Consider the following 72,089-nt stretch of genomic DNA (forward strand, 5'->3'; position numbering starts at 1 on the left):
TGACCATATTCAGTCCACCGTCATTGATAACAATAAACATAAACGAAAATTTCGAATTCCGAACTCAAAGTGTTAATTTCGTCAAAGTGAACCGGTCTGCTGTAGCGTTTTACACTCGTCACATCTCATCTCTTGTTGTTTGTTTGTTTGTTATGCCCCCACACCCTCCATTGACAAACAAACAAACAGAAAAACTAGAATTAATCTCTCCGCTCATTAACAACGGCGATCAACAACAATGATCGGACATTTTACAACGCCATAGAAAACAGAAGAAGAAACAAGTTTAATAAAAAAAACTCTGATAATCGTAAACTCGTTTCAAAATATTTTTTGGAAATTCCGAGCTTTTAAAATGCACTTGTCTCAGTCGCCTTTTCTCTCTATGCATTTTGATTGCTGTTGAACATGTGTTCGCCCATATATGTGAAATTACTCACACCAATGCAAACGTTAAACACTATAAATGTATACATACATTAATAATACAAATAATACAAATGTTAAAGAGTCCAGATATTAGGCGCGAAGAGCATTCAATGCTAGTTAAAAGCGAAGAGAAGTGATCTTGCGTCTCTAATTGAAAACCGAGTAAGGAAAGAGCCAAAGTTGGACGGGACCGACTATATGATACCCTACCCATATTTGGGTCATATAATATGTAACTGAAATTGACTATGTGAAAATGTGTTGTAATCTTTTTTATTTAAAGGTTAAAAATAGTCCAACTTGTTTTGTTTCCATGTTTTGTATACCGAATTTCATGTTTTTCAATGTGATTTGACACATTGAAATTCGGTACAATAATCGCGAAAAACAAATAAAAGCTTCAAAATATCTGGAAATAAAATAAATTAATTTTTGAATTGCCACAAAATATTTTTTTCAATTTTAGATTTTATAGTATGGTTAAGGAAATGCGGTTTTGTCTAGATCTTCTACAACATGTGACGATTTCTTCTACAAATTGTTTTAGATGATTCTTAAATATCGATAAATTCTTCTGTTAAGAGTTTGACTTTAAAAATGTCCAAATATATTGCAGTTACAAGACATACAAATGATCAACATTAAAAAGCATACAGTTCGCGTATTCGTTGAAACAGTTGATGCGCATGCGGTTTTCGTATAAACCGAATCAATCTCTTCCAATAATTATGCATTTTTCGAGGTTTCATTAAGGGGTCAAAGTGTGCCGCTCGATGCACTTTACTATGCAAAACCCCTAAAAATGACTAAAAATGGCGCGACATGCATACGATTTTTATGCGCATCCGATTTCAGTAATCTCCTATGAAAATACACAAAAGGACACCTATTTTGGCTGGGCTCATTAAATTCGGCACGTAAAAGAACTAAAATCACTCGGGGTTCAACGGCATTTTAGTGGACCTTCTTAACTTTAGACTCCAAAAATAGGTATTTTATAAAAATTTACGCACCAAACTTTCATCTTTGGAATCCAATTGCAAAGAAGCTACGGTAAGTACATACATGATATATACACTAAACGAAGCAAAATCACGAGTTCTATAATCCCAAAATTAGTTTAGCACATTATCTTGTTGCGCGTCCTGATTATAAGAAAAATTCAAAAAACACCGAAAATCCGGCTTCAAAATGTCAGCATCCCTTTTGGGTGGATGCAGTGATTATATCGAAAAATCATACATTAGAACCATTTTGTCCATGGGGTATTCTGCAACTTAGTCACTAATCACATGTGTGTGCGTTTTGTAGTTTAGCCAGAAATCAGGAAGGAACACAAAAAAACTCGTTGGCTTCAAAACATTTTCAGCCATTTTTTACATTACCACCATCACAGCTTCCACCCAACTTATTATTTATTACCAATATTTATGATTTTGACAAGAACACTTCATTTTACAGAAATGAATTTAAATTATATGCAATATGTTCACGTTTCGCGAGTTATAGACTTGCAAACCTCAATTTCAAGGAATTTAAAAGATTTTTGTAATTTCCCATATATATAACAGGTATCATAGTTTACATTTTTCGCAAAGTTTAAGTATTCTTCTTAAGAGGCAGCTTTAATTTAAAAAAATATATACGGTTACAAACAACCATACTGACTTCTCGTTGGATTTAATAAAAAGCATTGTTGGCAATTAAAAAACAGCCTTGTTGGCGATTATACGATTGTAATATCACTAAGAGATATGTCTGAAGAATATAATGTTTCCACTTATAGTGAATAAGTATAAACCCACAATACCAGTTTCGTTGACCCGTCGAGGAGGAAGTCTACGAAACAAAAGCCAATGTACTGATAATTTGTCCATCCAGAACAATAATTTGTCACATGTTCACAACTAGCCAACGTCTTTCAAAAACCAATAGTTGTTACAAGTATGCGTACACGCCATATATAGACCTGATTACGAGCCGATGTAAAGAAAACTATTTAAAGATCACTCTAGATATTTTACCCAAATTGTATGTACAATTTTAAAGAAATTGTATGTACAAGCTATATGCGGCGTGAGGAGTGTTTCTGTGTTTTTTGAAGTTCAGTCGACAGATGACGCAAGAATTAATCTTTTTGTGTTTTTGCACTACTGCATCGATATTGACCAAACTCTATGTATATGGTCTATGGCGCGTGAGGAGTGTTTCTGTTTAATTTAAAGTTTTTAAGTTCGTCCGACAGATGGCGCGCTATATAATTTCTTTGCGTTTTGTCCGATTAGAGATTGGGTGCTTAATACACGTTAAGTGTTCCGACACTAATTCATACATAACATGTTTTCGTTAAAAACGCGTGGGAGTCAAACGAAAAAAGATTATAAGAATGATGTAAAAAATGTATAGCAACACATCAATTGAGAACAGCGGGACCAATTTGACTTAAAATTTCTTTCTGTTATCTGTAATTGAAGTGGGAAGGTTTTTATGAAAGAAAATTTTGAGAAAAATAGGCGAAGATCTTGAAAAACATATTTTGAAGAAGGGCTGGATCGATTTGCCTACCTTTATGTGAGACATATACCATAAATTACTATACCAACAATTTACAGAGAAGTTCCTTAAGCTACATGAAATACCGAATTAAAGGCAATTGGTTACTACTTTCAAAGTACCTAAAATCAGACTATGCCAAATATGGACCAAAAATAAAGAGGCTTTAAAACGCACAATAATTGCGAGCCAATTTTTCTATGTTATACAACCAAAATATGGCATATACCCCACACGATATCTGAATCATGAGCTGAAACTTGAACGTATTCTAATTTGTGAAAAAAATCACTACATATACATACGTTGTTATGTTTAGGATATACCAAAATGTCCATTTAAAATATTCAATAATCGCTACAAATTATTACAAATACCTCAACAATTTAGCTAGCTATGGAAGGTATTATTGAAAATGTTCTTATATTCGGGAAGTATGTATATAAATTTGAACCCTACATGGAGAAAATTGCGCATTAGATGTTCTAGGTGTCTAACTTATGTGTGCCTTTATTGTTCCTCAAATATATTTTTCATGATGTGAAAAATGTTTCCATTGCACCAATGCACCAATTTGACTCACATTTTCCTACGGTTGTTTTTAATTGCAGTGAAAATAGTTTTACCAAAGAACATTTTGAGAAAGGCATAAACAAGACGGAGATTGGAGTAAACGAATGTTGTGTTTACACCTTTTGTAACACAAGGACGTCTGAATTGTATGTGATCCAAATAGGAATAGTAATTACGCCATCCATACTAAATTATCTCTTGAGGTAAGAGTAGTTAGATCAAAACTTGACTTTCTCCTGAAAAATGTTTGGTGGAATAAGTTCGACAAATTGATAAACTGAAATACCACACATACTGACATAATTTAATATTTTACAACAATAATATTTCTTAAAATATTGGGGTATAAGTAAATGAAGGTTTACCGTCGTGAGGAAAATATTATGCGTATTTTTTATATCGGAATTTTATTAAATTAAATGGTAAATAGTTTCTGAAATATATTTTTCATGAATTCGTTAATTTTTACCAAGCCTAAATCGATGCAATTCTGATACGGGTCTGCTAGTATATATATATATATATATATTTAAGGTACCCATTATAAATAATCGACCAACGTATAAAGATATCACCAGAGATGATATGTCGGTGGTAAATGAATTCTCTGAAAATGAGATTCCATTTAAAATGAAATCCACGTAATAAGTATTCTTCACAAAGCTTTAATGCCAGCTAGTATGTTTCGCCATAAAATAGAAAATAAGTATATAAATATAAAATTACAGTGCGATGTCCGATTGGTTGCGTTCTTAAATAAATTTGATTTATCTTTAGTGGATGGTACTATACATGTGGCGTTAATGGAAATCAAATATTATAGCGGAAATGCTTACAAATGCAAGCTGGAAATATTATAGAATTTGGACCAAACCATTGTTGTATGTTTACAAAGGTGACTTCCTTTGTCATACCAACCAGAACAGGATGAAAACACAAACTATATTTCTCAATTATTATATTATGAACTTATATTTTAGTTAGAACAGAAATATATATTTTAAGTCGTATGTCTTTTTAAGGCGGAAGATCATTCACGCAAAGTTTTTATTTATTTCTCTTTCGAGATATAGAAAGCCAGAATGACACAACATCCCCACCAGTATGCGACGCGTTTCACCGTTGGTTAAGGGCTCCCCAAACATATAAGGCAATGTGGCTTACAAAGGTCCTTAATTGATATTTTGTATTTATACCGAATTTATTGCGAAATTGCATCTACAAAGTAAATTCAACCGAATCAAAGTTCGACATAGTGAACACCAAGACTTGTCTTTTCAGATCAGATTTTTCTTGTAGTCAAGAAAATGTTTCCGTACAACCTACAATATTTTTCTTCCATGGAATACAACTGTATATTTTTAAACCTTCGTATGATAAAGAGGTGCCTAGGTGCCCGACAACATTTGAGAGATGTTATAGGAACTAGGGCTCAAATCCCAGCCGGACATAACTTCTGAAGGTTGGACAATATAAAGTTGTATTAAACTGTTGACCAAGATTTACAATACAATTTATTATATGTGATTAGCAATATATGTAGCTTTCGAACTGGTTTAATAAAATTGAAAATTCGGTAAAAAAAATTGCTTTAGGGATATGTCTTCCGCGAATAAATGGCATTAACATGTCTAGCATATTGAGATAAATTAATCGTAAATATTTTAGACGAATTCGACACTTTTTCATAATCGACAAATTATTAAAAATGTATTAAGTTTTACAATTATTTCTGAGCAAGAATCGGTTAAATTGAAAAAACGAATAGCGATTTCTTGTCATGTAGACCATATCTAAAATTTTATGGGTGACGTTTTTTAAGGACGAAGGATATGATATAGAAGGATGATATTATTCCTAATTATTCCTCATTCGATTTGACTGCAGATGTTTCCCATCTACTGGGATCTAAACGTGCCATTCTGACGTAAGGGACTATGTAGTTTTCTATTCAGTGGAAGTGGAAGCTGTATTTTTCGACCACTTTTTGCCACTAAGTGGGCTGTATATTAGCTATAACTTGACGAATGTTGATTTTTTTTAGAGCTCACGAGATGAAGGTTTATTTGCATAAACACGATCTTTCGCGACCCATAAAAAGCATAATATTGACACCATTAGACTGTTTATCGTATGATCTTGGGGGCCCGTTGATATCGCCAGGACGAGAAATTACTCGACAAGAAAATGTCTCTTGCAATAAAGCCATATTTGCTCGAGTTGTGTGGCATGTGAAACTTGTTAAAACCACATACTCTCCAAGTTTCATTCTTCAACAACAGCCAAAAAAAAAAAAAAAAATAGTCGGCATCATATGACCATAACACTCCGAATTGAAAGTCGTTCCATCGTCGTTTTCGAAAAATAAGGCCAAAGAGCACATCAAACAGTGGCTATTTTTGGTTGTAATCGAATTTCTTCAAAAAAAAAAAAACTTAAGATTTTTTTAATTTTTCATACAATTTGTTTGACCTCATAAAAATCATCCTGGAGAATACTTAAAAAACAATAAAATCGCATTTAATGATAAGTATTCGCATTTTCATTATACTGTGACACAAAATCCTTATACCCTTGGCGGGTATATTAAGAACTTAGGAGGACAAATTTGCTATAGTCAACATTTTTTAGTTATGGCGAGATGAAGTTTTTGCTCTTTACCCTAACGTCCATGAAGAAATGCCTTTATATCATTCTTTGCGTTTATATAGGTTAGTTTTTAGATCCAATGTATTGAATCAATCAAATAGGAAATATTTTTGTAAATTCCTATCGAGTCCTTGTTCCTCTATTTGATCCTTATTTTCTTGGGCCGCAATCTGTATACCACAAGACGTGATTTTTTATTTTAAAGCCCCCAAAGACATGAAATCGATATTCGCACGTTTTCATCGTTCATGAGCACACAATTTAATACCCAAATTTTGTTGCACAGTGTTATTAAACTAGAAAGATATGTGCTAGACAAATAAATACCACAAATATTTTTTGAGTCCGTTTTTTTTTTCATTTTAATATTGGAGTTAACATCGATTCTTCAAAACACCCGCTCCAGTAAATTTGTTGACCTACTTAGACTCACATTTAGAGTTCACTTATTTTCTTGTCCCTGTAATATATCTGTGTGCAAGTGTTATTTCTATACTTACATGCTCATTTCATTTGTATTACTAATACTACCATATGCAGATCTCACACAGCAATTGAATACTTCTCCGTTTCGTCCAAAAATAATTAAACATATTTATTCTTATATTCACAACGCTTAAAACTACAACAATATTTTGTGTTTGTGTGTGAGAGGGAGATGTATCGAATGTTAGAGATGAAGAGTAAAAAAAGAGAGCTGGAAAAATAAATGAATTCACATTTGAGCGTCCCATGGATAAGGTAATCCCAGTTCACTGCCACATTTTGGATTATCGTCCATGCCGCAGGGATAGAAATGCGGCCACTTCTTAATGATGCGGTATGCATTGGCTCCGGGGCTCTTCGTTTGTTTTGTCTACAACAAAGCAAGTCATTTGAAAGAAAACCCATGTTAATTATTTCTTGCTGTCTTACCTGATTTTGAGCCACTAATTTATAATTCAAGTCAATGAATTTATTGGTCAGGCCGTATGCCAACAAGTACTGTGTAGCCTCCACCTGTTTCTCGTTCGGTTCGTAGCGTCCATAGTCGCCCATGAAAGTGATCGCCAATGAACTGTTGGCATATGTGTTTGCCCAGTTCCAGCCACGACCGACGTAGACATAACCATCGGAGCCAACCTGAAAAGACACAACCGACCGTCGTTAATAGTCAATACGCACGTGACTAGATAAGTCGCCAAATTCCGATACATGTAGATTTAAAAGTGCTGTGCACTTTATTGTTTGAAGATTTGGTTTGTGCAAATTCGGTTGTCAATCAATACGACAGCACTCAACACAGCTATTATACTTACATAAAAATTAGATTGTATATCCGGGAGGCCTTTTTCGGCAATGGCCGAGTCTTGAATGGTGCGCATTTTTATGGAACATTTATATATGGTGTAGCAAGATGTCGACTGAACTCCGATGTGGGTGATTAACACGTACGGTATGGGATGTTTCAAGGGCACTTTCAGCTTATTGGCCAATTCCGAGGCGCCCCACTGCAATCGGTCGACCACAATATGACCGTTTCCTAAATTCGGAACTAAATCACTCTAAATAAATTTAATAATAAAAGATTTCAGATCAGCGGTCGTTCTCTTACATGTGTCGTGCTCATAGTTGTTGCTAAAAAATATTGGGCCCCGCAGCGGTTCGGGGGGTTTGCGTGTCAGTTCAACGTAAATAATAATTGCAGCCACAATTAATACCAGTGAAATGAGAGCCACTAATAGTTTCGATGTGGTTGTAATTTTTTGTGACACGGATGTACTCGAGGTATTTCTTGTTTGATTTATTCCTGGAAAAGAAGAGAAACTAAAATGTTAATAATTTGAGTGGCATCACTTTTTTTTATTAAATTTGGAAAACCACAAGTTCATCTATGATTCGTTATTTAGTAATTTCATATCAGCGGACAGGTGTCGAAATAATCGATTAATAATCAAGAAAACCAAAAATCAAGGTATACAATTCCTATTTTTTATACCCTTCACCATACTATGGTACAGGGTATTATGTCTTTGCGCATATGTTTGTAACAGGCTAAAGGAAACGAGATAGACACATGGTTCCTTTTGAGAATATGCATAGAATAACTTTTTAAGTCGATTTATGCATGTCCGTCCGTCCGTCTGTCTGTCCATGTTAAATTGTAAACAAAATACAGGCTGCCTTTTTTATCCGAATTGGATGAAATTTATATTAATTATAATTTATGTTATATTTTCGTCCGATTTATTATAAATGGTGCACCAGAGTCTTTCGATTTACACGAAATTTGGCACAGCGTAATGAATTAGGTCTACAATGATGTGTGTTAAGTTTCGTGAAAATCGGTTCAGATTTAGATATAGCTCCCATATAAATTTCCGTCTGATTTATTGTAAATGGGGCACCAAAGTTCCTATATATCTTTCGATTTGTGCGAAATTGGGCACAGCGTACTAAATTATTCTTAAGAAACCAAAAAGCCATATTTTGGCTGATAAGCGCCTTTAAAAGTTTCCAAAATCGTCAATATATCGAAATTTGTGGGGTACCGTTATTGATTATTTTTAGCAGGAAGATTTGGTACCTAATTAGAACCCACCGTACACAATTACAGCTAATTCGATAAGAAAACGTGTTCAAAATCAATGTATCAATGTATCAACATTTGGGGGTCTATTAAATGGGGACTACCATTAAAACCTGACGATTATTAATCATTTTTGACAGGCAGATTTGATAGCTAATGGTTATCCAAAATATCAAACTAAAGCCAATTACGTTGAAAATCGTGTCAAGAATGCTAAAAATATCGAAAATCGGAGGTACCGTTATATGGGAGCATTAGCAAAAAATAATCCAAGCTAGTGCATATTCGGACTAGAAACTCGCAACTCAATTTTCCCATTTTTAGGGATAATCTTCACAGAGGCTATTAAAATAACTTTTTCAGAAAAAAAACACACATTTAATGCAGCGTTTCAAAATTAATTAAATAGTCACCCAAAAGTTAAGCACGTGTATTTATATGAATGTTATATGAATGTTATGAATGTTCATAGTTGAAGAGATTTAACTATGACATAACGTATTTTTGGTTTGTTGAGAACCCAAATTTCGAATTTGCTGTAGTAACGTCCGTTTGCATTTTAAATGACAATATGAAATATTTAAGAACATTTTTTTTTAGTTACGTGTTCAGATCGCTTGGAGATATGGATTTGACGTATTTGTATAATATTTTGTAAAAAATACAAATTTAAAGTTTAATGACAATTTTTGAAGATTCTTGAAATCTTGTATACAAATGTTCATGTACACATTACACCAAATACGACTTCATATTGAGCTCAGCCAGATCTGAGTACATATGGCGGGTTAGATAAATTTTGTTGTCCATATCTATCCCTTATTTACGTTCTATGAAAAATTTGAGATTTATAATTTTTTAAAAATATGACCAGTAAGGAAATAAGTAAAGTCGGACGGAGTCAACTATATGATACCCTTTACCATTTTGGCTATATTCAAGTGATGCATCCTAACAGACCTCGCATTTTTGAAGGACCATCAACATGAATGTGGACGACATTAAAAATATAATATTTATCTATATGTGAACCGACGATCGAAATAATCATTTCCAACCCTATAACGTATTTATTTTTGATCAGCGTAAAATTCTATGACGATTTAAGCATGTCGGTATTTCTGTTGTAATTACTATAGCCCCCAAACGAATTGGGATAGATCGCCAAAGTTTTGCATAGAGTTGTCTTTTGTCTTGTCAATTTCGAAGATGAGCTATATCGGCCCAAACATTGGCATATAAGGGTACTCCCAAGTAAATTCGCTAAAGTAGATTGGGTTATTATTGCGTATCAAATGTCTCCACTGGTAGCCACAAATAACGGTACATCCCAATTTTCGGTATTTTGGGGTTTTTGAGCGTGATTTTCTTTGGTGCATCAACCTACACACATGTTCGGTAACATATTGCCAAATTACATGTCATTGGGGGCAGATTTAGATTCGTTTTTGTACAATGGGACGAAAATATTATATATGGAACCTAGATATAAATCTGAACCGATTTCAATAAAACTTGACACGCGTTAGGCTATCCTAACTTCAGTACGTCGTGCAAAATTTTGTGACAATCGGCTTAAAATTCACTCTTTGGTGCACCATTTACATTAAATCGAACGAAAATATATATGAGAGCTATATGTAAATCTGAACCGATTTCTTTCAATTAGGAAAAAAATTTGTTTTGTCTTTAAGGCCAAAATAATGAGCTGTGCCAAAATTCCATCTAAATCGGATCATAAATGCGACCTGTACTTTGTTTACCATATAACATTTACAGACGGACGGACGGACATGCATAAATCGACTCAGAAAGTGATTCTATGCATATTCCCAAAAGGAACCATGTGTACATCTCGTTTCCTTTTGTCTGTTACAAACATATGCACAAAGACATACTACCCTGTACCACAGTGTGGTGAATGGTATGATGAAGAAGATCTTCACCGAGTCGATTCGTCCTAGTTCATACGATAGTAGAAACGTGTCAAATTTTCGAAGCGATTGTAAAAACACTATTTCCAGAAAAACGGGCTTAAAATCTGAGAATCGCCCTTGCCTTCACTTGATGCTAACACAAAAATCGGCTGTATCTTAAAGAGTTGCTAAGAAATTGTATAGGGACATTATTGAATTGGTGTAGGCTCGAATAAAATAAAAAAAATCAATTTTTTGAAACAGATAATGGGATGTCCCTAAAAACATATTGGCCACAGTTTATTGATGAATTAGATACAAAACGTAAATTTTAATCATTATTATCGCTATAAGTAAAACAGAATAATTTGTCCGTTAGATCCATTGTATTCTTAATTTAAAATTGTTGAATTCAAACCCCCAATAGTTAGTAAATATGAAAACGTTAGGTTTTCAAAATCCAACATGAGGACTTTACCGTCAATTGTTTCTCTTTTTAACGTCAAATCTATATCAACTTGAGAATCTTTTGTTGTTTGTTTTTGAATTTGTTTTCTGGATATAGTTGGTGTGTTTTGTCCTCCTACTTACTTTTGCCAGGTTTCGAGGGTGAATCTGCTGTTGAACTATAGGAACCATACTGATTGAGACGCTGACGAGTTCGCTGTGAATTGACCTTCAATAACAATTTCATGTTTATATTTCGAAACACTTGTCTGAGGTAGTTGACTACAAGAAAGGGAGGATTCTTTATGGCGCTCTCAAATAATCGCCTTTCTTCAAATTCAATTTTTTGTTTTCGTTGCACAAACTGCGGAAAAGTAAACAAACACACGGTCTTTTTATTTTCTACAGTATTTAGTAAGACAAATATTTCAACGATTTACAATTCACAATCCGGCATACAGATAAGTTTGTTTGCACCGAGAATGATATTTTTTTCGGATATAAACACGTATTGCACTAAACAAAGAGGGTGTTTTTTTCTCGGTTTCTTTCAGCAGTTTCTGAATTGTGGGTAATGACGAATCAACCAGTTGATGTTTTAATTTATTATTAGCTTTTATTTTGCGCTTATCTTCATTTATGGCGACCACATATCTATGGCAGTGTCCGCGGGTGTGTCTCGTCTTTGGTGTAATTCAAGAGCTGTGCCGAATGACATGGATTGGATGACACATTCACTTTTACGCGATATTTGCTAATTGAAATGAGAATAATTTTAAATCTTCACTTGTATCAGAGATTAGTATTATTGTTACATTTTTCTTTTTTGTTTTTCACTTAATGCTCGCCGCTCGAATGCCATACTCTGTGCTGAACAATTTTGTAAAAGTTTTGATAATTCGACGACGACATCGACAATGGTTTAGAATTGTGGGACATATTACCGGTTATTTAAGCGTGGCGTATGGTGTCATAGCGTCGACTGTTGTACGTATTCCGCTGTAGCGGAGCAAAGCCCACGAAATACAATAATATACGAAGAAATACAGCCATCGTTTATGTGATGGTTGTTGGATGTTTGAGGTCTCTCAGAGTGATATTGCTGGTTTGACTGGTCTTCCGACCAAGCGACAATATGAGTAAACCATTCGTAGCTGCCAGAGATGACAGATATTGGCTAATGAGTACAATTTAAAGTACCGGCTATTGTGATTTTGTACAACCATACAAATCTGAGAAATTGAATTGGAATCTAGAGAAACGATAAACGTGCTTTACAGGAGCACATAGAATTTTGAAGTTAATTGTTTAGTCAGAAAGCATGATTGTAGTTCGAGAAGTGTGATAAGAAAGTGTTGTATTAATGTCCAATATTATAGCATCTTTAAATTAAATATTTTAATGTCATAAAACAATGCTCACGATTTTTATCGGAAAGCCCATAAGAGATTATTAATCGGTCTAAAATGTGGAAATCCAATGATTCATTGTTATGTACTTTGAAGATTTCAGTCCTATCTTCGTTTGAAAGTTTTAAAGTTTATGCCATGATTATTGAAGCTATTGAAAATCACATACACTTTGCTATGTCAAAAATGTGCATCATCGTAATATTGGTATATGGAGTCAATTTACAAATGCCCGTCCGTCTGTCTAGCTAGTGGGCACGATAACTCTCGAAGGGAGTAACTTAAATCAAGTTCAAAGATGGCGTATATTGGTCCATTCTAAAATTTGTCTGAAAATCAAAATCAATATTTTTACATATCTCTGAATATTTCTTACTCATCCTTATACAAATATTAAAACTTTTTTGAGAAGAAAATTTTGAATAACGTTTTTTTGGCAAAAGAGTAATGATTTTGCGTGGGTTTCCGACGTTTCTGACGAATTATTTGAAATGTATGTCATTTGTGTACTGTCTATGGCGGTCCATATCTGAAGCAAACGGTCTATGCAAACTTCATCCAAACGTTGCACATCATCATATTTTTAACAAGTCTAGATCAAGTCCGAAAATTGGATTCATAGGTCCACTCCTTTTGGTACTTCCACCAAAATTTTGGGTTCTAAAGGGTAACTTCTTCTGGTATCGCCCCACAGACTGTCAACTCTTTGCTAAAATAACATATAACTTATATTAAGCTAATAGTTTATCCTGTAAGGTCAAACATGGCAGACTATCGTATTTATACCAAATATAGATTTAGTGCAATTATCGGTGCCATCATCTCTTGCACCTCCGCAAGAAACTGTCACAATTTAAAAAATCATATACTACAGATCTAGGAACATTTTTTATATTTAAATATTCAAACTTTCTGGGTTCTCAATATACTCAAAATTTGTACATATATCACAACTTTTTGCGGATATATTGACAAGCAATTATTTTCATATTCAGTTAAAAATTTACAATAACTAGTATTGTACCCACTTCCATATAGATTTCATATCTTCCCTAACACCAACAATTTGTACATTTTATTTGTTGTTTTTGGCATTGTTATATCGCCAGCGTTGCCGGTTATGGATGACTGATAAAAAGTCACGAATTGCAAATGCCTCCGAATCATTTGCGAAAAAAACACTAATTCGTTGACGTATTGATGTGTTTTGGTTGTGCGGGTGCTGGTGCGGGCTAATGTTACAGGTGCATTCATACATACACACGTACCTACTGCCTATGCAAAATGTAATGAATGGACGTGAATTCCCAAACATAACTTGGTCATTGTACGATAAATGTTTTTCTTTTTTTAATAAATACTAAGTAAAATAATAACAGTAATTAAAAAAAACACACTATATAGTAGTATATGTATGTGAACAAAATATTATTTTTATAACTTTTATTGAAAAATGAAATAATTTAATTGTTAATTAGTAATTTGTTTTAACATGTGGGGCATTAAAATCATATGTGTCTTTCCCCACAAAATATTGCAACAAAAACACACACATGTATCAAATTGTTAATATATTATAGTTTTTACAACCTTCTTCGATATCATAAGTAGTAAGGGATTAGTTCATATTTTTTTAAAAATGTTTGTAAATTTCACTATACAGGGCTTCATAAACATAAAATTAGGTGTACATATCAATTTATAGAAAGGTTCTTTGAAATAATAAACGGAAAGCCCTGTATCTATTCGATTCATAATAGCTTACGAATAATTTGAATACAATCGCTTCAAGTGGAAAAAAACTGGCCTTTACGACATTGCAATTGAAATTAGACTACAAAAGAAATCCCCTTGAATTGCTAACACGTTTGTTACATAATCTAGACGATAATATGGCCGTAAAGTTCCCGTATTTCTAAAATACAAGTCCGAGTAGATTAACAATATCAGAATAATGTACATGTAATTTAATTAAATGTTATAATTCTTTTGCCCCCTTCCATTTCTTGTTTCTCTAACGACATTCTTTTCTACGGCGGTTCCAGTGAGAAAAAAGCTAAACAATCGACTTTACATCACGGCAAAATATACTGGCCCTTAAGAGTCGCACCGTTCCCTTGAGTGAATTTAGATTTTTCAACCCTGTTAGAGAAGCAGGAATTGAAGTACCTCAATATACCTTCAAATTGATGTGCTAATTACAAAAAAAAATCAATTTTAATTCCGACAAAAATGAGTTCTATGTACCATGTTAAGTTTGATTCTATAATTTTTGCGCCACTCTCTCAACCTTGGTTAAAGTGCATATTTTAGGTATTTACAATTTTGTTGAAGTCCTCAAGTCGATCAAAATATTAAAATATGATGAGGCGCTTAACCAACGTCGAAACGCGTTTTATTATATAAATTTATTTCTATAAAAAACTTAATTTTTGTCATTCAGTTAAAAAAAAATAATCAATTTTATTAATGTTTATAATTTTAATTTTTTGTTTGTGGGTTTACCAAAAATTTATTTATTAAATTTATTAGTATTATGAAGTATATAATAATATAAAGTATTTTAATATACTTCATGAAAAATAATAGTTCTAACATTCATAGATATGTTGTCAACTGCGGCGGCAAATATTTGGAGATTGTAAAAATGTGTGTAACGTAATTAAAGATAAATTTATTTCAAGGTATCTACAAGATCATACAGAATCGAAGCAAACTAAAACCATGATTTTTGTGTTCGAAATAATTTTTAAACTTATTTTTTGTCCAATATTGTCCAATCATGGTACAATTATAAATGTTAAAGTAATACTCGTGTCAATATGAATATGACAAATAATGTTTTTTTAGAAAATGACCCAACATGCCAATATGATACGCATACAATTGGAAATTGTTCTTTGTTAAATGTCCTCACGTATTCTATTTACTCAGCCTGCCTTCTGGGAAAGTTTGAGACAGAAATCGTATTCCACAGAATAAGTCGCAACTTTCCCGTACTTTCACTATGTGGTTGAACATTTCCCAAAAAGTTCAATCACATAGGTGAAAAATCAATTCGTTAAGAGAGTTCTGAAATTATATAGAAAATATTCTTTGCAATCCGGACAATATATTTTAGTGGAATTTTGAAAAATAACGGTAGCTTTTCTTTTTGTTGTCCCATTTTCGCGTGGAGAGTAACTTGGGCATATATTTATTAGTTTTATAGTGTCATTTGTCGTAAGTGTGAACGCTGTTAGCTAAAACAATATCAATAATAAATATTAAATTCAAATAAAGTAATATCTTACTAAGAATTACATATATGGGCACTTCCGCAGTCACTTACACGACTTTCAGAGGCAAAATCAAATTTTAAATCTTAAAAAATCGGAAACAATTACATTTTTTACATTTCTCCCATAATATTTTTTTATAGAACTTTAGGAGTACTATCAGTGGTAAAAAAAATTAAGAGCCTCCAGTTTTTAACTTTTGAGATAAAAGCCACAAAAGAGCGGTCACTCACGCGACTTCAAATATACATGACTTTAGAAATCACTGCTAATAATGGGAAAACTCTGCGAATTGTGTGAATATTTTGAACTTTTTATATTCTTTACATGAATAAGAGATATCAAGCATTATAATTGCATTTTCAAAATTTGGCATATCCTTTATTTGCGAAGGCTTTTTCTTGGTCACTTACTCGACGTAACTCACGCGACATTGTTAATTTTGCAGTTTTTATTTCTGTAGTCTCTGCATTTATAGTCTTTAAATTAGTATTTATGCTAAGAACAAGAAGAAAAAATGATAAATGTGGTTTTTCTTTGTATTTGTTGCCTTTACTTTACGAATTTAAGCACAATTAAAGAAACAAATTGTTCGACTTAGGTCTACCTTTTTGCGGAAGTGCAAAAACTATATACGGCCGAATTCGGTTAAGCGAAAACACCTAATTTCACAAAAAAATTTTCTCTTAAGCCGGATTTTTAATTAAAAGAACTTTTGATAAGCGAAACTCGTTGTGATTAAACGAAGTTTTCAATTAATATCTGAAAAATCGTGAAATTTATAATCATATTACAAAATGAATTGAGTAGGAACTTTTTGTTTTCGAAGACATTTGCTTGGATGGCTGAAAAAATGTGCAACATAATTTAAGGTTGCACATAAAAATGTTAATGAATTTCGTCGCCCTTACAAAAATAATATTTTTTGTTTTAAGCGCTGCTCGTTTCATATATATTTGTGTTTTTGCAACAAAAGAGTCTTTCTCTTATACAGATTTTCAATTAACCGGGTTTTCTTTTAAGCGAAGTAAATTCATCCGAAATATTAGTTTAATTGTTTTTTGTTTCAATTAACCAATTTTTCCGACAAACCGGCGTTCGCTTATCCGAATTCAACTGTATATAACAACAGAATCCCGTGGTAAGTGCATCTAAATAGTGTAAGAAAATATGAAACGCGTGCGTGACAAAATTAACATATATTTCTATACCGACTCTAATATGAGAATTTTTTTTGATAATGCTGTTATGTGTGGATCTTGAGATGACAAACTGAAATGTCTTCTATCTCCATCGAAAAATTTTGTATCTGTCAAGCACATGTTACATTCTTCGTCAATAAGTTGATTTAGAACCGGCAAAATCAAATTTTAAATCTTAAAAAATCGGAAACAATTACATTTTTTACATTTCTCCCATAATATTTTTTTATAGAACTTTAGGAGTACTATCAGTGGTAAAAAAAATTAAGAGCCTCCAGTTTTTAACTTTTGAGATAAAAGCCACAAAAGAGCGGTCACTCACGCGACTTCAAATATACATGACTTTAGACATAACTGCTAATAATGGGAAAACTCTGCGAATTGTGTGAATATTTTGAACTTTTTATATTCTTTACATGAATAAGAGATATCAAGCATTATAATTGCATTTTCAAAATTTGGCATATCCTTTATTTGCGAAGGCTTTTTCTTGGTCACTTACTCGACGTAACTCACGCGACATTGTTAATTTTGCAGTTTTTATTTCTGTAGTCTCTGCATTTATAGTCTTTAAATTAGTATTTATGCTAAGAACAAGAAGAAAAAATGATAAATGTGGTTTTTCTTTGTATTTGTTGCCTTTACTTTACGAATTTAAGCACAATTAAAGAAACAAATTGTTCGACTTAGGTCTACCTTTTTGCGGAAGTGCAAAAACTATATACGGCCGAATTCGGTTAAGCGAAAACACCTAATTTCACAAAAAAATTTTCTCTTAAGCCGGATTTTTAATTAAAAGAACTTTTGATAAGCGAAACTCGTTGTGATTAAACGAAGTTTTCAATTAATATCTGAAAAATCGTGAAATTTATAATCATATTACAAAATGAATTGAGTAGGAACTTTTTGTTTTCGAAGACATTTGCTTGGATGGCTGAAAAAATGTGCAACATAATTTAAGGTTGCACATAAAAATGTTAATGAATTTCGTCGCCCTTACAAAAATAATATTTTTTGTTTTAAGCGCTGCTCGTTTCATATATATTTGTGTTTTTGCAACAAAAGAGTCTTTCTCTTATACAGATTTTCAATTAACCGGGTTTTCTTTTAAGCGAAGTAAATTCATCCGAAATATTAGTTTAATTGTTTTTTGTTTCAATTAACCAATTTTTCCGACAAACCGGCGTTCGCTTATCCGAATTCAACTGTATATAACAACAGAATCCCGTGGTAAGTGCATCTAAATAGTGTAAGAAAATATGAAACGCGTGCGTGACAAAATTAACATATATTTCTATACCGACTCTAATATGAGAATTTTTTTTGATAATGCTGTTATGTGTGGATCTTGAGATGACAAACTGAAATGTCTTCTATCTCCATCGAAAAATTTTGTATCTGTCAAGCACATGTTACATTCTTCGTCAATAAGTTGATTTAGAACCGGATTTACAGGCAAAAAATTCGTCCATAACTCCATAATGATTTACTAAAGGTCTTGGGGCCACACAAAGCTATAATACCCTGACAACATAGCATTTTTAAAACATTCTGTTTTGAATTTAATTTTTTAGTACACGGTGCGTTACGAGTGTAACATGTGCGTGACGGTGTTCAAAGTTAAAAACGTATATGTTAGAAATTTGTTTCTCAAAAAAATTAAATGTCAATATAATCTTGAATAACCCCTTATAGCTGTAAAAATTCGCAGAAATTTCATATCGAAACTGATATCAAATTTTTAAAGGGAACATTTTGTAGCGAGTGCGTATGTAGTGGCGCTTGCCTTCATTGATTATTTTTATGTTTTAACTCTTGAAAACAAATTCAAAAGAAGAACATATTTAACGTATTTGAAAGCTCTCTGTATATGAAGTTGTGGTAAGCAGGATTATCTTACCTATCGGTGCTTCTTGTTGGCTAATTGTATTTCGCTTTATGATTTTAACTAAAAGTCTGGAATGAATACGTTATTAGTTAACACCACCAAGTCTTCATGAAGGAAAAATATAATTTATCTCGTTCATTTTGTCATCTAATCCATTGAAGGAAGAACCTATTTTTCCAGAGTGTTGTATTTTGGTCAACATAAGACTTGTTATATTTTTATGACTATATAGATTATTTCAATTGTAAGAACGTCCGTATTTCGAAATTTGTTAAAATTCCATAACAAAATGTTTAATCAGTTTGATTAGAAGTCCTCTGATTTTGGATTGTTAAAGTTTTTTATCTAATTGTTAACCAGCAGAATATAATCCACACTCAGAACAGAAGGTAGATGGAACGTGATTTATTTAAAGTGATAAAAAAATTGTATTTAGTTCTCTCCTCGATCACAATGCGACGTTAGTTCAACCCATACTTTGCACTCGCAAAATCAAGTGAAATAAAACTCCAAAAAAAAAATAGTGTTTCAGATCGCAGAATAATCGAAATGGAAAGTGGTGCATATATTCTTTATACCAAAACCAAAATTGGCCCGAAATGAAACTAAAATATGCCGAAATATCCAAGGCAGAAATCCACTGGAGTTTTTTTTAAATCATGGTATGATCAAATCTGTATGGAAGTCGTATCACCGTTTATAAGTGTAGAAAAATTTAATTTTTTTTTAATATTCTAAATCAATTGGCAATATTTGCATCTCACAAGTGATTATTTATAACTTAAATCTTAAATTATATTTGTCCATCTCAAATGATTATTAAAAAGGAATAGAGTTCCATTAATTTATACATTAAGTGATACCGTTGCGTTTCATCAATGATCATCATTTACATTGCCTGCTACACATGTTTTTTTGTGCATTGATGATCATTACCAAGACTTTGGCTATTCTTCTTCATTACATGGTGTATGTAATGTAAGAGATAGTCTTTGATGAAACAGAAAAAACGCTAGGAATGGATATGTGAGAACAATCCAGAGGCCGCTCTCAATAACAGAATCAACGCTAAGCAGCCGATCTCAATTTTGTCGTGATTGTATATTTTACATTGCTTGCTGTTAAGATAACATACCTCTCTCGCTAGCATAACTTCATGGTGTAACATTACAATATTGTGGTCAACCAGCATACTCTGAAAGTACTTTCTGCGTGGGAGCCGCTAAATGATCAGTGTAAGTTTTTATTATCTTATTTTGTTTTGATCTAATGTTATGATGAAATTTTGGTACCGTGGAGGTATGTTCGAATGAACGATAAACAACGGAACAATACGATATGATTAGTTATTTGGATTGAAACCATATCGTATTATTATTTATTTGTTTACTATTTTTTTGATCTGAAATTGAGAATGGTATCATACATGTAAATTTTGTTCATGAAAGAAGATTCGCATTTTAAGACATTAATGCAAATATAATAATAGCTTATGAATATCTTAAATACAATTGCGGTTATAATGTTATTTATATAACTGCTACCTATTTTTACCTTTAGTAATATTATCGCTAATTTTCTTTTAAATGATTTTTGCATGTAATATCGATAGTTTTTTTCTTTATATATAATACAATTGTTATTTCAACTCGATTCGAATGCAATTTATATTTTTTTTATTGCGAATATGTGTATTCCTAGATCATATTTACCATTTAAGTTTTCCTTATGAGTCGAACCCCATTTAGAATTCTATTACCTTCATTAAAATGTTATGAAAAATCAATTGATCTGATAATAAACATCATTATGAACTCAGAATAGATCAGTAAATAACTTTTTGATTTCCCCTAGGTAGCGTTTGCTACCTATGAATCTGGGGTTACTAAGAAACTATTATTTTATTCTTTTGGATTCTTTATAAATGTAACCATGGTCGGAAGGGCTTAAGAGCTCCTAAACAGCTGTGGCTCTAAATCATTTGATATGTTTCCTTTTCGAACTCTCCATTATTTTCCTCTTTCTCTAATACTTTTTTTCTTTAGATCTGAATCTATCCTTCTGTAGACTATCATCATAATTTATCGTTTAATTCATCCATATATCGATTCACTCGACGTCGCTTTTTCGAAGAAACGTTCACATAAAATTGAAAGAACTTAAATATGTGATATTTTTCTATATTTAAACCGACTAACATCAATCCCTACACATACCATTCTGCACTCTTGGGCATAAATACCTCCTTTTGGCAACATTGGTTTAATTGTAAACAAAGTACAGGTCGCCTTTATAATCCTATTTGGATAAAATTTGGTACAGCTCATTTAGTTGGCCCAAGGCCATATATATAACTTTTAATGCATTGCGTATACAGTATTTTTCGGTTAATTGACCCTACGGTTAATTGGTTTCCACGCTTAATTGAACCACATGATGGGGCAAAAAATATTTCATAGGAAAATACATGTAAATTTTCTCGGATAATTAAACCCTGTTAATTGATTTTCCCGCTTAATTGGTTCAAAATTCATGTCATCAAAAATAAATTTCCTTTTACTTTTCACCGGTTAATTGCTTAATAACAAATGAAAAATAATCTGCCATTTTTTGCATACATATTTGACATAATTTGTGAATAAGACTAAGTGGGACCTCTACTAATTCAAAACATATGTTTATTGCAAAGGAAAAACTGCGAGAAAGCTTAATTTGTATTTGACATTGTAATTGAACAAACTATTCAATTAAGCGGGTTCGGATAATTGGTTCCTCGGTTAATTGAACAAAAATGTGTGCAAATTTTGATGTGCAATTAACCGAAAAATACTGTATATTAAATGTTTCGCACATTAAAAATAATCTGTATTTTAAATCAAATCTTTTATTTTTAATTTTTTTAGTTATTTGGTATTAACCTCAGTATTAACCTCAGATTTATGCAGAGACATAAGAGTGTGGCCTTTGCATTTGATTTTTCAGATACTTTGTTAAATGCATACCGATATATCTCGACTAACCGAGCCCATCTAAACATGTTTGTCAGCCCGTGTGCCCATTATAATTTATTATTGATCATTCGTCATTAGCATGTAGGTTCTGCACAAATATGACACCTATCGGTTAGGGTAATATTTGGGGGATAAAATGGACCAACAAATTTATTTTCGTCTTTTTTCTGGTCCCTCTAGAGATCACAATATGCTCAGGAAATAAGCATAGATTTTCTCATGAATATCGGTCAATATTTGGCTGGTCCAGTGGTCCAAGACTTTTGTGTGAAAAATTAAAAAAATTACTCCGCAAAACGAAGACCGTGAAAGGTTACACTATATCAAAGAAGAGTGGTTGACATTAAAAAACACTTTTACTGGAGGTGAATCATTTTTTTATTAAATTGTAACTGGTTGTGTGGGAGGAACCACAGATGATGGTAGCCGATAATTATCCTAAATTTGCCTTATTCAAATCGGACATTCCATTCACCTAATATTGGGTTTATAAATATTGAAAATTTAGACACTTTGTGAGGACGTACCAGAAGAATTGAACCAACGAGTCCCACATATTACGAAGTGATAGTTTCGATAAATTAAATATTCCATTCGCTTCATATAGATGTTTAAGTTTTCAACATTTTGACCATTTGTGGGGGAGGTACTAGAAAGAGTGGGTCACATCAGCCAAAATTGGACCATTTTCTGTGGATGGTACCAGAAGGTGGATTGGACCGATATTCCCATATTTGAACTTGATTTAGGTTTGGTTGAAATGTTTCAATATACAAAGTTTGGATAAAATCGGATACTCCCTTCGAGAGTTATTGTGCACAACATCTGGCTGGACGGGCGGAAATTTCTAAATCTACTCCAAATTGTCTGAAACGTATTTGGTTCATAGAAACATGGGGAGTAAAACCAATATTATCAAAGTGTATATGCCCTCATCAGTCATAAGACTGAGGGTATAATAACGCTGACAAGCTTTACAAAAATGTGAGCTGTATGTCAGATTCATCAAATGAAAAGAAAAGGGCACACAACCAACCAGATTCTAACTGAATATATTTTTTCACCTAAGGCTATGTTTTACCATACTTTGGATGTAACGAAGTTCTACTATAATGAAGAAATTTGTGTAGTTCGCTATAACCGTACATCTCTTTATTTGTAAAAACGCCACGTCAAAAATTAGACTCGATAAAAATTGGAAAAACTACACTACCAAAATTAGACTTGACAAAAAAAATATGTAAAATTTCACCTCATTTTTTTAAACTAACAACGTTACCTATTATCCGACGGGCGTACAAAAATATTCAACTTCCCCACTATGCAAAATGTAGTGTACGGCCGTATTAACCAAATACGTCGAATCCATATCTTCAAGCGAATAATACAAACCACAAAACAAAATTGAAAATTTATTAAATTAATCCAAGTATTTTATGTTCCCATTCGAAATTTCTTATTTTGTGAATGTTTTGTTTTTATTTGACGTTCCACGTATTTCGGTAACATTCATATAAATACACGTGTTCTACTTTGGTGGTGAAAAACGTCGAACGAGCTAGTTGAATTTTAGGTAGCGCTGTAAGACTTTGCTTTCTCTACCAATGACAGTACTGACAGCAGCCATCGCAGTGTACTTACCTGCTGTTTACAAACAATTTTATGGGTAGACAATAGCAAAGATATAAACCATTTAAACCAATACATTTATATATTTGTCAAATGTCTAGTGACCAGAGATGGCCTGTCAGAAACAGTGACGTAAATGACATACATTTCCGACGTATAATACATACGTCAGAAACGTCGGAAACCTACCCAAATCCATTAGGTTTTTGACAAAATAGCTATTTCCATTAATCAATTTGGAAGTTACGCATGCTTTACTCAAATTAATATATAATTTCAAAATTTTCTTCTCAAAAAAATTTAAAAAATTTTATCATTTCTAGTAAGGAATAGTCAGAAATATGTAAAAATAATATATATTCTTGAAAATAACTGTACCCGCTGATAATATTGAAATAAATGACGTTTACTACATTTATTACATTTTATACAGGTATATGACGTTTTCGACGTTTACACCCTTTTGACAGTCGAAAACCTAAAAATTCGTCACACGGACCATACCAAAAGAATAAAAAATATTTTAACTATAAATAGGAGGGCCGGAATGAATTGAATATGAAATAAATTGAAAAATACATAATTCTATTGTAATAATTAATAATTAATATTTTCATTCATAACTTCAGAATTATTTTTCAAATTGGTCGCCCTCGTCACAAAGACAATTTTAAATTTGTTGACAATGCATGAACTCAAGTATGTTCCACTGTCCCTATTGTCGCAAGCTAAACAAATATGGTATGCAAGGAGTTAAGGTTACACAATTTAGAACAAAGTCAAACTTAACACACAAAAAACACATTCAATTGGTCAGCACCTGTATATTAAAAATCTTATAAACACCCTGACCACACCCCTTCGCAATTCTCTACGATTTTATTTAATCGCTGCATTATTATCTGGTTTTATTTGGCACTTGTCAGATTTAGTAAAACCAGTTTTTCGTAGTGCAATAAAAATCTGATTTTCATTGCAGTGTATTTGTGTAGACTCGAATGTCCATTTGAAAAGCTCTGAAATACCAAGCTTTTCAAAAGAAAAACTAATTAAAACTTGTTCCATACTATACGTATATTACTCTTAATTTATGTGCATGTGTGAAAAATTTAATACGTAGTAATGTGTGTGTGTATATATATGATTGTATTGTAATTAAGAAAAACTAAATAAACAAAATTTTATTGATAACAGATAACACTGTACAACACCAAGTTTAGAACAGTATGAGCATTAGTCTTTAGTTATATGTTTTATGATTTATCCCTATTGGATAACCGCCAATATTTATAATTAGGCTTACGACCAAATTATATTTTAATTAGGCCCTACCGATAATACAGTGCCTATTACGAATCAAAAACAGTTGCAAAAGACAAACTAAAGAATCAAAAGTACCAACAGATTTGTAGATCATCTGTGTTCTTGGATACATTTTACAGATATTCGTTTACATTTAGCAATGTTGAGTCTATTTGTCGAATACGGATCCGAACTCTCGAATTTTTCATCCAAACATTTATTAAAACTCATATACTATGACTGAATAAAATATTTTTTGTGTTAACCATTCCTTCACCCATAATATGATTAATCGTGACCGATAATTTTTTTACGATGAACGGTCTATATTTAGAGGATCTAATTGATCACAATTTTTGTAGGAAACATGGCAACATTCAACATTATGTGACATAGTTTCTCTACGGGAAGACAATATCTGAATGTCAGAGATATACAAATATATACAGACTATGAGCATTCCGAATATTATTTAGGCCGAAAATATGTAACAATATCATGAAATTTGGCCTAGAATTGCAGCAAGGAAATCAAGTTAAACTTGTCGATAAGTTAATTTTTAGTAATCATATTGAGTTAAACTATTTGTTGGAAATAATAAAAATATTCAGAACCAGAAGCTTCTATTAATATAAAATGTTCTCGATTTTTTCCTTTATATATTTGAAATTTATTGAGTTTTATGAATGATTGTGCGACTTTAGCATTCGCTTAGTCCTGATTTACATTAAGCAATGTTGCCTCAATTCTATATTTTGTAGGTGAGAGATTTGAGGGGAATGTCAACCCTTGCCTAATGTAATGTTGGAATTACCGGTTACAAATAGTCCTTAAAAAACAAATTGGATTTGAAAAATATTTTTGTTTTTTAATTTTCTATAAACAAATGTTGTCAACATTGGAAACCCGATCTGAGCAATATTAGGTTTAAATAATTTGGCATTTGTATTGCCTCACAGTGTATTTAGTAAAAAAAGAGCCGTTCATCCGAAGAGAAAACGTCAAGTGCTTTTATCATAAAATCAAAAATACACGATCTCTACCAAAGAGAACATAACAATTTAGAAATCTACATTCTAGAATAAATACTCTTTCTTGGAATTCACAATAATCATACGCACATACATATCGATAATTTCATTGTTTATATTTATATTTGTGTTTGTTTTATTCCTTTTTTATTTTCTTGTATTGGACTGCTTTATGCACAGTCAGTTGTAACACTTACCACCACCATTCGCCTGCATCGAACGGGCCTCCACTGTGGCATCCATGTATTGGTAAATTGTCACGGGTCCTTGGTATTGGGTCATTGGCCCGATCACGACATCACTTGAATTCGACAAATTAACCACACTCGAAGGCTGTACACTGGGGTTGCTGAAAATGCTCTGCGGAATAGAGGTTGGAAGAGATGCGGCATTCGAACTTTGATGCGACCCGGGGCGGCCCGTTAAATTCCACAGCGCATTATTGGCTGGGTTTGGATCGGAAGTGTTTCTTTGTTCGTACATATTTAAATATTCAAAAGTTGTTTATTTTTGGTTTTTTTGGTTAACCACTCTCTCAAACCACAACCATGCAAACACTCAGTGGTATCCGTTTGTAAATATACAACGATGTATTTACACAATTATTAATAATTATTTTTTTATTTAAATGTTTTTTTTTTTTTTGTTAACAATACGCTCAAGTTGCATTCAACAATTTCAGTCGTATCTCCGAAGAGGAGGACGACCAAGATCTTCAACCTTCCCGAAAGCGATCACAATTTCTACTGAGAGTTGCATTTTTGCATTTCAGCCGAGTGTGCGTTTCAAGTTTAGTACGAGTCGAGTTGAAACGATCAACCGATCGACAGACCGGCCATTGAGCAGCAGTGTAGAGTCAGCTTCATATCTGCCCGTACTCAACACGATAATATTTCTGTTCAATTTTATTTGAAGTGACACTACGCTGCGGCAATTGATACTGGTTAGTATTTTGCCACCTTTAGGCTCATGACATAACGACTGTGGCGAGAGTGTACTAACAAGTATACGCATATATAGTATGCACAATGTGCATGTCACATATACATACATATTTTGTCGATTGATAATAGAGAAAATGCCTACTCCTTGTTGTATATATACTTGTGTGCTTTAAATTGGGAAAATACTGAAAATTGGCTGCTCTATGCCGATTTCAACAGACAGACATGACTACATCATTGTAGAATTTAGATCAATATTACACTTTCTGAGGTATCCAACGAATATTTCGAATTGTTGCAAACGGAATAACAATTTTAACCTTTCAGACTGTTTCAATATTTCTAAAAACACATCAGAAACATTTTGTAATGTATTTGGGTCTTAAAGAGTTACAATTTAATTAAATTGACACCAGTTTGATATTCAGGCAAAGGCTTTTTGTTGATTCATGCAGCGAGTCGTTGGATTCTTGAAAAATGGATGTAGAGATTTAACAACATTTTCAAGCAAGTGCAAATATGAATAACTAACTAATTCTGAGCATTCTAGAGTAATACTAAAATATAGCAAGCATTGATTTTTGCATTCTACAGGGTTATTCAGTTCGTGGATTCGAAAGTATGGGACTGCAATTCGACATCTTTCAAACCAATTTTTTCAGTTGAAAGTAAAAAGTGGACGAATATTAATATGTTTCGGTAGGATATATTTCGTTTGAAAAACAAGCCAATTATTCCAAAATACCGAAATAATTACTCACAATACCAAATTACAGCCAATTCTGGTTAAAAACGTACAAATACAAATCCCCAAAATGAGAATATTTGGGGGTAACGTTATATATGGGCTATCTTAAAAAGTTGACCAATATTGATAAGTTTAGGTAGGAAGATAAGCCGCTCAATGAAAACTCAATATACCAAATTACAGAAAAACGTGTCAAAAGTCCCAAAATACGGAAAATTTGGGGATTGCGTTATATGGGGGATCCACCGTGGACCACCGTGGACCTACTAAACATCCTCGTAGTAATAGCAATATATGTGCAAAATTTCAAATGTCTATCTTCATTATTTCGAACAGACGGACGTACATTTATAAATCGACAAGATTGATCAAGAATATATATCTTTTATGAGGTCTCCGGTGAATATTTCGAGGTTTCCACCTCCATGTTTAATGAGGAATCTTATTTTAATTATAATAGTATTTGTGGATGACCGGTATTCGTCGCGGGATTAAAGAATTTTGTTTCAATGTGATCTGTTCATCGAATAACTTGGTAGCGCCTTAAGTTCTTTTCTGTCTGAGATTGATTGGTTTACTGCTTATCCACATGTTTGGATCTACGTTCCCTTACCTATTTAAGTTTAGTGTTCCATATTACCACTCATATTGTTTCATTTCAAAACAACATTATAATATTACGTTGAGGAAAAAGAAATCCATTATTTTATATGAACAATAGGACCTTATTTAACATGATTCGGAATGTCCGATTTGGGCTATATATGCACCGTTTGTTTGTATGATTTGTTGCCATTTTAAAGGTAACATCATAATGCCACTCTCATAGATGTTCTGCTCTCCATTTGCAAAAAAACTCTTGCAGTCTATTTTCAAAATCCTTCCTAGATATTAATTTTTATACCTTTCACCACACTGTGGTACATATATATATATATATATATAACCGATTTAATGTAAACGGTCCCTATATATCTTTCGATTTTCACAAAATTTGGTACAGCCTAATCATTTAGGTCTAGAGTGATGTCTGCCAAGTTTCGTGAAAATCGGTCCAGATTTAGATATAGCTCCCATATATAGTTTCTTCCGATTTCATTTGCACGAAATTTGGCATAACGTATTGAATTGAGCCTAGAGTGATGTATTCGTTGTTTAGTGAAAATCGGTCCAAATTTATATATAGCTCCCTTTTATTATCGATTGATTTTAAGTAAGGAACAAAACGTTTTGAAATTAATATAACCTAATCTGTGACAAGTTTGTTTGAAATCGCTTAATATTTGGATAGAGCTTCCATATATATTTTCGCCCGATTTCAAGTAAATTGGGCATCAAACACCTCATGTTAGTCAGATTGACATACAATTTTGCACAACGTACAAAATTGAGCATAGAATTACGTAGTTGCGTTTTCTAGAAGTACAGACATAGCCCAACGGATGACCTATTTATATTTGTTTGAAGTCGATTTACATACTTTATGGATAGATGTAGGTAGATTCACATTTAGATAAATATCACATATTTTATTTCATCCAATTTCATGTTAATAGTCCTGCTTAACATACCCATAGTGGTGAAGGGTATCATATAGTCGGCTCCGTCCGACTTTACTACTATCCTTGCTGGTTTATTATTAAAGAAATTTGGCAATGCAAGAAAAAGATGATAATCGCTTGGTGCCAAGTCCGGACTGTATGGCGGATGCATTAAAACTTCCCAACCAAGCTCCCGAAGTTTCTGGCGAGTCACTGTAGATGTGTGTGGCCTAGCGTTGTCCTGGTGGAACACGACAACTCTCCTGTTGGCCAATTCTGGCCGTTTCTGGTCAATTGTTATCTTCAAACGGTCCAGTTGTTGACAGTAGAGATCAGAATTTAGCGTTTGGTCATATGGAAGCAACTCTTAATAAATTATCCCCTCCAGTCCCACCAAATGCGTAGCAGAACCTTCCTGGCCGTTAGTCCGGACTGTATGGCGGGTTGTACGCTAGGGTTGTCCTGGTGGTACACGATTGCTTTCTTCAAACGGTCCAGTTGTTGACAGTAGAGATCAGAAATTAGAGTTTGGCCATATGGACGCAGCTCATAATAAATAATCCCCTTCCAGTCTCACCAAATGCCTAGCAGGTTTGAGGTGCTTCACCGCTCTTTGACCACGATCGTTTTGCACATAGTTATAGTATGTGATCGATTTCTCATCTACAGCCACCATCCGTTTAAGAAATGGGTCTATCTCATCCCATTCGGTCAATGCTTCGCAGATGGAAATTCGATCCACCCTATTTTTATTGGTGTGGTACCCAAACATCGAACTTCCAGGTTTGTGTAAATGGTTTAAAACAGTTTTATGGTCGACTTCGATCATTTCTCCGTTTTTTTTTTGACATTTTCATAATGGGTTTCTTTTCACCCAACCTAATATTTTTATTCAGGGGCATTTTAATGTATTATATGTTGTATTATTATATGTTTCATTGAATTCACGGAGTTTTATTATATTTAACAATTAGTTCAATGGTTTGTATCAATTCATGTCAAAGCAATTCGGCTTAAACTTTAATTATAATTTTAAGCAATGCAAATAAATATTTAAAGAAATTTACGTTGATTCAATAACATAAACGTCAATTTTAAATCTCTTCTTTCTTTTTAGGAAATGAATGCTGAAGACGGCTGTTGGTGTTTGATATTGACTCTTCCCAATATTTAAAGTGCGTAGGTATATGTATTGCGTATTAGCGTAATAATTATTTTCCGGATTACCAGATTTAATGAATACATTTTCTTTTCACCTAACCCAGAGATGAGCTCATATCGCAGTCCTATACCTGCACCTTAACCACCAGGTAAGTAAAACTCAATCTAAATCGCCTTTGTTTATCCCTTTCTTCTTCTTTCTTTTCTTTTTATTTAAGAAAAACACGGAATTTAACTATGAGTCTGGTCATCCGTCCGTCTATCAGGAGTTTCAGCGTACCAAAGTCTATTGGGAAATATACCAGAGCATGCCGGACTGGCTATGTATTAATTCAGCGCCTCTCACATAGGACTTGGAAAGGGATGAGTGTGACTCCCGTTTTGTTCGTGTATACACAGAAAAAAATCATTGTAAAATCAATTAAAATCAATTAAAATCATGTGGATTCAACATTTTTTCCTAACGATATTGCTTCATTATCGTTTCACGTTGATTCAACATGATTTTACAGTAAAATTAAAATAACATTTTTTCTCGTAAAAATAACACGAAACATATTAAAATAACATGGAGACATGTTGAAATGATCAGGGATGGTCCGTATGACGAATTTTTAGGTTTTCGACTGTCAAAATGGTGTAAACGTCGAAAACGTCATATACCTGTATGAAATGTAGTAAATGTAGAAAACGTCATTTATTCGAATATTATTACCATATGCCGTTATTTTCAAAAATACATATTATTTTTACACATATCTGTCTGTTCCTTACTAGAACTAATACAAAATTCTAAACTTTTTGGAGAAAAATTTTTTGAAATTTTATATGAATTTAAGTAAAGCATACGTAATTTCCAAATTCATTAATGGAAATAGGTATTTTGTCAAAAACCTAATGGTTTTGAGTGGGTTTCCGATGTAATATACGTATGTAATATACGTCGAAAATGTATGTCATTTACGTCACTGTTTCTGACGGACCATCTCTGGAAATGATATGAATACCCCCAAAAACCCCACTTGGAATTTCATGTTGAAATAACATTTGTTCATGTTGAAATGTTATGTATATTTTGGTTATTTAATTATTATTTTCTTTTGCAAGATTCAACAGCCTGTTTATGTATTACGAAAGAAAGGTTTCTTTCGCTTTCAATGCGAATAAAAATCCATTTTGGTTCATATAAAAACTTTTTACAGGCAAAATGAGTCGAACGATAAACAACTCGAAAGAAAACGTAAACGTATATTTTTTCTTTACAAATCCTTTATATTCTTTGAATATTTTCCCCAATGAAATGAAATTTGGAATGCATATTTTTATTTTTATAAAGTACTAATAACAATAATATTTTTAAATAAATTATAATATCGATTTCTTCTGCAGTTCGTTCGTTGTAACGAAATTTTCCATTTAACGATGAGGGCTGACATTATATAAAGCGTAATATCGAGAGTCTACTGTATCTGTAGCTATCTTGGTTGTGTAGTTGTACGCCATCTATGGGGAAATTCAACCACGAAATAATTTCAATACCAGTATTTTTGGCTTATTTCTCATACAGTTTGTAAGAGCAAGGACAGCAACCGACATCAACATATTACTAGGCATAGATGGCACTGTCCGAAATTGAAGTATTTTTATAACGAATTTGTTATCGTAACTGCTCACATATAGATGTCATTATTAGTACGTTGCTACAAACCCATATTTTTCCAATTCGATTTCATTTACAAAGTCCTTCATCGTTTAACTTCGAAATAATGGACAACCAAAAATTCGAACACTGACTAATCACTTCTTTCCTGTTATAAAAGAAAAAGAAAATAAACTAAATACAAATTATTGAAGTACGCTTGGGAAGAACGTGGTTAAGACCGACAATATGACGATTCACCAATGACGATTAAAATGCCGAAAATGAAACTGTCACGTGATAAAAGAAATATATTAACATTTCTGCTGAGGTAGAATTCAGACAGACGAACAAATTATTAATCTACAATATGACGATAGATTGTCAAAATTAGATGTCATTTGATCCGAATGAGATGACATTTGGTACAGTTCAGTTATTTGGCCCATGGACGAATCCTATTAAAATCGGTTCACACATAAATATACTTAGCTCTGAATTGAGAATAGAATGACGTGCCATATAGTAGCGGTGTATTTGTGCATTTGTTGTGTAAAGATACCCTACCTTTGTTCCTTGCACCATGATTCCAATTATCAAAATTTGTAACACGACATGTCCGGCACCTGTCACCAACCCCAACCCAATAAAAGTTACAAACATCGTTTTGAAAGCTCAATAAGAATTTTATTTACAAAATGTTCTCTTGTTAATTCCTTGTAACTAGATTCTGTGTTCTAATGCATTTACATAATTCATGTATGCATGTATGTGAGTGTATATGAATGTAAGTATGTATAAAGATATTATAAATACGCTATTATATATTATTCTTCAACTAGAAGTCGTCTTAACTCCAATATTGGGAATAGGTATTGTTTGAATGCTTGTGGGCCTGTAAATATAATTTGACCTCGTATTCATTCAGTTCAAAATTGCTTTCTTCTTTCCGCGTGTACTCGATCGATATATTTCGATTTTACATTTTTCCAAATGAAAACTATTAACAAAATAATCGAATAACAATATTTGCTAGACTAAATAAACTTAAATGTGAATGCGATTGCGATTGCGATAGTGGACGCAGTTGGGTGTGTGTGTGTGTGTGTGTGTATGTGTGCATTTGAATACATGTAACAAATTTGACTAGAAAATAAACTGTAGACCCAGTGGAGTCAACAAACATTTCAACAATGCAGTTTAAATATTTTAACAAAATACATTTTAAGCAAATATAACGGTTCGATTTAGTTTAAAACATAACAGTTGCATTAATTCTGAAACAGTAATCGCTGTTTAATTTCGAATTCATTTAATGATTAAAAAAAACAAAAATTCTTTTTAATCCAAATATTTATCTACCTCCGTCTACCAATCAGGATGTCAGGTAGATATGAAAATTTAGATTGACCTATTTTGGTATTTGTGAGTGCACAAATACATTGCTAAGTACTCTGTTCGCTGACAAAATTATAAAGTAATAACAACAAAACTAAACGTACTCAAAAATAACAGTTTTGGTAGACTTGAGTCAATCGTACATGACTACTACGATCGCCCATATGCAGATGTTTACACTGGGGAACATCAAATCGTATAGGTATTTGAGTTTCCAATATTCGTATGTGAGGACTCTTATTCTCAATCGAAGATACACGCAAACACTGCCAAACAGTTCAGTCCGAAATTCTCCCAGCATCCCTCTTCGGTGGCACCCTTTTCAGCACGTCTCATTTTCTTTGGATAATTTTTTGGATTACTGCGATCGCTCAGATGTATCGGCATTTTGGCAAACTCCGGTCGTGCCGTTCGAAATTTCTCCAATAATTGACTTTGTTCGGGTGTTAAATTCTTAAGTTTTTTACCTGAAATTATTAGAAGTGTTTTTTTAATCATGCAGATACGAACGTTCAACAACACAGATAAGTCGGTGTTGTTGACAGAATTATACCCCCAGCCTATGGTGCGGAGGTCTTTAGAATTAAAATTCATTTTATACGGTATATGTTTTTGTCAAAGAGGTTTCGGATTTAATGTTGATCAAATCGATTATTTAATTTGCGTCAAATTAAAATTACAAGTTTATAAAATTTTCCCATCTCCGGACTTGATCTGGTCTTGGTAAAGATAATAAGGTGTACAAAGTTTGGTTCAACTAGAAAATTCTTTTTGCTTATATTGGATTTATAAATATTGAAAATGTTGACCCTTTAGGGGAGGAGAAGACAACAACCAATGGGTCCCATCTTCGAAATTGATCTGATATGTATTGTTAAAGACAACAGGTTGTGCAAAGTTTGGTGCGAAGCGGACATTCCATTCACATAACATTGGAATTATAAATATTGAAAATAATGAAAATGTATGGAAGAAGTGGACGTATTGGTCACATCTTCGGATTTGATTTGGTCTTGGTTAAGGTAATAGGTTGTACAGACAATAGGTTGCCTAATATTCCATTTGTGGGGTGGTACCAGAAGGAGTGGACCGATGTTCCACATCTTCGAACTTGAACTAAGATTGTGTTCAAATCAAATTAAATCGGTTACTTCCTTCGAGAGTTATAGCGCACCAGCTGGTCAGGCAAACAGAGGGGCATTTGTAAAATGACTCCAAATTGTCTGAAACGGATTTGGTCCAAAGAAACATGGGTCTAAAACCATATTTTTGTGTAATAATGAGGATATACCCTCATTAGCCATACGACTGTGGGTATAATCAACATCATTTGTAGCTATTGTGAAAAATGTCAACATACCTTCAATGGCATCACTAACTAACGACGTCTCTACGGGATTCAACAGTTCCACGCGGTCACATGCTTTACGAAATTCCGCTGCCGTCATTAAACAATAACGTGGCGTCAGACAGAGCGGCCCCAGGACACGACGACGATTTTCAGCTGTCGCATCCATCTTTTTGCGATTGCACTCCGCTATACTCCAATCTGCCAGGCAGGTGAATAGTGTCAGTTCTGAGCTAAGTTGTAGGGCTTCACGTTTCGCAATCATCTCCAATTCCTCGAATCGTAATTCAGTCATTTCCGGTTTGCTGAGAATCAGTTCGGCATGCATGTCGATCAATTGCAGGGCATTGTGAAGCAAGGCAACACCGTAGTCTTCCGTTGTAAAGGGATTCGGATTTGGGGCGGGTATTTGCGCTGAGTTTGTGCTCGGAGCGGTATTGGGATTGGCACTTGTTGAATTCAGAACAGCCTGTTGGTGGGCTTTGCGTTTGCTTTTCTTCGAGGCCAACTCTTGGGTCGTTATCACAGAGCCGATCTGATGCGGATTGGTCGGTGTGATGCCCTGGTAGAACCACAAAGCTCTAAACACATCGATCACAGTTGCACTGCTCAGTTGCAGGTCCAATTCACGAATGCAGTGTATAATCTAAGCACGTCGGGAAGTGGGAAGGCATTGAAAGCAAAAGACATAAAAGAGCCAGAGAGAAACGAAAATAGAGAAATGAAATAAATCGCAAGGGGAAATATGTAGAAAATTTCATCATTTGAAATGGAACATACCAAATCGGGACAATTGTATCGATCAGCCAATTCAAGGATTTTCAATATATGCAAATGATCACGATATTTGACAAATTTTGTTTCCAAAAATCGTATGACAAGTTCGAAATCATGTTTATCTACATTTGAGATCTGAAAATGATTATCACCTTTGCGTCCGCTGTTCGGGCCGGCATGGATCAATTTGGCCAATTCTACGCTATTTTCCAATACGGCTTTGCGTTCGCACCGTATCATATAGCGGTCGTCGCCATTGACGATAATGAAGTCAATGTAGGGGCATGGAATTATGGGGACACCGGTCGACACATTTGTGTGTGCCCTCATGAAATAAGGTGGCGCCGTGGGTGCATAGGCCACTGTTCGGTTTGTATTGCTATTTGCAGGATTGCTGCTGCTATCACCACCACCACCACTCGTGCCCGCCTTGTTCGTCGACCCGTCAGGATTGTGGTGGCCATCCGAACTTAGACCAAATGGTAAAACCATTTTCTAGTCTTTGGATCTTTTGTGGACTGAGTTTAATGAACGCCGACACTCAGACGCTGAAGTCTTTGTGGAAATTGCTTTCTGGTGTACGGTAACCGATTCAGGAATGTGTCGTCATCGAAGGCAGTGTTAATCGTTGGAATCGTCTGTAAACGTGAAAAAGAAAGAGTATTTTTATCAATGCAGTTAAAGTAAATTAAATGCTGGAAATTTGGAAACAATAGATTGTTTTAGATAGACCTCTAAAATACCATTTGAACAATCCACTGCAATGAGAATATTGAATTCTACATTTGAGGCACGCGAGTGAATTGCACGCTTCGCTTAAATTCCCACCAAATGTGGTGCATGCAGAATTCCGCTGCTTCGAAATATATTTGTGCACGATAGTCGGCAATCCTTCAGTAGCCAACAAATCGTGAATAGGCATAACAATGTAATCGTTGCGTAACAGTTTACAATTCGAATATTAGTTGACCGCTGCAGAATTGTTGGCCTTAACTTTGCCACCTAACTACAATAAATATTCAACATTGAAAAAATATATGTACATAAGTATATACTTATGTACATATATACATATATTGTCTTTTATAATGGTAAACCAAATCATAGAAATTTATTTTATTACCCCCGAAATGAAATTTTTTTTATTTATTTTCGTCTACAGGAATTCTTAGCAGAATAATCATAAATTCCAATTCGAAGACGATAAAATCAAGGATATTTAGTTACGTATTGCAAATTGATCGATTTTGGACTATAGATTTTGAAACACGATAATGGACAGATTCGAATACGTTCCATGTAACATAATCTCTCTTATTTTGAGATAGCATAATTTCCTAAGAAATTCTCAACTTTTTTAGAGAGAGTGCAAGGGTATCTATATTTCATCGGTGCCCAAAGTAGGCTGTAGGCCTTTTGTACGAAATGTACCAAATATGGTACACTTTGTATTAGGCGAACGCGAAGAGCTAGGATTCTGAAATTTGGAATGTGGGTCACTGATGGAATGTTAGAAAGCTGTACAAAAGGGTTTTTGGAAATTCGACCTATAAGTGTACTAAAAGTACTAAACATTACTAAATTTAGTTCTAATTGTATATGTATTGAACATATATAGCTAGAATCTTGAAATTTTTATATAGAATACAGGTTGGGAAGTGGAAGTGGAAATAGTTTATGAAATTAGTTCATATTTATATAAAGAGTAGGGGAGACTGGGGCACCTTCGGCAATCGCGTTTTCGATATGAAGTTCTCACCGTACTTCACTAGTTTCGATACATAGGTATCGAATATCGAAATAAATAACTGACACAAAGTTTGAAATTTTTAGCTAATAAGCTTATTTAGATACATAGGTTTTTGTATTTTTATAGATGTTTCTGTAATATTTCAATTCCATTTCGTAAGTATTTCGTGTATAAAACTTTTAAAATTTTTAAGACAATATTATTAAAAAGTGGATAACTACGATGTGTATTATTATAAAAATATTTAAAAATATAATCTTTTTACAAATCTGATCGAAAAAAATGAAAAAAACTATAAAAAGTACATTCGGGGTACATTCGGCATTTCAAAGTGGGGCACATTCGGCCATATACAGATTGTGCAATATTATTTCCGTAAAAGGTTTTTGAGTTTGTTTTTAAAACTAATCCTTTAATATGGTTCGAAATTGCATATATAAGATCAAACGTGCTTGTATTGACGAAAATGCGATAGAAAACCCCTATTTCTGATGGTGTGTGCGACCTTGAGATGTAAACGTCCGCCGCTCGAAAATAAAGCCATATAATTCAAACATTGTGTGGCGTATTAAAACCTAATAGAGCCTTTAGAGGATCAGAATTTCAACCAGACTGATAGCGATGACAATTACCCGGCTATGACTATGGTGCCGAATGTGCCCCATCAAATTCCAAAGCTACCCCGGGTTGGCGCACATTCGGCGAATTTGACTTTTTTGGATATTGGGAGAACGGATAAAGCTGTAAATCTGAAATTTGGAATTAAGATTGCTGTTGAAAATTGAGGTATAGAGACATCTTTGGAAATTCGTATTTATGTGTACGAAAAGTACTAAACGGTAATAAATTTGGTGCAATTTGGATTTAGGTGAACGGAGAGAGCTGGAACCCTAAAATTTTGAATAATGGTTACTGTTGGAATATAAAATTGAGATATGGAAGCATAGTACTTGTGTGTACTAAATGGTACTAAATTTGGTACAAATTGACTATGTGTGAACGGATAGAGCTGGACTCCAGAATTTTTGAATTAAAATTACTGTTGGAGTGTAGGATTCAAACAGTTTAGGAAATTCTTAATCATAGGAACAAAAAGTACTAAATGGTACCAAATAGTTTACAAATTGTTTTTGTGTGAACAGATAGGCCTGAGATTCTGAAATTTTGAATTAATATTATAGTTGGAGAGCAGGATTGGGATAGATCGGTAGTTTTGAAAATTCGTCATTATGTGAACGGATAGAGATGGAAAACTTAAATTTGGAATGAAAATTACAGGGTTATGGTATTATTGTAATTTTATACTTATGGATACGAGAAGCACTAAATGGTACTAAATATGGTGCAATTCGTTTTGTGTGAGTCCTAAAAGTTGGAATTAAAATAAACGTTGGAGTGTAGGATGCTAAAAATATGCGAAAATATGTGTACTAAATGGTATTAAGTTTAGTACAATTTAGATTTGAGTGAAAGTATGGAGATGGAAAACTTATATCTGAAAATAAAATTAAGCACAGTATATAGTATATGGAAATTCGAACTTATAAGTACGAAAAGTACTAAATGGTACTAAATATAGTACAATATGGATCTATGTGAATGGATAGGGCTAGGATCCTGAAATTTATGTTTGAAATTACTGTTGCAGTGTGGAATTGGATTTGGATGTTGGTGAACGGATAGATCTGGAATCTTTAAATGTGGACTTAAGGTTATTATTGGAGAGCATGACTGAGGTAGTTTTGGAAATTTGTACTTATGGGTACGAACAGCACAAAATTTAGTACAATTTGGACTTTGGTGAACGGGTAGAACTCGAATCCAGAAAGATGCAACATAGGTTACTGTGGGAGTGTAGGAACAGTACAGAATGGTACCAAATCTGGTACAATTTAGTGAACAGACGGACAGAGCTGGAATTCTTAAATTTGGACTTGGGCTTACTATTTGAAATTTGTACGAAAAGTACTAAATTTGGCACAATTTGGACATTGGTGGAATTAAAATTACTGTTAAAGTGTAGGATTGATGTAGTTTTAGAAATTCTTACTTTTAAGTATGAAAAGTACTAAAATTAGAACAAATTGGATTTGGATGAATCCTGAGATATGGAATTTAGATTACTGTTGATGTGTAGTATTGAGCTATTTAGAAAACTACGAATAGTAAATAGAATAGAAAATGCACTAAATTTGGATTTTGGTAACGGAGAGTGCTGGAAACGTAAAATTTAGAATGTGGGTAACTGACGGATAGTTAGAAAGAAGTACCAAAGGGTTTTTGTTACTAACTGGCACTAAATTTAGTGGTGGTGATGGTATGGAGGTAGTTTTGAAAATGTAAATGTGGAACCTGTATGTATTTGCTAAAATATATAATTGGAATTCTGATCTATTTTTAATCTGTCTAATGGAAATAAGAAAGAGATTTCGGAAAATAGTACTTATGTGTATGAAGAGTACTAAATGGTAATAAACTTTATATTAGATGTAGGAATAGAGATGGAATTCAGAACAATAGTACAACATATATATTTTTTTGTATTCCCTTTCGCATACGAATTAGCGGGCACTTTGCTAGTACAATTATAAAAGAGAAACATTAGAAAATAGAAAATATTTTTTTTTAAATTCTCATTCATTCCTTTTTGTTTTCATACACTAACTGGAAAAATGGAGATATTTTTGGCAAACATTGGTTTGCAACAAGTCGAAATATGTGACCAATGGCGGGATGTCAAAACAGAAAAAATATATGTTTATTTGTATTGAATATGACATTGTTTTCTTCCTTAAAATTGGAAAATAATATTTTTACAAAATTTTTACTCTGTATAGAAACAGAACATTTTTTATAACAAACAGAACATTTTATTACTTGGTATGCGTAACGACAAACTAACGATAGCCTTCGAAGTACTTGAAAGCTTTTTCATTCGAAAGCGAGTGACTGATTTTCGTCCAAAATAGAAAAAAACGGGCTGTAAATATTATTAATATGTTAAAGTATTTAAATCTGGATTTTATTATTTATACCACGGTATTAATTAGTAGAAAATCATTTTATGAGCTTCATATGGTGTGAAGTAGTAGCGTATAACAAAATACGTCATTTCGGATATTAGAAAATAATCATAAAAAAGAAGTGTTTGCGGAACACGGGTGATAAATTCATAAAAGAGGAGCGAGGTTACCATGTGATATGCTACTCGTATTTGAAAATATTAATGCAAATAATTTTTGTCACTTTTCCATGTTCAAACTGCCGATAAATTTCCTTCGCAATTTGTTTATTTTGTTCTAAAACATACGGTCTGTTCCCGTAGAAAGTACAACTTTTTCAATTTATAAATTTATTAAAATCGAAAACAATTTCGATTATTGTAGTTTCGGGAACAGAAAAAAAATAGTAAGATTGATCTATTCCAAACTTATGTAGGCCCCCAGTTTGAACATACTCAATTATGTACTTCCTACAAGAAAATAAAAGAACTTATAAAAAATGCCAGCCTTCAGAAATATCTTCCCCAGATAAATGTTACTCTCTTTCTCTGAAAAGCATATGCAATGGAAAACATTTCATGAAGTCTACATTGTCATCTCTCGATATTTTAATAAGACAACTTTTTTAATAAATTTGTTGGTATTGTTATTGATTTTTTGTCTATTTTTGTTTCGTTTAATTAGCACCTATATAGAAGTGTTGTAGAACTCCCCCGTCAATATAAGCCAAAAGACAAATTTCATATAAAATATAATTCAATTAGCTAGCACATAAAAAGTCATAATTTGTGTTAACCTCTTTATATCGGTTGTTTTGATATAATTTATATTTATCCATATATATATGAGTGTTTTTTTCGAATTTCTTTGCATGTGTAAAGAAACAATAAATACTTGATTTTGTGTTCGCCTACATTTGTTGGCAAATCACGTGCAATGGATACAAGATTTTCACAATATTTTTTCTTTTGCAATTTAGATTTTAAAAATTCTAACAATAACGGAATTCCCCGAAAGTTATTGTATTATATTTAAGGTAATATATTAAAATAACGAATTCGATCATTTATCGTTTATCAGTCCATACCGAACCGTTAGCCACATTCGAATGGAACGGATACGGCGGTGTACACGTCTCTTATCACTCTTTTGATGTCAATCACTGCAATCACTTTTAATGCTACTCATCAATCTTGTTTTTAATTTTAATTTTTTTTTTTTTTTGCATACCACAAAGTCTATTTGTGACGGTTTCTATAATTATCAACTTTGATTTACGCGCTTCACCACGCGCACCGAGCGACTATTCTTCGCGATTCGATTCAATTCGAATTTATTTGTTAGAATGTTTCCAAATGTTCTCAGATCTTGTAAATGTTGGACTATTCCGAATGAAGTAAGAACTTCGACTGACAGCGTTTGGCTAGCGTTGTTGATCTGGGGTAGGTGGGCAGGCTGATAGGTATACCACAACCCCATAAGCCATTCGGCCACAAAGTGGAGCGCTAACAGTCGTAGTCATTGTTCTTCTTACTGTCCGCTGCCGAAGTACTATGCGTGAACGAAAATTCAATTTCGCACACATCGTCTTACACAAGGGAAGTACAAGTGTTTGTGTGTGTGTGTGTGCTTGTTTGCGTTTATTTAATACGAAGCAAAAATCTGCTCCTTATCGTTTACAAACACACAAAGACAGATACGTTCACACCCCCAAACCAACCGTTCGTGTTGTGTTAATTTGCGATTTGGAGCTTCGACTAATCGCGTATTAAAATATTTCGTATTTGTAGAAGATCTGGTTTAATTTGTTGTGATCAAACGTCAGCGATGTGAAAGCGCCTTCCACTTACCAGTGTTGATGTTAGTCATGTTCTTATCAGCTCTCGTGTTCCGATACTACTTAGGGAGATTCCCATGATGATTGGATCGAATGACTATATTATTATGTTTTATTTTTGTGCAAAGCGGAATGGATTCGGGATATAACCTTACTTATAACTTCGCTGGTTATACTACACATATTGGATGCAGAGACGTACGCCGACATTAACTATTTTCATGCAAAAAATGTATTTTTACAATAAAAATTTTCACATTGAACCAGCAGTCCTTTTCAAAGCAGATTTATATTCAACGAAGCTTTAAAAAGATACCCATAATTTTAAAGCTTGTGGTTAGTACTTTGAAACTAGAGCAATTGTATCGCGTATTTTGGATTCTGATTTAGTAAAAATCTCCCTACCCAGAATTGTCGATATTACCCCATGTTTCGGTGTGGCTCCCATATAATGGTATGATATTGTAGGTACCCTGGGCAAGCTTTGGCCCATGGCATAATTATGCAGCGTAATCTCATATAGACATATGATTTCAATATTTTCATAATTTTACCCTTGGCAACATTCAGCTTGAGAATATCCCCCTTCGAAATTTAAGCACAACATGTGTTCAGTGGCAAAAATTACCAAATTATTATTATTTTATAATTCCCTGATTCAATAATCTATAAATATATGTTTAATATCAATATTTGTATCTTGAGAACAATTAAAGCTTTGGGTTTGATTTGTTTCAAAAATATGGTTCAGTGGCATTAATTTTGCTTTTGACTTTGTGCCCTTTAACATGACAATATATATAACGTAAAATCAGAACCAAAAATGGGCTTAAACCACTTTCAAAATAGACGACTCATAAAACATTGGAAAAAATAAATTTTTAATTTTTTGAAAAATATGCCAATCGACATGCATAAAATTGTATGCAATTTATTTTTCAAATTATTTGAAATTGATATATTGGTAACAATTTAAAATCGGTTTACATTAACAATTTCTCAACTGAGACAATCTTCCACAATTATGCCATGGATTTGGCTCTAATTTGCTGTTTTTGGGTGTCAAATGTTCTTACAGGTAATTTAACATGATTGTAATTTGACATATAATGTAATTTATCATATAATGTTCCCGTGTCTATATAGGTCCGAATTTTGACATAGCCCCCGCATAAAGATCCCGCCCGAAGTACGTGAATTTTGAAAAATGTTTTTAATTGTTGTACATCAATTGCAAAACATTTATATCATAGTCAAAAGTTTTAAAGTGGACCTCGCATATTTCACAAAATTATTAAATTTCTTATCAAACAGAAGTCGGGAAATCTCCTCTATAGCCCATATCACGAAGTGGTACTTGTATTAATTTCCAATTACTAATTATTTACAATGGGGTAAAGATAACAAAACACTAGCGTTGTCTAGTGGTCAATAATTCCAAAATTGACAGTTTCAGATATAAAAAATCACATTTTGAAAAGTCGGGGAAATTATTTGGTAACAGGTATCCTGAACGGTTTTAATTTTCTCGATAAAAACGTGTCAAATTTGAATTTCCCCATGTCCATCTACGTGTCTACGTTAACAAGTACAGATGTGAGATGATAGTGGTTAGAAACTCGATCATAAATGTTCTATAGATAAGAAAACATAGATCCCACAAAAACATAGATTATACATCATTTTCTTTTTATCAAAGCAAAAATAACAGCAATTTGCCATTTCCTTTACTTCTCTTGTTGTAAAAATTGCAAAATAATGTCGGAAGTGCCATATAAAGAGATTCATAAATGGTGGCATATTCACGCAGGCTTTCCACGCAAATAACCAAAATTTTAATTTTATCTTGCCAACGAATTTAAGTAGAATTACATTGATGATAAATGATATCAGCCTAATAATAAAGTATGGTTTGTAAAAATTCTGCACCTAATTTTCGGTACATAATATCAATGTAAATGGTGAGGCAAATAAAATTGGTTACGGTGTACTTTACAATGGTCGCGAATGCTGTACCCAAAGCTAAGTACTGTCATGCCTTCTATATAGGCTATAGAATAGATGTACATATATACATTGAGCTGAAAATGTTCCATTCCGAACACACCAAGACTTTGTTCTTGGCAATGAATGGCGAAAACAAAAAGCGAACAAAGAACATTTCACCACAGATTTGGTAGTGTCATGTGTTTACATTGGATCAGAAATGTAAACACTGAATGTTATCTCATATCGTACATACATATATACGATAAATTGTAAATACCGATATTAATTTTATTATACATATATATGAATATTTTCTATACGAATGTGTGTGATTGTAATATTATAGAACTCTTATGTGGACATTGTGTATAATAAAATAAATTTCTAATTAAATTATCAAAAGTTTACACTCAATGGAGGAGGAGAACAAGTAGCGAACAGCAGCGACTCACAAAAAAAACTTATCACCGGTGGCAAGTACAGTGAGCATAATTTGAATATGATCAAATATATTATGTGTGCAACTATTTGTACGCCTAGTAATTGAATAAGTGGTAGAACAAAGTTTATGCCTTTTAGTACGAATGATCACTTCTGTGATGAAGAGGAAAGAGAATCCGGTAAATCTAAAATGATTCAAGGCCAAAATTCAACATTGGCGTTTTTTTAATATTGTACATCAACACATTCATTAGTGTCTAATAAATAAAGGTTATTTTATAAAAACAAAAAAGTATTTTTTAGTGGCATTGTTCATCAAGGGGTAAGGCAAGGACAATGTCGTATGATACCCTACACAAGTACCACTGAACTCTAAGTTTCTGCGGATCTATATTCCGAGCCTGGGAAATTTTTCACGATATTTGCACTCTCTTGAGCGATTAGAGGTAATATTTTCCGTATCATGCTTTCCCGGAGTAAAAAATTACTTATTTACTTTATAACGGATTTATATTATTCTTTTTTTCTTTCGAAGAGTAGAATTTTTCCTTTCAAACAAGATAAGCATTTTCGAAAGCTTATTTAATTTTCTTCCCCGTAATATAATAAAAATTAAACGGCTTGATATCATAATTTCATCGTACAGTCTGAAGAAAAATAAATTTTGTTTTTTTGCGTATTTTTCACATTTCAACCGCTGTAACTCAGTCAATCCTCAACCGATTTACCGAATAATATAAAGTCATGAATGAAGTTATTCGAGTTTCAAATTAAAAATCTATGAAACCACGTTTTTCATCTTAGCCAAAACCGGAACCTCAAGCAAAATTTCCTAGCCAACAGCGCTACATTTCAGCCCTCTAGTGTGGTAATGGATTACTAAATATCTCAATACGTAGGCACCCGTAAATATTTAAGTGTAACTCCCTCACCCGAGTACATACAACAATATAGTTGGTATCAATTTAAAGGACAACCACTCCTCGTGGATATATTCTTGGGTTTATGTACTTCAGGAGTAAATATATACGCCACAGAATACAAAATTTGTAATTTTTCACACAAAAGTCTGGATCCAAACAGTCATGCTAAATCTTTGGTCAGACCCCTTTCTCTATGTAAAATTTCGTAATTGTGGCCTCTAGATTGGTCCATAACTGTGGCTTGTCTAAATCGACTCAGCTAGACGAGATATGACGATCGGTATACTTTAAGGTGGGTCTAGAACCAATATTTCTCGGTGTTACAAACTCTTGGGTTGTACAAAGCTATATTACATTGACAACATTGTTGTGTAGGGTATACTAATTAATTAAAAACTAATCCAAAAATTAAATTTTTCTGTAGGACACCCAAAGAGAAGCAAGCAAATATAATATTAAAGCCAATAATATATGGGTCAATAATGATAATTTATATTACATAATTGCAGTATGTATCCAAACTCCCTAAAATAATGAAATTAAGTAGATATCATTATATGAAGGCAACTGTAAAAAGTGGACCAATGCGTATAATTTCTGGTATAAAGATTGGCTGCACTATTAGATATTCAAATACCAACACTACCCTGGCAACCTTAAGAAGTTATGTAAATGCTTTGAATGCTATGGCGCTGGACAACATTCGAGATATCAGAGCATTTTTAATTCAGTAGCAGTGAGCGGAGCAGTATAGTCGGACGGGGCCGACCATATGATACCCTACACAACTTCCACGAAAATCTAACTTTGTGTGGTTCTATATTCTGATCTTGGGCAATATTTGCACTCTCTTGACCTTCGCCGTGGGTTTTGTTGTTATGTTCGGCTTTCAATTGTGGCCTATAGATCGACTCGAAAAAATCCACAAAATTAAGTTTTCGGTCCACTTTATCCCAATATTATTATCTGATCATCACCGAAAATTATAGGCGTTGTCCTTGACCATACCTGTATCCTCATGGAAATTTTCAAAGCGATCATCGCAAGGGTGGCAAAACATACGACAATGTAATTGGTATCAATTTGAAGGCCAACCACTCCTCTTGGATATATTATAAACTTCTTGGGTCTATGTCATTCAGGGGTAAATATATACGCTATAGAATACAAATTTTGTCATTATTCACAAAAAAGTCAGGGTCCATTTGACCCGCTAAATATTAACCGATCTTTATCAAAACAGGCATGCTTATTCTTTGGCCCGATCCCCATCTCCATGTAAATTCACGATGTTGAGCCATAATTGCGGTCTCTGGAGCGACCAGAAAATCAGACAAAAATAAAATTTTATGGTCCATTTCACCCCCTAAATATTAACCGATCTTTAACAAAAACAATAGGGGTCTTCATTAGCCAGAACCCATCCTACATGCAAAATTTCGTAAAGATTGATCCATAAATGTGGCCTGTGTCATGTTTACAAATTATAATGGGCAGACGAACGGACGGACACACATGTCTAGATCGACTCAGCTAGTCGAAATATGACGAACGGTATATTGAAAGGTGGGTCTAGGACCAATATTTCGCGGAGTAACAAACTCTTGGGGCTGCACAAAACTATAATACCCTGACAACATAGTTGTATAGGGTATAAAAATAAATTGTGTCCGATACGTTCAATAATATTTTTTTTCAAAGCCCAATAATGGCCTTACTAAGATAGCTCGTAAAAAATTGACCTATGATCTCTCTTCCAGCATTCAGGCAACAAATTCTTTAGGGGCTTATATTTCATGCTGAACCTTGTCAATATATATTTTTTGATTAGATATATGAGAATTAAATTAATTAAAAAAGTAAGAACAAAGACTTTACATGATTTCCACATATGTAAATATTTAAAATGCTTTCTCTAAACTCAGACAAAACCGAATTTAATATTAGCTATTATTCAATTCGTGTAAAAATAATGCAAGAAATGTAATAGCTGTCCAAATAAAACATATAGAAAATACAGAAACCATTTTTTAATATTCTGTTTGTCATTCCCCTACCATTTGTCCAACCAACATTTTTTAATTTACATCTCTTACAAACGGTCAATGTATCTCTATCCATTTGTATATGCGATGGTACATATTTTAATTTAGCGCACTGTCACCATAACCGAATGTTTTGGTTTCTTTCATTAACTGTGGAACTCCTCGTTGGTGTGGCTCTGCTGTCATACGCTTACACGAAAATTAGCACTTCGGCAGAGCAGAACCATAAGCGATCGTCCCGTGATTAATACCGCAAATAAATATTTGACAATTGTAATTACGATAAGAAAAGTCAATACGGGCAACAGTAAACACTTTGATTACTTTGATTTTCAGTTCACGATAAACTTCCCAATTCGAGCACAGACAATACACACTGATATCTTTATGATAAATGCCCACAGGTATACCAAGTGCTAGCATATGTTGGGGGCGGGGGCAATGTACTTGCCTCCAACCCATTACGATGTGTAGATGTTTTTTTTTTTGGCTTTTTCTTGTATTTCTTATAAAATTACGTTATTATATCTAAATATAGGATAAAAATTATAAATTTCAATACTTAGTTGATAATTGATAAAAATTATTTACATAATTCCTCCCGTAATATAACGTTATTCAGAATCATTTTACCGATTCATGGTAGTATTTGCAAATATTTATTTCGGGTTAAAATAAATAATCAATATTCGATGATTATCTGGAAGGTTAATTCCGTAAAGAAATACAGCAGCTATTTATTCAATGACAAAATTAATTTATATCCAATTTAAAAAATATGCTTCATATTGAACTTTGAGTGATTTTCATTAACAGAAAATGTTTACTTCTTCCTGTTGTAAAATTGAAAATCATACAATATGTTAACAATAATACTCATTCATTCATAGATAAGTAATTTTCAAGTTCGAGGTAAAATTTATTGTCACATAAAGACAATTTGTAATAATCTGTAAACGAGTCAAACAAGTCGTATAGTTCGGCATAGTCGAATGTTGAGTACGCTATGGTTAAAAAAGACAATCCGATTTTACATCTTTAATAAAACAAAGACAATTTTCTAGGACAATGTTTATAAGGCGCGTTAAGTCAAAGAAATAAAAAAGTAAATTATAATTTTATAAAATAAATTATAATTACGAAGCAGTTCGGAAAGTTCTTAGGCTAGCACAAAAAGCACGGTATAAACAGAAAAAAGTGAAGTGTTTTGGAAACTTCCATTTCTGTTATAGAAATAGGTGTTCAAAAAAGACGCATCCGCAATTTGTATACCCTTTTTCACACTGTGGTACAGGGTATTGTGTCTTTGTGCATATGTTTGTAACAGACAAAAGGAATCGAGATAGACCCATGGTTCCTTTTGAGAATATGCATAGAATCACTTTCTGAGTCGATTTATGCATGTCCGTCTGTCCGTTCGTCTGTCCATGTTAAATTGTAAACAAAGTGCAGGTCGCATTTATTAACCGAATTGGATGAAATTTGGCGCAGCTCATTCATTTGGGCCAGGGACAAACCCCATAGAAATTGAAAAAAAAACGGTTCAGATTTAGATATAGCTCCCATATATATTTTCCTCCGATTTTCAGCAAATGGTGCACCAAAGGGTCAAATTTAGTCCGATTGGCACAAAATTTTGAACAACGTACTGAAGTTCACGTAGCCTAACGTGTGCCAAGTTTTATTGAAATCGGTTCAGATTTAGATATAGCTCTCATATATATTTTCGTCCGATTTGTAGCAAATGGTGCCCCAAGGCCGATTGGCATACAATTTTGCAAAACGTACTGACGTTAGGATAACCTAACGTGTGTCCAGTTTTATTAAAATCAGTTCAGATTTAGATATAGCTCTTATATATATTTTCGTCCGATTTTTAGCAAATTGTGTACCAAAGTATTAAAGGTTGCACTAAATAATGAACTGATGATTGTGGAAGAACTGGAAATTATATACCAAAGAAGAATCCATTGTACCAAATTTAACCGAATTCGGTTGAAAAGCACCCCCCAAGAACCCCCTTTAAAACCTAATAAGAACCAAATTTAAGCGAAATTTAAGAACCCAATGTTGGGGGGTACCCTTATATGCCTATGCATAGGCCAATATAGTTCATCTTCGAACTTGGCCTGCCTGCAGACAAAAGACAACTCTATGTTGTCGTTTAGAGGCTAGACAGCAGACAGACGGACATGCTTAAATCGTCTTTGGATTTTACTCTGATCAAAAATATTTATTTTATAGGGTTGGAAGTGATTATTCCGATGAATTATAAACGAAAAAAATAATGTAAATTTACAAATGTACCAGGTTTTTGATCGCTCGGTTTAGTCGTTTTACATATAGTCCACTTTCATGTCAATGATCCTTCAAAAATGCGAGTTATGTTAGGATGTATCTCTTGAATATATCCAAAGTAGTAAAGGGTATCATATAGTCGGCCCGGTCCGACTTTACTAATTTCCTTACTGGTTTACAATGGAAAAATTATAAATACGTGCTTTATTGTAAAAAATTGCGGATGCGTCTTTTTTGAACAACTGTTTCTATAACAGGGATGGAAGTTTCCAAAACACTTAATTTTTTTTCTGTTTATATCGCGCTTTTTGTGCTAGGCTAAGCATTTTCCGAACTGCCCTCGTTTATATGTTTAATCTGCAACATTAACACCATACCATATTTTCGAGATTTGCCACATTTTTTCATACGGAATTTACTTTCGTTTTTAGATATTTTCTGAATGGACTCCAATCAAAGACGATAACACAGGGAGTTATGATTATTTATCGAAGTTAATGAAATTTCGAATGTGGCTCTGGACTTTTTTAGTTGAGCTATGTTAAAACTCGTGTCTAAACAGACGATTTATGTTGTCTTCCAATTGACGCATTAAAAGACAACATTGAATAATTTATTCATGAGATACCTTCCGAAATCTTGTAAGGAGTATGTCTGACGTTTATTTACATGGACCATAATATCGGTTCAGACAAAGATTTCGTGAAAATTTTCTGAATTTTATGTATTTTTATAAAAAAAAAAGCTTTCTCGTCGCTCTTAAAGAATCACAATTTACATTGGGTCTTGCCTAAATTAAAAAAAAAAAAAAAACATCAATCATATTTTTGCGTTTACAAAACATTTTTATATGTTTACTAGCAAAGTACCCGCTACTTCGTATGCGGAAAGGGAATAAAAAAAATTCATATGGAAATCGTGAATACTGTATAATTAGTTGTACTATAGTTCTGAATTCCACCTCTATTCTTACATTTAATATCAAGTTTATTACCATTAAGCACTCTTCATACACATAAGCATTATTTTCCGAAATCCACACTTTAGCAAAAACGTACATGTTCCACATGTATTTCCATTTAGATCTTTTCGAACACATAAGTATACATTTTCAAGACTACCTCTATACCATCACCACCACTAAATTTAGTACCAAAAACTCTTTGGTCCTTCTTTCTAACTCTCTGTCAGTGACCAACATTCTAATTAGGTTTCCAGGTCTCTCCGCTACCCAAATTCAATTTTTTTCCAAATTTAGTGAATTTTCTATTCTATTTACTATTGGTACACAAAACTCCGAGATTCCAAAGTTGTCTCCATAGCTCAATACTACACTTCAACAGTAATCTAAATTCCAAATCTCAAGATTCATCCAAATCCAAATTGTTTCAAATTTAGTACCATTTAGTAATTTTCATACTCATAAGTAAGAATTTCTAAAACTACATCAATCCTACACTCTAAAAGTAATCTTACTTCCACCAAAGTCCAAATTGTTCCAAATTTAGTGCTTTTCGTACCATGAAACCATTCTGCACTTTTCGTACCCATATACCAAACCAATCTCAATATTCCAAACCTGCTTTCAATCGTAAGTCCAAATTTAACAATTTCAGCTCTATCTGTTCACTAAATTGTACCATATTTGGTACTATTTTGTACTTTTCCTACACTCCCAGACTTAGGTTACTAAGTTGCAACTCTCAGGAGCCGAGTTCTACCCATTCACCAAAGTCCAATTTGTACCAAATTTTGTGGTTGTCGTACCCAAAGTACAAATTTCAAAAAATAACTCCGTCATGCGCTCCAATAAAAATATTAAGTCGACATTTAAAGATTTCAGCTCTATTCGTTCACCAGCATCCAAATTGTACCGAATTTCGGTTCACTCACAATTAAAATTGTACTAAATTTAGTACACAGTAGTACGAATTTCCAAAACGTCCCACTTTACCCAAACTTTAACCCCAGAGTGATCCTAAATCCACGATTCAGGATTCCAACTCTATCGGTTCACCCACAATTCAAATTGTACCAAATTTAGTACACATTAGTTAAAATGTTTAAAACTACCTACATATTTCGATCTTACACCCCAACAGTGATCCTGCCTCCAAATTTAGTACCCATGTAGTACTTTTCGTGCACATGAGTACACGCTTTCAAAACCATCTCCTTAAATAGACTCTACATCTCAACCCTAATTCGCATTCCAAATTTCAAGTTTTTAGCTCTATCAATTCACATGCTACGAAATTGTACCAAATTAAGTACATTTTAGTACTTTTCGATTATTTATAGTTCGAATTTCCAAAAACCCTTTCGTACATCTATCCTACACTCAGCGACCACCAATCCAAATTTCAGTGTTCTAGCTCTACCGGTTCGCCAAATACAAATGGTATCACATTTAGTACTTTTTAGTACTTTTCGTACCGTTCTGGTACGAATTTCCAAAAACCCTTTTGTACATCTTCCTAACTTTACATCAGTGACCCACATTCCAAATTTCAAGCTTCTAGCTTTAGCCGTTTCGTCTGGGCGATGATCTGTCAGTCACTCACTCACTCACTCACTTAACACTAAGCTCTTTTATATATTAGGATTTGTTCCAACGAAAAAAAATTTTCTTAAAACATTATTATAAGCTTTATTTAGATAATGTGGAATATTCTATTTTTTATTTTGCAACTGGACACGTTAAATATTATAGGTTTAGGATTTGTAAGAATAATTGAAGTGTGTATGTAAACGTTGGCAAGTGGAAATTAAGCATACGACGCAAATTGGCTTAAATCCAATTAGTTAAATTTTTACTTACCAAAAAATAAGCTACAAGTGGAGTGAGGTGAACGACACGACAAGGGAATTTTGATGAATCAAATCAAATGAATCAAATAATATTTTTAACATTTCTACATTTTTGAAATATATAAATTCCAGGGAGCTGTGTTTCGCCAACGCATAACTCGCGAACTAACAAAATTGTCTATATTTATTTGAAATGTATTTTGATAAATTGAAGTGCTGTAGCCATAATGTTATTATGGCGACAAGAGATGATAAGAAACCGAACGCGGTGTTTATATTGGTTAATGTAAGAAATGAGTAAAAAAGTATTAATTTGTATATTCAGCACAAAAAAACAGCAGTTCCTAAGAAAAAATAAAAAAATCAACTCCAATGCTACAACTTTTGTACATTTGCTAAAGTCGTACCATACTTTTAAGCAATTTGGCATACTTTCAACTAATTTCAATACATTTTCATTGGGAATATTCTTCCATTCACGTCAGAACTACTGCCAAAACTCGTCTAAATTGATGTAGCCTGATTAGTACTGTCCCATCACGACATAAATTATCATTCGGATTGATGATTGAAGCATTTGCTCACCAAGATAATCTATTACGATGTCGGAAGTGTGTCGCGGATCATGGCGATTCAAGCTCAGATTTATTTCTTCTACAGGATAGATATTCTTATCTACACGCCTTACTCCGAATTCCGGGTTTGACGATTACTAACGAAGCCTAGTACTCGTACATTTCAATTACCCTTTTTATTAGACGTGGGAACACACTACTTGAATGCTCTAATTTGAGGTTTGGGAACAGCGGAACATAGTTTTTATACCCTTATGACCACCAATTGGCACAATTTACAGTGTAGAACGGTTTCTTTTACTCAAGATCCGGATGGTTTCTTCCGTGGTTTTTAAACATTTCTTCATGATTTATTATTGTTAGGCATTTGCATAGCGTGTTTTGTAAATGGAATTTAAACGACGTTTCCCAATTATTCATAAAATGTAGACGAGCAGAAATGAGTTAATAAGAGTTATTTCGTTGTTTTCTTGGTGCTTAAGTTTTGGATACATAATAAATGACAAACATATAAAATGTCCTTTTATACTAATTTTGTCATTCCGTTTGTAACTCATCGATATATTCATTTCCGACCCTATAAAGTATATATATTCTTGATCAGGGTAAAATTCCATGTCCGTCCGTCCGTTTGTTGTGCTGAAATTTTGCATAGGTTTGTCTTTTATCTGCAGGCAGGTCAAGTTCGAAGATGGAATATATCGGTCCACGTTAAGACATAACTCCCATATAACGGTACCCCCAATTTTCGGTATTTTGGGGTTCTTGAGCGCGTTCTTCATCTGAATTCGCACATTGGGTTCCTATTGGGTACTAAATGTCTCCACAAAAAATGATAAATATAGGTCCACTTTTTCTGGTAGCCTCCATATAACGGTACCTCCTAATTTTCAGTATTTTGGGGGTTTTATCGTATTTTTCCACCGAATTGGCTGTAATTTAGTACTTTGAGTTCTTAATAGGTACCAAATCTCTCCACAAAAAATTATGCATATAGGTCCATTTTTTGGATAGCCTCCATATAAGGGTACCCCCATTGTTCGGTAATATGGGGTTCTTGAGCGCGTTTTTCTACAGAATGCGTTGCAATTTGGTATTTTGTAGTCGTATATGGCAACAAATCTCCCCACCAACAATAGTTTATATTCGCCTACTGTACTTGTATTCGCCCCTTTTTTTATACCCTCCACCATAGTATAGAGGGTATATTAATTTTGTCACTCCGTTTGTAACTCATCGAAATATTCCATTCCGACCATATAAAGTATATGGGCAATATTGCCAATTTTTTAATATTCCATTTTCAAAAAATCGTCTTTTTTGTTTTTGTGGCACATCAATGATTTTTGGTACACATATAGAGAAAAATGTTCTGACTCCGAAACCGTTCGCGATCAAATTTTTGGTTGATGCGCGCAAAAGTTATCGGGGTTTTAATTTTGGGCATAAGAAAAAAATCTTAAAATTACGCCGTTTATTATATTGACCAAAAACGTTGATATATATCTTCCTCCGTAAAATAAGAATATGAATATATTATAATAATCACGATAAAGTTGCACATATTCGCGAAATATGAGAAAAATAGAAAAAATATAGCAGATTACATCAATATTTTCATTATATTAATGACATACACACACCTAAAAATTAATTTAAAAATATCTACATAATCTAAACACCACGATGAATCAAATGATATCAAAATCACACAAGTCCGTGTAGAGGTTTGTAAATCACAGCGACAACAAAACAAGATATTGAGGAAAACAATTGGTTTTTGGTTCGAAAAAATAATGTCATCATATTTATTTTTTTAATTTTATACAAGAAATTTCAGAAAATAATGTTGGGGTTATTCTTTTATTTTACCCGAATTTCGCCGAAAAATTACCATATATGAAAATAATCACTTTTTGTGTATAAGTATACGCCTTGCGGATTATATCAAGACCCTTCCGATAAATCTTAGAATTCTATAAATAGGAATAAATCTAAAAATAAAATAATATTATGAAATATACATTTTAAATTGCGTGTAAATCGCGTAATTCTCAAAATCATTTGATGCGCATGTGGTTTCCAGGAAGTACTGAAGTTTATCTTCCAATCCATATATATTTTGCGAAATTTCATTTGACGGCCAAGATGTGCCGCACATTACATTGAAGTAACCAAAAAATCGTAAAACGCGAATAATTGCCGAAAACTCCATATGCCATTAATGCGCATCCGATTTCGGTGTGCACACTAAAAAAATACATCTATCTATACCATTTCAAAGTGGTCCATTAAGAACCATGGATGTGCCAGCACAATCTATTTTTGAGATAAATTGCGTACATCTCTCTTTCGGCTGAAGTTTTTAAAGTTCTCTTTTCGAAAAAGATCAAAATCCGTATGAGGTCATTTATTGAAGCGGAAATGATACACAGAAAACGCAAATAAATCCGCGATATTTTCAAAAACATTTTTTGCCAAATTTCGTGTTTTTGGAAGGCCAGTTCCCGCCGTTCTAGTAGATGGATTTTCACGAAGAAGATTTTATATCATCCGAAACGTAAAAAACCTTATTGATCGCGGGTACCCATATCATTCAGTTGACAGATCTAAAAATTTGGCCCGAAAAATAGGTTTTTTAGAAATTTGATCGCACAAAATTCGCATTTTCGGATGAGTATTACTCTGAAGCTGTGCATACTACATACACAAAATAGATATCAAATTACGCAGATTCGCGACTACAGTAATCTTATAATCGATTTTTAGAAATTCCTGTTTGCGTATTAAAGCTAGAAGTAAAATTAAAAAAACACTCAAAATTGAGCTTCAAAATGTCAGCATCATTTAAAGGTAGATGCAGTGAAAATGTTAAAAAATGATACATAAGGGGCGTAGTCCCCGTTTTGTTGGCTTATAGTTTTATTTTGACACGAAGACCGTGCAATGAGTGGCTTAGTCACAAATCGATAGAGAACATAAAAAAACTGGTTCGCCTCAACGTGTTTTTACACATTTTTTTACATTAAAGTAGACACAGCATCCACCAAAATAGAGTTTGGAGGTCAATATCATGAACAGTTTGCAACGACAGATTAATTAATCCAAAACTATTCACTTTTTTTCATATACTGTAAGTTATATATATAAAAAATTGGCAATATTGCCCATATATATTCTTGATTAGGGTAAAACTCTAAGACGCTCTTCTATGACGTCGGTCTGTCCGTCCGTCTGTTGTAATCACGCTATCTTCTGAAGGAATTGAGATAGGGTGATGAAATATTATTATATTATATATTAAAATAGTTGTCTAGTTCCGAGTTTTGGGTTTGCTTTTAAGACTCTGTTGCAATCATTTCACCTGCGGAGCATATCGAGATAAAAAACTAGAACGTAAGGTTCGATAATGAGCTATATATGAACTATAACCCGAACATGAACTAAGTTTGGAAGAAATAATAAGATGGGCAAAGTTGGATGAAATCAACATTTTCTGAAACAAATTTGGTCCAAAGAAACATGGGGTCTAGAACCAATATTTCGATGATGCTCATTTTCACCGCGTCAAAGTGTATACACCCTCATTAGTCATACGGCTGAGGGTATAATTAGCCATTAAAAATTTGTATCATGGTTTACATAATCGGTTTGTAGAAATGTCGGTATGAGTCCGCTTTTTGGTATTTTCCCTATATTTTCATATCTATGGTGGAGGGTATTCAAAGTTCGGCCCGGCCGAACGTAACGCTTTTTCACTTGTTTACTATTATTTTTATGACGTATATACAGTCCAGTACAGTTACAGCAAACTCGTAGAGACCAAGCAAATTAGTTCGTTATAGAAGAAATTCGTTACATCCAAGGTAAGGCAAAATGTGGCTTAGTAGAAAAAATATATATTCAGTTAGAAATTTGTAGATTTTGTCTCCTTTTTGATAATCCTTAAGATGATTTTCCTTTTCTTTATTTAATCTCACATTGCAGCAGACATTTTTTGGCAAATGTTGCCCGGGTTGCAGTAAAAATTAACTTTTGCGACGTCTGTCATCGTCAGTATTACGTATATTTGTACCAAGATCGTTATAACCAAATTAAAATATATGAAAACTGAATGTTGGGACCGAATACATATTTCGTTATATCCGTAGTTCGCTAAAGAAGAAATGATTTGTATGAAAAATATGTCTTAAAACTTCGGGACTCGGAAATGTGTTCGCTATTAGAAAAGTTCGTTATAACAGAGGTTTTTTATAAGCGTACTCGACTGTATATCGATAATCCGGACCTCAGTAATACTGATTATCCGGCAATCCGGACTGGATTTCACAATTCATTGTGTATTCTATAATCTATGTTTGACTCTAAATCTAATAGATGTATCACCGTAGGTGCTCTATTTCGGCATATTGTGATTTCAATAGACTTAATTTTCAATAGAGATCCATGATCCACAATTCTAAATATTATCAAATTCGTCGCTACATTTCCAAGCACTTTTATTATTGTAATTAAATTTTGGGTTCCCTTGATGGAGGCTTTCAAAAGTCATTTCAGTCGAACTTACCAAATATGTTAGCGCAGGTAAACAGGTATAAGAGTGAGAAGATATCCCAAATATCTTCAGGTCTGTGTTGAACAGAACTAAATTGAGAGTAAGTGTGTGGAAGCGTCACTAAATCTTTATCATCATCTCTGCACATTTAACTTGTTTATATTTAAATAAAACTCAATAAAATTGATGGGTAAAGAAAAGGGGTACGATGTACCAAAAACGGTAATTCGACTAGACCAATACGCACCAACATTTCGTTTTCCAGTATTTAGTGGTTCTAACCTGATAAACCAAAGAGTATGTCTGAAGTCAAGCGAAAAGTAAATAATTAAATGTTTTAAGCTCTTCCACCTTTCCAATTAATTAATATGTTTGTTCGTTTCGCTTCGCTGTCATGATTGTTGTTTATTTGTTTTCCGTACTTATATGTGTACACATAAATGGAATAACAGACATTATGGGCCGATAACTGCAAATATGCCATAGAATACTGCCATATGGGAAATTACAAAAATCGTTTAAATTCCTTGAAACTGAGGTTTGCAAGGTTATAACTCGCGAAATATGAACATACTGCATGTAATTTAAATTCATTTCTATAAAATGAAGTGTTCTTGTCAAAATCTTAAAATATTGGTAATAAATAATAAGTTTGGTGGAAGCTGTAAAAAAATGTAAAAAAATTGGTGAAAATGTGTTGCAGCCAACGAGTTTTTTTGTGCTCGTTCCTGATTTGTGGCTAAACTACACAACGCACGCACATGTGATCAGTGACTAAGTTGCAGAATACCCCATGGACAATATGATTCTATTGTATGATTTTTCGATATAATCAAAGCGTCCACCCAAAAAGGATGCTGACATTTTGAAGCCGGATTTTCGGTGTTTTTTGAATTTTTCTTATAATTAGGATGCGCATCCAGATAATGGACTAAACTAATTACAGGATTGTAGAACTCGTGATTTTGCTCCGTTTAGTGCATATCTCATGAATGTGCTCACCGTAGCTCCTTTACAATTGCATTCCATAGACGAAAATTTGGTGCGTAAATTTTTATAAAAAATCTATTTTTTGAGTCTAAATTTAAGAAAATCCATTCAAATTCCGTGGAACCCCGCGTGATTTTAGTTATTTTACGTGCCGGATCTAATGAGCCCATCCGTGTTCAATTCCGCCCAATAAAACGGCGGATATAGGTAATTTGAATGTATTGAAAAACTGCAAAATATTTTGACAAATTCGCGTATATAATCGCTGTTTTCAGATTCGATAATTGATTTCACATACATGCATTCTTGTGTTGTCATATTCGCGAATCTGTGTCAAAATAGGTCAAAAATATATCGATACACGAATAATATGCGTATTTTATCCAAAATCAATTGTGGAGGCACATCCGCGGTCCTTAACCGATCCCTTTAAAATAGGTGTCCTTTTGTGTATTTTCATAGGAGATTACTGAAATCGGATGCGCATAAAAATCGTATGCACGTTGCGTGATTTTTAGCCATTTTTAGGGTTTCTGCATAGTAAAGTGCATCGAGCGGCATACTTTGACCGCTAAATTAAACATCGAAAAATGCATAATCATTGAAAGACATTGATTCGGTTTATACGAAAACCGCATGCACATCAACTGATTTCAACTAATACGCGAATTGCATGCTTTTAAATATTGATAATTTTTATGCAACAAATTTAGTCATTTGTACAGTCGAAACTGTTATCAGATAAATATACCGATATTTAACAATCATCTAAAAGATTTTGAAGAAAAAAGTGTCGCATATTTTAGAAGATTAAGGCAAAAACGTATTCCCTTAACCATACTAAAAAAATCGAAAATTCAAAAAAACATTTCGATTTAATTAAAAAATTTATTTATTTTATTTTCAGATATCTTTATGCTTCTACTTGTATTTCTATGTGATTTGACAAGTATGCAAAGAAAACAAATGTGTTTAACCATTTGTAAAGAAATTCGCGAATTACAAAAAATAGGAATTAATTCAATTTATATTTTAAATGCAAGATTTAAAATCGCTATAACTTTTGTGCGCTGCATCCGAATTTGTGAACGCAAACATATGTCGAATCAGCATATTTTTCATAACATATGTAACAAAAATCATGAATGTGCTCGCAAACAAATTTTTCAAATTTTTTTATGGAATTTTAAAAGAATTTTGTAATTTCCCATATATATTTTTATTCAACTTGACTATTTCCAAACACTCCATATAATTCTGCCAGACCGAACACTCCATATAAAAACCAACTTTTTGAGAAAACATCAACTTAGAATTGCCGAAATAACTTGCAAAGCCATGAGATGTGTTGTCGTGTGAAATAATGATTCCACTGATTCTTTGTCATTAGTTTCAATAATGCAAGTCTGGTGAATATGCTAGGCATTCAGGTAACAAATTTTTATTATGATGACAAGCTTTTGTTTTATATAAAATCATTTCTGTAAATAACGGGAAAATGTATCTTTGTTAATTCAAGGCAAATTGAATGGGCCTAAAAATTAAAGCTTAATTAAGATTAAAGTCTAAAATTAGGATTTTTGTTTTGAAAAAATTACTGCAGATCCTTATTTTCTATTAAAAATGTCTTATTTATGGTGAACTAAAAGGTTGACTTAAAGTGTCTCATCTTTGAACATAAATCATTAATGGCCCTTACATAAAAATATTGATATTAGATATGATATTATTTTTTAGCGTTTGTTTTAACTTTGGGTTATTTGGACTATGGTTAAGCACAGGTAAGTTTGTACAGTCGAGTACGCTTGTAAAAAACAACGGTTATAATGAACATTCTTTATGGCGAATACATTTCCTGGTCCCGAAGTTTTAAGACAAATTTTCATACAAATCTTTACACTTATAGCAAACTACGGATATAACGAACTTTTTTTATAATAAACATTTTTATTCGGTCCCATCATTCAGTTTTCATCTATTTTAATTCACTTATAACGAACTTGGCATAAATATACAAAATAATGAACGATGTCAAACCTCCACAAAAATTAATTTATCGCTAACGCTGGCAACCTTCACAAAATATTTCTGGTTCAATAAAGAAAAAGTTAAGTAGCTAAAGTATTGTCAAAAGAGGCACAAACATATTACATATTTTGGAAATTAATATATTTTTTCTGCTACTCCTTGGTATATACCTGGGATATAACGAACTACTAGTTCGCTATAACCGTACTTTACTAAGTATGCATTGAGTCACTGTACCTGTTTGGGTACGGCATAAAAATCATCAATTATATTTTTTAAGTGTTTATATGTTGAGTTCCTTTCATTCATTTGATATGAACACAATTGATGATTTTTAGAGACAGTTGGCTCTTAATAGGTTAATTTACCTTACCGCCACTAACAAAATCACTGTTTTTATCCGAATCAACACTGTGGTACGGGGTATTATGTCTTTGTGCAAATGGAATCAAGATAGACAATTGAAGTGCAGGTTGCATTTTTGTTTCCAAGGATCGAAGTAAAGGTCGCATTTATTTGGCATTTCGATTGAGACGAAATTTTGGACTGCGTTCCGAACTGATTGTAGAGAGGCGTGTATTAATTTCTATTGAAATTGATTCCTTTTTTATATAACTGCCATATATAGATTCGTCCAATTGTTTGTCCGATGGAGACGAAATTGTAAACAACGTACATAACCGAGACTTAATTTATAGGTGCTGAATTTCGTTCAAATCACTTTTGATTTAAATTTGGTTTTACGATTGAAACAAAATTTCATTACGGTAATTCCTGGCGTTAATAAAACATATAAGTTTTATTTATTTTTTATTTTATTTATTATTTTTTTATTTTATTATTTGTAATAGTACTTATTAAAGTGAAGTTACGGCAAAACGTACAAAGAAAGACAACATTTGTAATTTTTTTCTTCTTGTTGTTGTTAGCAAAAATATTGATTTAATAATTACAAATATAGATACTGCAAAAGAAAGCTGCTAAATCAAAAATGTCACGTGAGTGTCCCAGAAAATCCTTCGCAAAACAGATCAAGCCAAATTTTGAATGTGCAACAATAATACCTGATATTCCTTTCTGAAATAAAGAACATTTAAAGTTCAAAATATTTACATAATTCGTAGAATTTTCCTATTATATGCAGTGGTGTCTAAGTCATGTATATTTGAAGTCGCGTGAGTCACCGCTCTTTTTGGCTTTTATTTCAAAAGATATAAATCCGGAGGCTGTCATTTTTACCACTAAATACTACAAAAAAGTTTTAATGTGAAGTTGTAAAAAATGAATGGTGTTTGATTTATTTAACATTTAACCGCGAAAGTGCCCATATGTAAAGTTTGAAGTTGGGCTGTCCCTCGCACTGTCATTTCTGTACTGTGTTTCTCAAACAAATATTATATTTGTATCTCACAATATTTATGATATATACATTAATCCGGGTATGTATAAAGGTTTTGGCTTCTCCTGTAAAATAAATAAAATCGTAGTTACGTGCGTTGGCATTTTATGTGACGATATATAATATTTTACAACGTTACCTATTATCCGACGGGGCGTACAAAAATATTCAACTTCACATTTTTCACATTTTTTGATCAATTAATAAAACGTTTTCGTCCATTTTCGCCGTTTTCAATTGGCGCAGATGCAAATAAAGTCTTAGCGTATTTGGGTAAGACGGACGTCTATTAAACCCTAAAAAGGTGAGAAGGTGAGTATTTTTGTACGGAGCGCAATAAATTAGGTACGACCCTTAGGTAAGGCTGTTATTCTTTGGCGAAAATTAAGTTTCATGCAAAGGTGTATTTAATAAGGTGTATTCATCAGATACAATAAGAAAAAATTGACAAAAGCAACACTGCTGTTATAAAAAAAATGGTCATTATTTATTTGTGTTACTTTTTGTCCCCAAATATTCGCTGAGTAATTATTTTTATGACATTTTTATATATTATTTGTGATTTTAAGTTAAGTTAAAAAGAAGAGTTGGGCTAAGTACCCAGCCCTTATTCCAAAATTGCCATAAGCGTATATCAAAATCACAAGCCGAAAACGGGTGCCTACAAAAACTTAACAATTTAAAAGGAGATGTAAATGATACTCTACAGAATCTCTCTTTAAATATCTATGGGCATGACTAGAGATGGTATTTACCAGATAAATACCCAAGGGGTGGGTAAATACACATCTTACATCGTATTTCCGGGTCTCTGTTATGGAAAATGGGGTATCTGGGTCCATGATTGGACATCTATGTCAAGAGGTTCGTCAGCTAATGAGTTTATACCCAATTTCGGGTAAATACTCAAAATAGGGGTACCTCTGTATGTGGGCTACCAGGAACCTACATAGCGGACCTACATCGCGGAAAGAACTCTCTGCGCCAAATTACAGCCAATTTGATTTTTAAATATGTCTAATATACAAAAATTACATGAAATCGGGAGGTATGGTTATATGGGGGCTATATCAAAAAATGGACCCATTTCCCACACCATTATTAGTTTTGACATTAAAAACGTGTGAGGCAAATGTTGGCCGCCTATGTCAAGTGGTTCGCCAGTTAATGAGTTTATAGCCAATTTTTAGGAAAAATACTCGGATATTTGCTCTATTATTTACCCATGTGTTTAAAGTTTTGTTATAGTACGTTTACATTATAATGGATTTCGTTATCCTAGTGGGTTTAAATTATCAATTCCATTGCATATATGTCAAATAAATCCTCATAAAGTAGGTTAATCTGGTAAAAAGTTTAATGTAAATGCAGCTTCATGGAGTTTAAAACTTTTTTGAATATTCCCATATATTCAAAGTTGGGCCTGTGGTAAAATTTATCATCCTGATAATATCAGGAAATACTAAATTTTAGGCAATGCAGTCGGAAATTTTGAGTGTAAAATTGTACTAAAATAAAAATATACTAACTCAAATGTCTGCAAATATCTATGTTCTGTCTTTTTCATACACACAATTTGCCACCGAAACATGAACATAAATAACTTGATTTATTTTGTATCATATTCAACATCACACATTGTACACATACAGACAATAACATCAACAACAACATGTACAACAACAATGCTGTGCAGGTTGTTTTGGCCAAATTAAAATTCTCTTTTACATTTGTTTATATTTTCAGGCACACCGCTGCTACTCCAGCTATCTAGTCTGGCATTTCCAACTCTGGATATTTTTAGACTTCGTGGTTGGTGTTGCAATAATTGCGTGTGATCTGTTCGGCAGAGTATGCGGGCATTCGTGTCCGTATGACTGATGTTCTCAACATAGAATGGGTTGTGAGGTGAGGATTCATTGCCCCCATGTTATGATGTGCTAATGTGTCTCATACACGGGACTAGGGAGAATTTCTACATGTGTTGGTTGTGCCAACTACAACAACATTGTTTGTTTTTCTTTTCGTTTTTTGTGTTGTTGCGAAATTAGATGTAGGCCTTTTAAAAATAAATATGATCGGACCATTATGGAATATCGCGGAGAGTGATGGCAATTGAATATATAGTAAAATATCTCCAATAGTAAATATCTCCAATTGATTGCAGATCTCGAACTGTATTGGCAAATTTTTCAGATTATCAAGATTTTTTAATTCGTTTAAATTTATATTAATTTAGTCATTTTAATTTGAAAGATTTAATGTCATCAATTATCACATATTTGAAATAAATTCATCTGTCAAGTAATAATATATGAATCTACTGACCGAAGTATAGAGTGATACTTGTTAAAATATACATGCGGAACCCGGCAGCATGGAGATATGTAAATACACAATTTTATTTATTTTTTTTTTACACCAGTATGTTTAATTAAAGCCACGTCGGTGGAAATGCAATATAGTTCTATAAATGCGCCTACAACCTTCTTCAAAGACATATTTTATAAAACCCGGGTGGCACTGCTATATTGAAGATATGACAAAACGTGGACCAAAAACATCTCGTCATTTGGTAAATAAAGGTGGTGAAACCCTACAAAAACCCTAACTGTAGTCAGTAGGGGAGACTGTAATCAGTAGAGCAATTTTGAACACTTTTTCCTTTAAAGCCTCATTTTTTTTTTCATCGACGTTCCCACGCCTCTCATTCCCACCCCTGCCGACCGAGGGGGCGACCTCCCCTTACGTAGGGATCGCGTACACACCATGATCCGAATCATGATGGGATTTGAGAGTGGAATAGAAAAACCAGCTACAGAATCTACTTCAACAGCCAGTTTGTTATTAAGTTTTACTATTCATTTAAAAATACAATAATATTAGATTTTATTTGTTCTACGCTCAAGCAAAAATCTACATTAGAGTATACAGAGTTAAAGTCAATACACATTTTACTAAGAGGATCTCCCATAGAGTAATTCGTGCGGTGGAAGTCTACATATAACAGTTGATAGTATCTACTATAACGGACAGGAACATTTATTCTAATAGAAGAAATTAGGAAATCCGAAGGTATATTACCATTTAATATTTTTAGTACCATCATAGTATTCAACATAATACGTCTACTTTTCAATGTAGGCAAACGAATTAATTTTAATCTGCTGGTATAAGATGGCAACACAAAACTACTATTCCAATGTAATCCTCTCAGTGCAAAAAGTAAAAATTGTTTCTGCACGGATTCGATTTTATCGGAATATATTGCATATTGGGGATCCCATACAACTGAACCATATTCTAAAATAGGTCTAACAAGAGAGGTAAATAGTTGTTTCGTTATATATGGATCCGAGAATTCTTTGGCCCACAGTTTTATAAATCCTAAGACACCATAGGCTTTATTTACCATAGATATAACATGATTGTTAAAATTTAATTTTGGATCCATTAGAATACCAAGATCAACGAAAGAATCTACAGTTGATAAAACCGAACCATTAATATAGTAATGTCTTATCGAGAAAGAATTTCTAGAAAAACACATATGTTTACATTTAATTAAATTCAGGTCCATACAATTTAGGCTGCATCATTGAAATAGGCTATTTAAATCATGCTGCAGTAAATCAGCTTGCTTTTCAGAATGATGAGTAATGAACAACTTGATATCGTCTGCATACATTAACAATTTGGAATGCGATACAGAATTTGGCAAATCATTTACAAACAATAGAAACAGAATCGGGCCTAGGTGACTTCCTTGCGGAACACCTGATGGAACATTAATCGATTTTGAAAGACATCCCTCAAACAAAACTAGCTGTGTCCTATTTTGTAAGTAAGATGAAATCCAATTTACCAAATTTATACTAAAGCCAATATGATTTAATTTATAAAGTAGAAGTTTATGGTTAACTCTATCAAAAGCTTTACTAAAGTCTGTATAAATTGTATCAGTGTGTTTAGCTTGAACAAATCCCTTTATCACAGTAGAAGTAAAGTGTATAAGATTGGTAATAGTTGAAAGACCACTACGAAAACCATGTTGATATGGACTTAACAAGGGTTGAATTCTGTTTGAAATAACGGTAGTAATTAACTTTTCGAACAATTTTGGAATAGCACTTAATTTTGCAATTCCTCCATAATTCGAAACATTTGTTAGACTACCAGACTTGTGTAAGAGTATTATATAAGACTTCTTCCAACAAGTAGGAACATAACCATATTTAAGGGAATAATTAAATAATAACGTTAGAGGTAATGCTAATGTATCTGAACAATTCTTTAGAATTATGCTGGGTATACCATCAGGGCCTGGACATTTAATAGGTTTTAAACTGCGTAGATTTTTTGAGACCTCTCGACTTTGTAAGAAAGGCATAAATATTTGATCTATCTTTGATAGTTCATAAGGATATGGGTCTTTAACCTGATAAGTAGTATTAGAATAAGTCGTGGCAAAAAATTTTGCAAAACATTTTGCAATTTCGGAGTTTTTCGAAATTCTTGGTTATTGAATTTTAAAATTGTAGGCTTAGAAGAAAATTTTCTTTTTAGATTAACAAATTCATAAAATGATTTTGGATTGGATTTAAAATTATCCTTAATCTTGTTAAGATAAAGATTATACAACCTTCGGGATTCTATTGTATATTTTGATCTAGCAACAGAATAGTTAGCATAGTCTATAGAGGATCCAGATTTAAAATATATTTTTTTTAAAAGTTTATTTTTTGTGTTTTTTATATTTGACAATTCGCGTGTATTCCATGGATGTCTATCAGAGCTTTTAGTTCTAACAGTAGGAACACATTCAGAAATAAATTTGTTTAGAGTAACATAAAATGTATCTATTGTAAACTTATTTGATAATTTTTAGTTTTTTATAAATTTTAACTAATAGCTGCAAATGTAACCTTTACATTTAAGTTCGATTTAAATATTTTGTTACTGTTTTACTAGACCAAGTCATTATGTTAATTTTTTTTTCATTTATTAAAAACATTAACAAAAATTTTCGAAAACTACAAAATTCAGATCAAATTTTATTAAAGCTCAAAAAGGCATAAAACAAAAATTAATATAGTGAAAATTACATTTAATTTCGTAGTCTTATTAACCCATTTGCAATTCACAGAAATCGAAGCCTAATGTTAACAAATTCATTTTTACAGGTGTTTACTGTGCATGTTCAAAGGCGACCGACCTGTGGCTTTTTACGGAAATTTATAATATTTTTTTAGTAGTATATGAAAGAAATTACATTAGTTATGTTTGAAATGATTGTCGGAATTCAAAAAAAAAATGTTTAACGAAAGAAAACGATCACTGACTTCTTCCAGCGGTCGTACAAAAAATTAAAAATTTACACTTCGAAAACAGCTAAAATATTTTCACTCATCTGCATTTTGTCGACAACTGAAACTGAAAAAGCTGGCCAGAGTTATTTACGGTAATAGAGAGCAAGATTACCATATTAAAAAATGTATTGCGGGTCGGAAAATTTTACACCGATATTTTATGAGCCCCCTCTACCCTACCATTATATGGCAAAATATGCATCTATATTGAAACGTTTTCAAGAACTTTCTATTCAGAAAATAATTTAAAATCACATTCATTTTAAAATATTTTCAACATGAATCAAAGTAACTTTCATTTTCACTTGATTTAAACGTTTAGGCAAAACCGCACACATTCGCAAAACATTACAACATCAAGAAAATTTATTTGAAGGAAATCAAAAGTGTCCGAGCTCTTTAACCATAATTCTCAATTTCCTTTCGATGGATGGATGATTCATATTACTTTAATAAATTTGTAAAATACTAAATGGGTTATCCTGATAAACAAACAGCGGTTTTTATCATTCGACAGTTATTCATTTTCACAATGATGTTATTTTATTATTCCACTACTGTGCGATGGTACGTATGATTTATAATTCATTTTATCGCACATTGCAACAACTTCATATCACTCATACGAACAAACACACTTCCATTTCATTGGCGTTTGTGTGTGTGCATTTTTATTGTTTCTTGCCGATTAGCGACAAGTTCGATGGAGACAATTCAAGTTCAAGCACCAGAGTTATCTGCCTGGTGCATACGTACATACATACATCTGTTTACCCAATGCCGCCCTAACGCAACACATTTCTTGTCACCCATCCATGGCAGACAAACACACCACTGACACAGAAATGGCGATAAATTACAAAATCCAGTGAAACACAACAAACGTAACAATGAAAAAACCACCCCTAAAAGGTACAACAATCTGATTTCCGAGTTCTGAACTGGAGCAACTGAATGGCGACGGCAGCGACGTCGACAGAGTGAGTATCAAAGCCAACATAAATGGTAGCAAATGTTAGCGTCGGACAAATGAGAACATAACAACAAACATAAAATTGAGCAAAACAAAAACGAAAAGGAAAACAAAAAGAAAAAACTAGCAGCAACATAATATACTCGTATTTACGTTACAGACCTGCCCGAAAGCTTCCTCCCCTTGTGTCCGAACTCACACAACAAGTTTGGTAATGTGTATGGGTGTGTGAGGGTGGCACTCTGTTGTCCCTCAACGTACATAGATTGTTAAAGTTGTGCTGCGAGCGTACATGAAAAAGTATGCCAACAACAATGACAAGAAAAAGTAGAAGGGATAACAAATGAATGTTATGTTGCCAAAGGGAAAAAATGTTATGTTGTGTGGCGTAGTCAAGGCCCATGAAATAGACAAAGGTTCGTGTCCAGCTGTCATCAAACTAACCTACCACCACCAACTCTAGGAAATTCCTTTAGTAAATTTTTAAAAATGTACAAAAGAAGAATAAATTTTTAAGGATTTGTATTTGAAATGACGTTTGAATCTTGTAATTGTAAACGCAATACATTATTGGTAGTTTTGCGGTCTCAAAAAGTGATAATACTTTTCAAATTTATAAAAGGGGGAAATCCACATGAATTCCTATTCGTTCACGATTCTTACAGGTTCTGGAACAGAGCAAATGTGTACATGCATATATCGATAAATATTTTAGCAGTGCTGACAAGTTATTTAGGATACAATTTGTATTTGTTGATTGCAAAATAGTCAGGCGTAATCCCAGTTTGTTGTTTTTATAAAAATAGCCATTTATTAGTGGGGAAAATATGCATTTGTCTGCAAATAACTTGTTAATAACGAAATAAGGCACCATAGATTGACCTTCTCAGTGAGAAGATATCACTGTTAACGTAAATACTTCGATTTGTTGCAAGTGGCATGTGGATATAAAAGGTTTTTTTTTTTTTTTTTTGTATAAAGGCGTTTTGACAAATAAAATAATTTCTAGATTTTTGAAATGTGAAAAATTAAATCCGGTAAAGTTTGTCCCAAATGTTGGGTAGTCCAGAATGCGATTTTCCACACTTCTTCAAAATTAACACAGTTTCTTTTTCGCCTTATATCAAATCATCAAAAATAGTAACTATTCATAAAAATTGTAAATGTCTAGTTACGATTTTATTCCCTATATAACAATTACTTTGAAATATTTACTTATCGCAAATCGAAAATAGAATAAAGAAAACTAACAATTATAAGTTCTACGATTTTATAAGATTGGCCAAGGTCTATATATATTAGGTCATCCAGTAAAGACTGTTGATATCTACATATGTTGTCAATCTTTGTCGTTTCCATTATAATTTCAAAAAAAAAATAATAATTGTTTATGCAAAATGTGTGGCGAGTAATTTGTGTTGTGCACACTTAAAAATGCGGAAAATAAACAATGATTTCAAATTAAATTTTAGCTCCAATCATGGTACAATTATTGAAGGTAGGACATAGTAACTTGTAAATTAAATTTTTTTCATATTGTGGCGTGTAATATATAAAATGTGTGACTGTGTGTGTGTAATGTTTTGAAAAATATAAAAAAAATATATATTCTAAAATCCATTTGTTTAAAGATGAATTTTACAACATTGGTAAGAAGAAATTTGTGATTTGTGGATGAATCTATATCTAAATCATATTCCCAACTCAATGTTGAAAAGAAAGCCTAACATTCCATTATTTTTCGCGTTTTCAGTAAAACGTTAAAAATATGCCAAAGGAACAGAACGACTTCTTGCATTTGTTTTTTATATATTCCGATATTATGGCACTAGATGAACTTTGCAAATTAAAACGGAAATTTTTCTATTTCTCACATAATAAGTTAGAGTTTTTTTGTTGCGAGGAATTTTTTCTACCCAATGACATCGATGGCAAATTGCTAAATTTTGGTGATTTTTTATAAAATATACAACACAGTTTCCCTTTAATTTTTATGTTTTGCATGTTTTTGAACCGAATTGGTTTCTACTACATGTTTTTGATTTACATTGTGTATAAAATCTACCTACCAAAAATTGGTTTACTTTTAAGAATAGCACAAATAGAGTGATGCTCCCCATTATTCGGATTTTTGGGACTTTGGTAAAGATTCTCAGCCGAATTCCCTGTAATATTTCTAATTGAGTGTCAAATCTTACACAACATTTTCATACAGGTTCAAAAAAATCTATAAAATAACAATTTAAGTCAAGATTTGCACATACCCCCATATAAAAGGTTCAACTTATTTTCGGCATTTTAAAGGGTTTAAACGTATTCTGCGAGTTCTTGTAGAATAAAACACATATATAGAGAATGTGTCAACATAGGTCTATAATTGGGCATAAAGGTTCGTCCCATTTGCGTTCTCTCTGTAATTATAAAAACATATTTTTTTGGGCGGCTTTCTATACTCGGAAGGTGTTTGTATATTAGCGTAGCTGTAATTTGCCATTCCATACTCCTGGTGAAACAAAATACACCTTTCCAGAATGTTTTCAATATAGGTCCACGAATTTTACATCATTCCCTTAGTTTTGAAAGCTTTTTGTTCCTAGCCCAGTTGTCCATCCCGAGTATCTGTAACGTTTTGCTTCATTTTCCCACATAAACAACCTATTGCAGACAATTAGCAATAGCATGATCTCCATATGAAATTTCCGACCTTTTTAACACATTTTGTATGCACTCCACATGGTGGAGGTTACAAAGAGTCTTTACTTGTTGAAATATGGCATATTGGCCTGTATTCAGGTATTCAACACATATGTAGGACAATATACAATAAATTTGGTATGGCTCCCATCGACAGTTAATCATAGAAGACTGATTGTACTAAATTCCAAATACGACCTACAGCATCGAACCATACAATCGAAACGGCGAGTAAGATTATGTTTAAGTGTGGCTCGCTACTGTATACAATATATGTTAATATTAGTCATTTTAATCAATTACTAAATCTCAAAAGGACTACTTTTTAATTTTTTTTTATGTTACACTTTCTTTTCAATTCCACAGCAAATTATTGCATCTAATCTAAGAAGCAATTAAAATTAATCCTAATTTTTTACAACGCTTACTAGAGAGGAGCATTATTTAGTATACATCATGCTATATATATATATAATTACAAGAAAAAATATTCATTAGCCTATGAATTGTTTAGAACAAGAAAAAACATCAATTTACGCAACATCCCTGCTACACACATATACAATAATATCTCAAGTAATGCATCCGACGACGATGATGATGTCTCTGTTCACAATTATCCTTTTTCATTTTCCTTCACCTTTAATGTTTTGCTTTTCATTTTGTCGTCATCGTTGTTTTTGTATCTACTGACACACTTATTTTCCACACATTGACTCACTGTCACACACCAATACACGGACAAGGATGGTGATGATAAGTTTGCAATACCTATACACACACATACACATTCACTCACTCACACACTCACGTTCATCTATCGTGTAACACTTTTCTCAAATAGCTGCTTTATGTATCCACTGAAAATATTTATGACTATGAAAGTTTACAAAATTCCATGACAAAAATAAAAACAAACAATACTGTGTAATTGTTGTAAACATTTGCACATACATAATCACATTAAT

The 72,089-nt window shown here is 33.0% G+C and overlaps 2 protein-coding genes across 3 annotated transcripts; both read right to left on the reverse strand.

Moving 5' to 3' along the window:
- Positions 1 to 6,919: 6,919 nt before the first annotated feature.
- On the reverse strand, positions 6,920 to 26,371 carry LOC133328958 (peptidoglycan-recognition protein LA). Of its 2 annotated transcripts, none has more exons than XM_061537460.1 (5): positions 26,084 to 26,371; positions 7,799 to 7,993; positions 7,503 to 7,738; positions 7,120 to 7,326; positions 6,920 to 7,060 (listed from the first exon to the last, which is right to left on the reverse strand). In XM_061537460.1, the coding sequence occupies exons 1-5, from the start codon at positions 26,367 to 26,369 to the stop codon at positions 6,920 to 6,922; spliced, it is 1,065 nt and encodes a 354-aa protein (XP_061393444.1). In that variant the 5' UTR covers positions 26,370 to 26,371. The 2 variants fall into 2 exon arrangements, with proteins under 2 accessions (XP_061393444.1, XP_061393445.1); XM_061537461.1 differs by lacking the exon at positions 26,084 to 26,371 and adding an exon at positions 11,281 to 11,430.
- Positions 26,372 to 33,560: 7,189 nt separating this feature from the next.
- Positions 33,561 to 35,934, reverse strand: LOC133328967 (uncharacterized). The gene is made up of 3 exons (XM_061537472.1): positions 35,446 to 35,934; positions 34,678 to 35,311; positions 33,561 to 33,784 (listed from the first exon to the last, which is right to left on the reverse strand). Exons 1-3 carry the CDS (start codon positions 35,932 to 35,934, stop codon positions 33,561 to 33,563), a joined length of 1,347 nt encoding a protein of 448 aa, XP_061393456.1.
- Between the last annotated feature and the right edge of the window lie 36,155 nt (positions 35,935 to 72,089).

The sequence above is a fragment of the Musca vetustissima genome, unplaced genomic scaffold, assembly GCF_032173495.1.
Source record: "Musca vetustissima isolate MV318-11 ecotype Yass unplaced genomic scaffold, APGP_CSIRO_Mvet_v1 utg8951, whole genome shotgun sequence".
NCBI classification, from domain to species: Eukaryota; Metazoa; Arthropoda; class Insecta; order Diptera; family Muscidae; genus Musca; species Musca vetustissima.

What these genes read in the sequence shown, in the direction of transcription:
- LOC133328958 (XM_061537460.1), bottom strand. Translation starts at nt 26,369, where the DNA reads ATGTACGAACAAAGAAACACTTCCGATCCAAACCCAGCCAATAATGCG. An exon ending in CAACTATGAGCACGACACAT is followed by an intron (nt 7,739 to 7,798) that starts GTAAGAGAACGA and finishes AGAGTGATTTAG; the next exon opens with TTCCGAATTTAGGAAACGGT. An exon ending in AATTAGTGGCTCAAAATCAG is followed by an intron (nt 7,061 to 7,119) that starts GTAAGACAGCAA and finishes GCTTTGTTGTAG; the next exon opens with ACAAAACAAACGAAGAGCCC.
- LOC133328967 (XM_061537472.1), bottom strand. Translation starts at nt 35,934, where the DNA reads ATGGTTTTACCATTTGGTCTAAGTTCGGATGGCCACCACAATCCTGAC. An exon ending in GATACAATTGTCCCGATTTG is followed by an intron (nt 35,312 to 35,445) that starts GTATGTTCCATT and finishes CGACGTGCTTAG; the next exon opens with ATTATACACTGCATTCGTGA. An exon ending in AGTTAGTGATGCCATTGAAG is followed by an intron (nt 33,785 to 34,677) that starts GTATGTTGACAT and finishes TAATAATTTCAG; the next exon opens with GTAAAAAACTTAAGAATTTA.